Source organism: Solanum verrucosum, unplaced genomic scaffold (assembly GCF_900185275.1).
Source record: "Solanum verrucosum unplaced genomic scaffold, falcon-dt-bn FXZP01000320.1, whole genome shotgun sequence".
NCBI lineage: Eukaryota > Viridiplantae > Streptophyta > Magnoliopsida > Solanales > Solanaceae > Solanum > Solanum verrucosum.
In genome coordinates, this window is record NW_026019989.1 from 439,295 (window position 1) to 511,383 (window position 72,089).

Below are 72,089 nucleotides of genomic sequence, written 5' to 3' on the forward strand. Positions count from 1 at the left end.
ATAGCCCGTACATCCCAAGTTGGGTCCGAGAATTCTACAGTGCTTACAGTATATTGATACAACAAGGGAAGAAGCCTGCAGCTAAATTCAAGCCAGTTGACTACGTGGTTGTCAGGGGTAAGAGGGTCTAGTGTGATTTTTCTACCATCAATGTCGTCTTAGAATGTACTACGAGACTGGAGAATGACTATCAAAACAAGATCAGGACAACGAAGCTGGAGAACATGAAGAAGTTGTTGGCTCCGTTGATATCAGATGACATTCCCAAGTGGCTTGAGGTTGGGGCGGCTATTGAAAAGAAGGACCTCAATGTGGCAGCGAGGTATTGGTTTGGCTTCATCAGCAGCAGGATCATGCCCTCCCAAAATGAGTTTATTCTCTGCCACGCCAAAGCAGCCTGCCTAGGTTGCCTCAATACAGGGACAAGGCTGAAGTTGGGGATGCTCATTGCAAAGGAGATGCTCATGCGGGCCAAGCAGCGCCAGACTTCCCTTCCCTTTCCGGTGTTGATCACTAAGATGTGCAAACGGGCTCGGGTTCCTAGAGATGCAAAGAAGGATGTGGAAGTGATTCCCACATCTTTTACTGATATCTAGAGAATTGAGGCGGAGTATTTAAAAGATAAGGCGGAGAAGAAAAAGAAGGTTGCCCCGATGGACTCTTCCCCGATTGTAGATATAGTCACATTACCTGCAGAGGCACCTTTGCCTACTCCGGCCTCTGGGCCTACAGGTACTTCCAGTGTTGTTCCTTCTAACACCCCTAGTTCCTCTGCTGCTACATTCTCCCAGAGCTAATGTTGTTGCTATTTCCCGACCCCCGCTCACTCAGGCTGCATTACTCCGAATGAGGCAATTTGCACATTCTGTCGATCGTCGTGCCGCCACACTTGAGGCCTCCATTCTGGGCATGATTCAGACAGCCCTTGTTGATGTTGTGACACCATTGAGCGCTACCATAGATGCCCTTGCAGCTAGGATAGCGGTGTGTGAGCGTGGCCAAGGGGCCACCGAGGAAGTGATGGCTCTAAAGGCCGCCATTGTTGCACTGAGGAGAGATGTGGACCAACTGAAGTCCACCGACATGTCTATGATTTTTGAGATGATAGAGATCCCAGATGTGCCAGTCGAGCCAGATATGCATCTAGCTACCACTAGATATAATGTTAGAATTGAGAAGGCAGCTAATCCTGAGTTTGTGGCTGAGACGGATGAGGAGATGCTTGGGGTTGCTGAGGAGGCTTCTTATGAAGGCCTTATGGAGACTGAGGAGGCCATGGTAGATGCAACTGTGCAGGCTTCTTTGGCAGATACACCCTTAGCTGACCCTAATGGACCTATTATTTCTAAGGTGACTTCGTGTACTGATGCCCAGGTTCAGAGCACTACACCGGGCACTGATGCCCAGACAGATGGAGCGACTGTTTAGACAGGATCCCTTTTTACCTCCCTCTTTGTGTTACTTTTATTGACTTTTGGATATTTTATTGTTTGCATTTAAGGACAAATAGCTTTTATTTTGTGGTAGGGTGACACCCACCTTTTGTGATGATTGTTCTGTTTATATATTTGGGTTTTTGAGCTGTAAATTGTGTTTAGCACTATTTTTGTGGATGTTTGAGCTTGTGGCTCCTTGCTTTAATTGCAAATAATTTTTGGACCCTTCCGAAAAATTGTGTCACCTCTTGTTTGTGTTTGAATGTGGTTGTTCTCTTGAAAATTTAAGTATCGGTCTTGATGAATATCGATGACTTGAATAGTGCTCATAATCGAACAAAAATGAATGTGCGGCTACGATGAGGCCAAATTAAGTTGCATAGACATTATGTGAACTTTTTGCATCTCGTTGTGACTAGCCAATTATCAAATTGAGTCTCTTGTAATGAACATTGCACACTAGCAAAAGTGGGGAGTCTTGTTTGACATTGGTGTCAATGCCTTGTATGATGAGCTTACCGTGAACCATGTGTGATGACACCTAGAATTTGCCCCGTTGGTCCGGTTGACTAAGTGATGCAAGTTCTTGAGATGATCTTAGGCAAATTTGAAGAGTGTGAAACAATTTGACATTATACCTCTTTTTGTGGCCTACCTTGTGAGTGTGTGAACTTCGCTTGCACACCTTTTGAGCTTTACTCTTTTTTTGGAAGAAACTTGATGAAATTGTGACCTTTCTTGATCCATTACCCTTAATCCTCATGATTTGTGGTTTGTGTGAATAGCCAACTTAGGCCAAAGCCTAAGTTAGGGGTGTGGTGAAAAGAGAAGGTAAATCAACAAGTGCAAAGAAGTCCCTTTTGACCCATGGTTTTGAGAAAGATGGAACCCCTCCATACAAAAAAAGAGAAAAAAGATGAAAAGAATGAAAAAGAAAAAAAGAATGAAAAAGTTGTGGAATAAAGTTGTGAAAATGCAAAAAAAATTGTGGTGTCCAACCGTCCATGGAAAGTGAATAATGAGGTGACTTTTGAGCATAAATGAGAATGAAGAGGAGATGAAAAGTAAGTGGTATTCATACCACATTTCATGAGGATAGAAGTCACTGAGCCTAAATGAATGTACCTTTACACTCAGCCCCGTTACAAGCCTTGAAAAGACCTTTTTGATCTTGAGTGAGCTGAAACAAGTGTTAATTGGAAAATACGGGCAAACCTATGGGTGAAGTCATGAATTGTGTTTATCTTTTTGAGTGTGAGTGTTGATTGTGATTTCGAAGCTATAAATTGTTGAATTTTTGTGTGTAAATATGGAATCAATCTTTGTGTGAGGGCATTTGAGCACCTTTGTTAAGCTTGAACTTCTATTTGAAGCAAGTATGGTGAACTTGAGAATCTTTGATAATGGTGAGTCACAAGTTGAATCTATAAGTGCACAATTAATCTTTCTATGAGTAAGTTGAATCTTTTTGTGTGCATTCATGATTGAGTCTTGTGTAGCACTATTTGAGACATCCTTTCTGAACTGTTGAACTTGAGTTTTACTTGAGGACAAGCAAAAGTTTAAGTTGGGGGTGTTGATGAGTCCACATTTTGGACTCATTTAGGGATTTATTTAGATAAGTTTAGTATCCTCAAATGCGTATTTTGTGCCAATAACTGATGTAAAATCCTTGTTTTCTAGGTATTTAGATTGAGGAACAAAGCATGGACAGTAATGGGCAAAAAGGAACAAGGCAGCTGAAAGAACGAAGAAAAGAAGGCTTGTTGATTGCCTAATCCATTGGGCGAATCACTGAGTGGCCAATACCTCGCCTAAAGTTACAGTGTACCAAGCCCTGAAGGAGAAAATCAAGTCTGTGAAAGAAAGGAGCAGTCGGCGTGTCGCCGAATGGTTTCGCGATGCAGTGTTGTATCGCCCAAAGTTACAGAACTTGAGGATGCTGAAGACTAAAGCAAAAAGGTGATGGAACTGATCAAAGGGAGGATTTCTATCTTTTTATGATGTCTAGCTAAAACCCCAATTTTTAGGGTGTGACTATGTGATTATGGGTTGATTTAGCTTATGGGTATTGTTAATTGATAGTTTAAATGTTGTTAAAAGGTGATTTCAATCAGTAATTGTGGGTTAATTCAAAGGGTTGTAGTTGCAAATGCAATTCTACCTACGTGTTTTTGGCTTGCTCGAGAGAGAGGTTTTAAAACCAAGATTACTGATTTTATGGTCTGTGGGTATTGGGTTGTCATGGGTTCGGCTCGAGAGAGTGAATCCTAAATCCTTTTCTACACATTCAGCTCGAGAGAGTGAATGGACTAAAGTGTAGATTGTTCTTAATTGTTGCTTGTTGGTGTTCGAGAGAAACCAACTTGATTCAGGGTAAATTTTTCGAGAGAAAGTTTACCCCCACTAAAGTTTAGCTTATTCACTGATGTACAGCTATTTACTATCAGTTGCAATTACCCATTTTTCCACCTTAGCCTATAATCCGATCACATCCCAAGAACCCGTCTCATTACTTGTTAATTAGTGTTATTTGTTGTTGTTGTAGTTGATAATGAAAATTAAAATCCCTCTGTTATTTGACACTTGTGTCACCCTAAATTTGAATTATGTTTTTATTCGTAAATATCTATTCCTATGATTGACTTGAACATATTTAAACTTGGCTCTTGAATATTAAGCACGTACAACTCCTTGTGGGATTCGACCCCAACTCACTTAGTTGGGTTATATTACTGACTAACGATCGTTGGCACTACCAAATTCTCAACTCTTAACTCATAGTTCAAAACAAACTTTTCAAACTCAACCATAGCAAACTCAGAGTCACTACAGAGAGGGCACAATGGTAATTTCCACAGGAAACCAAAAATGATCGACTCGGTCATTATAATAATTGGAATTACAACTCAAGAAAATTAAAAAATAAGTTACAAATGGATAGATAAATCCTAAAAGATATAAAATTAATAGTAACTCGTACCTTCAATATACAGTACATCAATGCAAATAAAGAGTCTTAAAAAGGTTGAAATGGAAGATTAATTTGGGCTCAATTGAGGATTCTCTTAAAATGGCTTAAGGCTTAAATGGATTGAGATTGAACCCAATTCACATTAACTTGAGTCCAACCCTTAAAATTCTGGGCAAGTTAGGTAGGTTACCTATAGTTGGTGTCATTTTTTACACCCCTAGTTGGGAGAATAATTTTTTCTTTGTTTTGCTCTCCTATTAAAACAAATTGTTGCATTAAGGGTATATTTGGTATGAAGGAAAAAAATTTCCAAGGAAAATGTTTTCTTGAAAAACAAGTGGATTTCAAACTTATTTTCTCATATTTGGTTGGTGAGTAGAAAATATTTTCTGGAAAATATTTTTTTGACGTTTGGTTGGTGAATGAAAAATATTTTCTAGAAGATATATTTTACTTTTGACTTTGAGACTAGAAAATACTCTTTAGAAAAATAATTTCTAACTCAAAAATCAACCTCGGCAATTGATCTAGGACCCAACCCTAACATCCGAACTAGGACACGACCCTGACGATCATTCAAAATCCGACCCTGAGATCTGACCCTAAAATATTTATTAATTTAAAAAATGACGAGGTGGGGGGAGGATCGGCTGAAGGGGTGGCTGGGAGGTAGGGGTGGCATAAAAAATGAAATTTTAAAAAATTGAAGTATTTTTCCACAATAATTGTTTTGTGGAGTTGGGGGGTGTAGGGGTGGCAAGGGTTTGATGAGGTTAAAAAATCTTAAATTTGAAATACTTTTCAAAAAAATTATTTTATAGTTTGGGTTAGGGGGGGGGGGGGGGGGGAGGACTGGTTTTGGGTAGGAGATAGGGTCTTCTTCAGGGATAGAGGTACAAAAATATTTGAAATTTATAAAAGTGAAAATGCACAAGTACCCCCTCAACCTATGCCCGAAATCTCAGAGACACACTTATATTATACTAAAGTCTCATTACCACCCCCCCCCCCGGCGAAATTATTTTATAAATAATTTTCTACCCCTTTTCAGCCTACGTGGCACTATCTTCTGGGCCCAGCGCGTGTTGACAATTTTTTCAAGCTATCTGGTTGAGAGCGACACGTATGTCAAAAAGGGGTAGAAAATTATTTATAAAATAAATTTGGGGGTAATAGGACCTTAGTATAGTATAAGTGTGTCTCTGGGATTTCGGGCATAGGTGGGGGTACTTATGCATTTTCCCTTTATAAAATTTAACTTTTTTAGATGGGGAGGGTCGGGTATGGTGTAGAGGTAGGGTAAGAAAAAAAAGTGTAATTGAATGAATAAATAGGGTTTTAGAAGATGTTTTCTTTAATTTTTGAAGGAAAGTCATTATCCTTAAATTTGAGGAAAATAAGTTTATTTGAAAAATATTTTCCAAAAATATGAAGTCAATCAAACATAAGGAAATTCAAAAATCCTTCATACCAACACACACCCAAAGAGGATACATAGAGAAATAAGAAATAATTGTAGTTAAAGAGGATATAGTTAAAAATTTGATTTCTAACTTTAAAAAAAAATTGAAATATTTTTAAAAAATAAATTTTTTGGATGGGGTGGCAGAGGGTAGGGGTAGCGGATGGCGTATAAATGAAAAAATTTATATTTGAAATATTTTTTTATAATAATTTTTTTTCTTAAAAATAATTTTGACATGGGTGGTCTAGGTGGGGTGGCGAGGGGGTAGGGGTGGTGTAAAAATGAATTTTTTTTTATATTTGAATTATATTTTTTAAAAATATTACGGGGGTAACCTGGGTGGGTAGGGGTAGGAGTGGCGTTAAAAATGATTTATTTTAAATTTGAATTTATTTAAAAATAATTTTTTTAAAAATGACGAGGGGTGGGGTCGTGAGGTTAGGATATGAGATGGGTTTAAAAATGAAGTTTTTTTGAAATATTTTTTCGAACCAATTTTTTTTTGGGGAGGGGGGGAAGGTTGTAGGGGTGGTAGGGATTGGATGAGGTAAAAATAATCTTAAAAAAAAATTTAATTAATTTTAAAATTTTTAGCTTTTTTGTTTGGTGGAGGGGGGTGGTTTGGGGGTAGGGGGTGGCTTGGGGTAGGGGTAAGAAAATATGTGAAATTTAAAATATAAGAAAATTTAAAATTTTGAATTTTTTTAATGTGGAGGATTGGGTATGGGGTACAGAGTAGGGTAAGAAAAAATATGTTGTCATTTAAGGATGAAGTAGAATTTTGGAAAATATTTTCCTTAATTTTTTAATGGAAGTTATTTTCCTTAAATGTGAGGAAAATAAGTTGATTTGGAAAATATTTTCCAAAACATTTAAAAGTCAACCAAACATGGAAAATTTGAAAATATTTTCCTTCATACCAACACACACCCAAAGAGGATATATAGAGAAATAAGAAATAATTGTAGAACATGCTCCCTACGTCACACACTAATTGTTCATTTTTTTCCTTTAAATGCAATGGCTTAGCCATGTGAAGGATGGTTAGTTGAACATTATTTGTCAAAAAATTATACTAAGTATACACAAAATTGTATAAAAGATACAACTCAAAATTATTTTTTCATATATATATTAATCAAATCTTGAAGTTCCAACCTTGATTTCCACCTTGTTGTTGATGGCATGCATGGAAACCCTCCCCATATCTTTTGAAGTTCTAACCTTGGTTCTCCCCCGGCCTTGAGTAACCGAAAGAAGAACCCTCCTCAACTCGAAATACTCCACATGTCCCCTTCATATGCTCTTGTAGAACTTCCATTTGAGTTAACATCTTCTTGATGTTCTCATCTCTCTCTCTCTTTATCAAGTTGTTCTTGCGTTAGTCGAAAATGAAATGGAGAGAACTGATCCTCTTGGGTGTACCATGCTTGGTTCATCCTAGTCATTTCATCCAGAAGAAACGAAGCTACCTCAAATGGTTGTAACATTATTCCTCCTCGTACCAATTGATCAGCTACTCTTTTATTAACCGAATCTAGACTCCAGTAGAAATATTGAAGTAACAAATCATTTGGTAGCCCATGAGTTGGGCATTTAAGTAGGAGCTTCTTGAATCTCACCCACGTTTCATGGATGGGTTCTCCCTCCGGTCGCTTGAAACTTTGAATTTCATCTCTAAGTATCATCATCCTTGATGGAGGAAAGAATCTTGTGTGAAAGCCTAAAACTAGCTCTTCCCATGATGTGATGGAATTGTTTGGTAACTAGGCTAACCATTTATTAGCTTCTCCTGTTAAAGATAGTGGGAATAACCATAACCGAATTGACTCTTGATACACATTTTTTAATGAAAAAGGGCTGCAAACCTCAATAAAATTTCTCACATGCTCATATGGGTCTTCGTGATCTATCCCTCCATATATTCCCCTCATTTGGAGAAGATGAAGAATTGTGCTAGTGATTTCAAACATCGCACTCTATTCAGTTTGTGGGATGCAGATTGCACCCATTCCACCCGATTGAGCTGGGTTGTAGACACTATTGATGTCATTTATACCTTCTCGATGACCTGCTCGGCTATCATTCATCTTTTCTTCACTCATGTTCACTTTCACGTATTCCAGCCACTACCTACACAAAATAGCCAAAACTACTTCAACTACAGCCAACGAATTTTTAGAGTGTCAAATCTTCAACCAAAGAATCCTAAGTAATGCTACTCCCCGGCAGCGGCGCCGTTTTGATTAACGTATCAAGTAGCAGTTCATCCAATACTAAATGCCAATGATCATTCTTCAGTATAATAACCCAACTATGTGAGTTGGGGTCGATCCCACAGGGAGTAGTGCTTCCTTCGAATCACTTAAATGGAAGTACAATGACAGTCCCTTCAACCAAACATTTCTTGCACAATTAATATTCAAATCTCAGATTTTGGGTTTTAACTACCAATTCAAACTTATAGCTCAACTCAAGTAATCAAAGATCAAAGTAAAACTCGCGGAATTGATCAGCCAACTATTGAATCTCAACAAAATGGGTAAACATTACTACTCATAATAGACTAATTTGTTGTGGGTAGGTCGAACCATATAGAAAGTAACTTTCTCTCGAACAATTACCTTTTCTATGTTGAATTCTTTCAAACTTCAACACTAATTGAATGAAGCCCATCTCTTTACCCTCATCAAATCCACTCTCTCTAGCTGGATACAAAGGACAAGCTCCTTGTTTCACTCTCTCGAGGTGAAACTAAGAAAACCCACTACTAAGGATGCTAAGATTGCCACCTTGGCCTCACATCTCTCTCTTGAGCAAGTGCACGACACTAAAATTAACACACAACGTAACGCATTTCAATCTCGAAACACAGCAACAACTTAGACCCACTTTAGATTAGCACCATTCTCAACAATTAACAAACACCCATTAAGTATATTCAACAGTTCGCTTCATGATCAAAACCCCAAGTAAAGGGTTTTAGCCACTCATCTCAAAAAATAAAAAGATCAGAATTAATTATCACCCCCATAGTAGGGTACAAGATGAAAATTATAGATGAAATTCAATTGATAATATTCTCTCTTAAAAAATCTCTCTCCAAATCTTTCTAAAATCACTCTCCCAACCCTTTGGTAGTGTTTTCTCTCTCAATAATTCTTTTCTCCCTTTCTGGATGAATTTATCTCTCCAGCCAAGACTAATTTAAACAAGTCTAAAATGTCACTACTCAGAGCTACTCGGCGAAGTAAGTCGGGTATCGCTGACGGATCGGTGATTCGCCGATTGCTCTTCATCTCGCCTTCATTTTTTGCTTTTTCTTGGTCTGGCTACTGTAACTTTAGGCGATCTAGGTCGGTATCGCCGAATGACTCTGTGATTCACCCATTATCCTTCCATATCGCCTATCAGCACTTGCCTATATCTTCTTTCGTACTTTTTGTGACCTAGTTTTCCTTCACCGACTAGATCGGTGATTCATCGAATATGGTTGTTGCTCGCCGAATTCGCCCCCATTTTAGCTCCAGCGTGCTGTAACTTTAAGAGGTATCTTGGTGATTTGGCGTTTGCCTGAATGATATTGGCGATTCGCCGAACGACATCATCAATCATCAGGCCAACTTTTATTCATTCCTAAGCTTTCTTTGTTCCTTTTTTGCCCATTAGTGTCCATGCTTTGTCTCTAACTCCAAATACCTGAAACTCAAGGGTTTACATCGGTTATTAAGACAAAATATGCATTTGAGGACACTAATTCTATTAAAATATAGCCTTAAATGAGTCCAAATTGTGGACTCATCAACACCCCCAACTTACACTTTTGCTTGTCCTCGAGTAAAACTCAAGTTCAGCAATTCAAAAAGGATGTCTCAAACAGTGCTACACAATACTCAATCATGAATGTACATAACAAGGCTCAACTTACTCATGCAAGGATCAATTGTATCCTCAAAGATTCAAGTTGTGACACACCATTGTCAAAAATTCTCAAGCTCACTATACTTGCTTCAAATGCAAGTTTGAGCTCAACAAAGGTATTCAAATTCCCTCACACAAAGAATGATTCTGTATTACACACAATGGTTTAATCATTTAAAATTCTGGAATCAAGTGCAACGCTCACTCTCACAAAGAAGAACACAATGCATGTTTTCACCCATAGGTTTGCCCGTATTTTCCAATCAACAATTGTTTCAGCTCACTCAAGATCAAAAAGGTCTTTTCAAGGCCTGTAATAGGGCTGAGTGCAAAGGTATGGGCATTTAGGCTTAGTGTCTTTCATCCTCATGAAATGTGGTGCTTTCAACACTCTTTTTCCTCTTCTTCCATCATCTTCTTTAATGCTCATAAGTCATCCCATTATTCACTTCCATGGATTGTACGAAACCTCGTTTCTTTTGTACTTTATTTCACAACTTTTTCATTCGTTTTCTTTTTCTTTCTCTTTTTTTTTTGTATGGAGGGGTTCCATTTTTCTCAACACCATGGGTTAAAGGGGACTTTTCTTGCACTTCTTAACTTGCCTTTTCTTTTCACCACACCCCTAACTTAGGTTTTTGGCCTAAGTTGGCTATTTAATCAACCACGAATCACGAGGATTATGGGTAGTGGATTAAGAAATGTCATGTTTTCATCGAGTTTTTTCCAAAGAAAGGTAAGGCTCAAGTGGTGTTCAAAAGAGGTTCACACAATCATAAGGTGGGCCACAAAAGAGGTATATGTCAAATTAGCTCACACTCTTCAAAGTTGCCTAAGATCATATCGAGAGATAGCCTTACTTAGTCGACCGGACCAACAGGGAAATTCTAGGTGTTATCATGCATGGTTCACAGTAAGCTCATCACACAAGGCATTGACACCAAAGTCAAGCAAGACTCCACATTCTTGCTAGTGTGCAACGTTCATCACAAGAGAATCAATTTGATACTTGGCTAGTCACAACGAGATGCAAAGAGTTCACATATTGACTATGTAACTTCACTTGGTCTCATCGTATCTGCAAATTCATGTTCGTTCGATTATGAGCACTATTTAAGTCATCGATATTGATCAAAACTGACACTCAAATTTGCACAAAAATAGTCACATTCCACACAAACAAGGGGTGTTGTCAACGCTGAGGACATTGAGACATGAGCAGTGGAATACCCCTACCAAAAATAGTCAACATTGTCCCCAATGTGGGTAGAGAGTGGGTATTTTTTGCAAGCTAACCAAATATTAACAGTAAATAAAGATTGACAAGAAATGAAAACAATCTGTGTGTAAACAAGTAGAGCTGGGTCACAAGGAATCTTCACTAATTGTCTGGTTGTCCATGGAGTGAACTGATCGCCGAGTGCTCGTACTCGCCAAAATAGTTCGGTGACTCATCAGGAAAACTTTTGTCTCGCTTATGACCCCTACTCCTGCAAAATCAATACACATTATTAAAACACTAACATTTGGGTTGCCTCCCAAGAAGCGCCTTATTTAATGTCGTGGCATGACGTGAAGATGCTCTCAAGCATCTTCCAGATACACCACCTCAATTAAAGAAATCTCATGGCATTCTCCAAAGTATAATTTTAAGCGTTGCCCATTCACCATAAATGCAGGTCCCTTTTACCCCTCAACTTCTATGGTACCATTGGTGAATACTCTTTTCACTCTAAATGGTCCTAACCACTTGGACTTGAGCTTTCTCGGGAAGAGTCGAAGTCATGAATTGTATAGTAACACCAAGTCTCCCACTCTAAAATCCCTCCTAAGGATTTTTGCATCATGCCACTTCTTCATTTTTTCCTTGTAGAGGGCTGAACTTTCATAAGCTCTGAATCGGAATTCATCCAATTTGTTTAATTGTTCCACTCTCCCCCTTTAGGTCTTGGTCCAGTCTAGATTTAAGGCTTCCAATGCCCACAACGCTTTGTGTTCCAACTCAACGGGTAGATGGCAAGATTTACCAAAAACTAGTTGATATGGAGACAACCCAATAGGTGTTTTGTAAGCGGTTTGGTATATCCATAGTCCATCATCGAGCTTTCAAGACCAATCGGTTCTGTTGGCATTCACAATTTTGGCCAAGATGCTTTTGATCTCCCGGTTTGACAGTTCAACCTGGCCACTTGTTTGGGGATGACATGGGGTTACCACTTTCTGTTTCACCCCATACTTACTTAATGCAGCGAAGAACCACTTGTTGCAAAAGTGGGATCCCCATCACTAATAATTGCCCTAGGAATGCCAAATCTCGCAAAGATATAGCATTTCAGAAATTGGACGACGCTTTTTCCTTCGTTGTTTGGAAGTGCAACAGCCTCCACCCATTTGGAAACATAATCTACAGCCACCAAAATATACTTATTTCCAAACGAGCTCACAAAGGGACCCATGAAATCGATTCCCCAAACATCAAATAGCTCCCTTTCTAAAATAGGAGAAAGGGGTAACTCGTGCATTTTAGATACTCCACCTTGCTTCTGACATTGGGCGCATTTCTTTACAAATTCATATGCATCCTTGTAGAGGGATGACCAATAGTATCCACTCTAGAGAACTTTAGCAAATGTACGCACCCCGCTATGGTGGCCTCCCACTAGCGACGCATGACAAGCATGGAAAATTCCTACCGCCTCTTCTTTTGGAACACACCTTCTAATGATATGATCTGCACATTCATGAAACAAGTAAGGTTCATCCCAAAAGTACTTTTTAACGTCAAACATGAACCTCTTTCATTGGTAGAAGTTCAGCTCATCCGGCAATAGTTCGCACATAATGTAATTTGCGAAATCTGCATACCAGGGGGTCTTTTCAAGGGAGATTGCAAACACTTGTTCATCGGGGAAGGAATTGTTTATGTCAGTTTCAGGTTCATCATTCTCCTTGTCCTCCAACCTCGATAAGTGTGTCAGCCACCTGATTTTTGCAACCTCTTCTATCTTTAACCTCAAAGTCAAATTCTTGTAATAGTAGCAACCACCTTATCAACCTTGGTTTTGCATGCTTCTTTGCCATCAAGTAATGGAGTGCAGCATGATCAGTGTGAAAAATTACTCTAGTGCCTAACAAATATGCCCGAAATTTCTCAAATGCATAAACTACCGCAAGCAACTCTTGTTTGGTGAAGGTGTAGTTACATTGAGCACTATTTAGAGTCTTGCTCGCATAATAAATTGGGTGAAAAAGCTTGTTGTGTTTTTGCCCCCAATACCACTCCCAGTGATGTGCCACTAGCATCACACATCACTTCGAAAGATTCGGATCAATCAGGGTTGATAATGACTGGGGTGGATACTAATTTTTCTTTCATGCTTCGAAACGCCATCATCCAAGCATCATTAAAATAAAACTTCACTTCCTCCTCCAAGATTTTGCACAGGGAGTGTGCAATCTTTGAGAAGTCTTTGATGAACCTCCGGTAGAAATCGGCGTGTCCTAAGAAGCTGCGAACACCCTTAACTGAAATCGGCATGGGTAATTTTTCAATCACCTCAATTTTTGCCTTATCGACTTCCAATCCTTTTTGTGACACCTTGTGCCCAAGAACTATGCCCTCCTTCACCATGAAGTGACATTTCTCCCAATTCAGAACCAGGTTTGTTTCCACGCATCTTTGGAGTACTTTCCTCAAGTGTGCCAAACATTCTTCGAATGTATCTCCGACGACTGAAAAGTCATCCATGAATACCTCCATAGAGTCTTCTACCATGTCCGCAAAAATGGATAACATGCAATGCTGAAATTTCGTTGGGGATTACATAGCCCAAATGGCATTTTTTTGAATGTGAACGTTCCATAATAACAGGTGAAGGTGGTTTTCTCTTGGTCTTCCGATGCAATAGAGATTTGGTTGTAACCGGAGTACCCATCTAGAAAGCAGTACCATCCCCTCTCTGATAGTCGGTCAAGCATTTGATCCATAAAGGGCATTGGAAAGTGATCATTTTCAGTCTATGAGTTTAGCTTCCGATAATCTATGCATACTCTCCACCCGGTCACTGGTCTAGTCGGCACAAGCTCCCCATTTTCATTTGGGACTACCGTGATACCTCCTTTTTTCGGTACACACTGCACCGGGCTTACCCATTTGCTATACGCAATAGGTTAGATCACACATGCATCCAACCGCTTGATGATCTCTTTTTTTACCACTTCTTGCATTGGTGGGTTCAATCTCCGCTAATGCTCTACACTAGGCTTACAATATGTATCAAGCTGAATCTTGTGAGTATAGATACCAGGGGAATGCCCACTATATCAGCGATGGTCCATCCTATAGATTTTAATGAGTAAACTCACATGCCATTCAAGAAAATAAGCTACAATGATCACTCGTAAAGTGTTGTTTTCCCCCAAGAAAGCATATTGGAGATGAGCGGGCAGGACTTTCAATTCCAGATTAGGTGGATCCTCAGTTGACAGCTTTGCAGAAGGACTTTCTCTATTTTTTAGGTCAATATCCAGCATGATTGGATTCTTTGAATATGCTCCTAATCCCGTTAAGGTAGCTACTACTTCCTCATAGCCCTGAACTTTGGATTCATCATAATTAGTAAACACAAATTCAAGCGGTTCATTCATGCACATCAAATGGCTCACACTAGCTACCGCAGCATCAATAACATCCTCGGTGGACACCACATGAATATCACTTGGGTGTTTCATGGATTTACAAATATTGAATGTTACCTCATCATCGTTCACCCGAAACTTCAATTTTCCACTTTCAACATCCACCAATGCTCTCCTAGTTGCCAAGAATGGCCTTCCTAAAATAATGGGGATTTCGGCGTCGATCTCACAATTTAAAATCACAAAATCAGCCAGAAAGATGAACCGATCTACCTTTACCAAGATATCGTAAAGGATCCCCACCGTATGTTTGATTGATCGGTCCACCATCAGGAGTCTCATGGTGGTTGCTTTCGGTTCTCCCAAATCGAGTTGCTTGTATATTGCATAGGGCATTAAGTTGATGTTTTCCCCCAAGTCGCACAAAGCTTTCACGAATTAGAGCATGCCAATGGTGCAAGGGATGGTGAATGCCCCGGGGTCTTCTCTCTTTGTAATCAGCTCTTTAGTCATAATTGCGTGCAACTATGGGACACTTCAATTGTTTCACAGTCCAAGTACCTTTTCTTTGTGACTAGCTCTTTCATGAACTTGGCATATCCTGGCATTTCCAATAATGCTTCCACCAGCGGAAGGTTTATTGATAGCTTTTGAAATACCGACAAGAACTTCTTGAACTTCTCATCTTCATTCTTCTTTTTTAAGCGTTGGGGAAATGGTGGAGGTATTTTGGGTAAAGGTTGCATAACTTTTGGAATTTGAACAAGTTGTTCCACTTCTTTTTGCGGTTCTTTAGCAAGGTTTTGTTGAATAAGTGATCTTTTTCCTCCGTGCCTTTACCTTCTTCATGATTTTGAGTATCTTCATTTCCCATCACATTACCTATTGCCACATTTCCACTATGTGTAACTACAGCCAGCCCTCTCTCATATCTTCCGTCAGTGTTTTTGATGTCAACTGATCTGATAATAGAGTCAGTTGTCCTTCAAGTATTTTGATGGTATCGGCATGAGAATTTACTTTACTGTTCAATGATGAAAATTCATCTTTCATTCCTTTCAACAAATCATCCGACCCCTCAACTTTATTAAGTATGCGTGATAATAAATCTATCACCCGAGAGCTGCCTACACTCCCATTTGATTTTGGGCTTTCACTTGAGTAATTTTGGTTCTCCTCGTGATCATATTCCTTTTTCCAGTAATCATCTTGCTCAGCCCAATCATGATGATATCTTCTTTGTTCTTCTCCACTTTTATAGTTCCAACCTTGATTTCAACCTTGTTGTTGATGGCGTGGGTCGAAACCCACCTCATATCTTTTAAAGTTCCAACATTGGTTCTCCCCCCGCCTTAAGTAACCGGAAGAAGAACCCTCTTCAACTCGAAATACTCCACATGTACCCTTCATGTGCTCTTGTAGAACTTCCATTTGAGCTAACATCTTCTTGATGGTCTCATCTCTCTCTCTCTTTCTCAAGTTGTTCTTCCGTTAGTCGAAAATGAAATGGAGAGACCTGATCCTCTTGGGTGTACCATGCTTGGTTCATCCTAGTCATTTCATCCAGAAGAAACGAAGCTACCTCAAATGGTTGTAACATTATTCCTCCTCGTACCAATTGATCAGCTACTCTTTTATTAACCAAATCTAGACTCCGGTAGAAATATTGAAGTAACAAATCATTTGGTAGCCCATGAGTTGGGCATTTAAGTAGGAGCTTCTTGAATCTCACCCACGTTTCATGGATGGGTTCTCCCTCCGGTCGCTTGAAAATTTGAATTTCGTCTCTAAGTCTCATCATCCTTGATGGAGGAAAGAATCTTGTGTTAAAGTCTACAACCAGCTCTTCCCATGATGTGATGGAATTGTTTGGTAACTCGGTTAACCATTTATTAGCTTCTCCTATTAAGGACAGTTGGAATAACTGTAGCCGAATTGACTCTTGAGACACATTTTTGAATGAAAAAGGGTTGCATACCTCAATAAAATTTCTCACATGCTCATACGGGTCTTCGTGATCTATCCCTTCATATATTCCCCTTATTTGGAGAAGATGAAGAATTGTGCTAGTTACTTCAAACATCGCACTTTCTTCAGTTCGTGGGATGCAGATTGCACCCATTCCATCCGATTGAGCTGGGTTGCAGACACTATTGATTTCGTCTATACATTCTCGATGACCTACTCGGCTGTCATTCATCTCTACTTCGCTCATGTTCAGTTTCACGTATTTCAGCCACTACCTACACAAAGTAGCCGAAACTACTTCAACTACAGCCAACGAATTTTTAGAGTGTCAAATCTTCCATCAAAGAATCCTAAGTAATGCTACTCCCCGGCAACGGCTCCATTTTGAATAACATATCAAGTAGCATTTCATCCAATACTAAATGCAAATGATCGTTCTTCAGTATAATAACCCAACTATGTGAGTTCGGGTCGATCCCACAGGGAGTAGTGCTTCCTTCGAATCACTTAAATGGAAGTACAATGACAGTCTATTCAACCAAACATTTCTTGCACAATTAATATTCAAATCTCATATTTCGGGTTTTAACTACCAATTCAAACTTATAACTCAACTCAAGTAATCAAAGATCAAAGTAAGACTCGGGGAATTGATCAGCCAACCATTAAATCTCAACAAAATGGGTAAACATTACTGCTCATAATAGACTAATTTGTTGTGGGTAGGTCGAACCATATAAAAAGTAAATTTCTTTCAAACAATTACATTTTCTATGTTGAATTCTTGTGAACTTCAACACTGATTGAATGAAGCCCAGCTCTTTACCCTCATGAAATCCACTCTCTCGAGTTGGATACAAAGGACAAGCTCTTTGTTTCACTCTCTCGAGCTGAAACTAAGAAAACCCACTACTAAGGACGCTAAGATTTCCACCTTGGCCTCACACCTCTCCCTCGAGCAAGTGCACAACACTGAAATTGACACACAACGTAACGTAATTCAATCTCAAAACACAACAACAACTTAGACCCACTTCAGATTAGCACCATTCTCAGCAATTAACAAACACCCATTAAGTATATTCAACAGTTGGCTTCGTGATCAAAACCCCATGTAAAGGGTTTTAGCCACTCATCTCAAAAAATTAAAAGATCAAAATTAATTATCACCCCCATAGTTGGGTACAAGATGAAAATTATAGATGAAATTCAATTGATAATCTTCTCTCTTACAAAATCTCTCTCAAAATCTTGTTAAAATCACTCTCCCAACCCTTTGATAGTGTTTTCTCTCTCAATAATTATTTTCTCCCTTTCTGAATGAATTTCTCTCTCTAGCCAAAACGAATTTAAGCAAGTTTGAAATGTCACTACTCAGAGCTACTCGGCGAAGTAAGTCGGGTATCGCAAATGGATTGGCGATTCGCCGATTGATCTTCATCTCGCCTTCATTTTTCGCTTTTTCTTAGTCTGGCTACTGTAACTTTAGGCGATCTAGGTCGGTATCATTGAATGACTCCGCGATTCGCCCATTATCCTTCTATCTCTCCTATCAGCACTTGTTTGTATCTTCTTTCGTACTTTTGGCGACCTGTTTGTCCTTCGCCAACTAGATCGGCGATTCACCGAATATTGTTGCTGCTCGCCGAATTCGCCCCCATTTTAGCTCCAGCGTTCTGTAACTTTAGGCGGTATCTTAGAAATTTAGCATTTCGTTGAATGATATTGGCGATTCACCGAACGACATCATCAATCATCAGGCCTTCTTTTATTCATTCCTAAGACTTTCTTTGTTTCTTTTTGCCCAATAGTGTCCATGATTTGTCTCTAACTCCAAATACCTTAAACTCAAGGGTTTACATCAGTTATTAAGACAAAATATGCATTTGAGGACACTAATGCTATTAAAATATAGCCTTAAATGAGTCCAAATTATGGACTAATCAAAACCCAACCTGGGGACTAGAGATACTATAACCAGGTTCAAAGGGAAAAACTAATCATATGATGACTTTTTTGTGAAAAATGCACAATCTTTTTATTCCCTCCCTATGATGTGAGTGCATTGTTTCCTGTAGTGATTTGTGAAGGTCTAGTTGAAAAAACTCTTAATGAATATATGTAGCCCATATGGGTGGAGTGTTAAGCTTACAGGAGCACTCTCTATAGATTTTACCTACATGTATGTGAAAGTAGGTCGCTTCCTATGAGAATTGGGCTTATTCCCTAAGCACTCATGAAATCGGGATACCACAAAGTCGTAACGTGCTGGCTTTTAGAGCTCATTCAGCACCTTGATTATTATGTGTAGGCAGCGATATTTTGTTTCCCTTAAGCAGTCATAGTTCAAGTCTTAGACCACTACGACTTTGGAGTAAAAGTTATTGTTCTACTAAGTGGAGGTTCAATGCACACAGACCTTCAATATACATAGTAATCTTCCTTCAGCTGATATACTCTCTTGTCTAATATTAAAATGAGTGGGGGATTGTTGGTTTTGGATCATTTTAATATTCTTATTAAAATTATATTGAAGTGGTATTTCCAATTCTTTTTCTGCCTAATTACATTATTATGGTGCATTACTACCGTTTGGTAGTTGATGACATTTGATGTCATCTTTATTATCATTAGTCAACATATAGTGAAGTGTAATGTTGTCCGTTGGGTTTCTTGGCAGAATGAATAGTGGTCAACTTTGACCATTACTTCTCCATATTATTTCTCCATTATCTCATTATTTACTCCTCCATTATACCTTGTAACTTATGTAAGTCCTAAGGCGCATTTTTATTGTCACTATTTACTACCCCATTATCTTTCTATTCATTGCTAGGAAGACTTTCTCAACTATAAATAGTGGTGGTCTTCATTTGGTTTAGTACACACAAGAAAAATATAGAGCGCATAAAATTTGTCAAAAAGAGAGTTCTTATTAGTTGAAGGGGGGTATTTTTTTTGTGGAGCTTTGGACTCAACTCTTGTCCAGAGTTGTTGAGTTATATTCTGTGATTAGGTTATTGTATGCTAGAGGGTACAAGTCAAATAGGACTACTGCTGGACCGGTGAAAACATTTGCGGCAGTGGGCTTGAATCTCCTTAAAGAGAGCGAGATATCCGCATCTTAGCCTGAAGAGATTTATTTTCTTCATTTTATTTTCAATTGTAATCTTGTAATTTGGTTATCTTGTAATTTCTTTCACTAACACATAATACGCATTATTACCACAAAAGTTCACCAAACTGTATCAATTGTTCTTCTTTGGATCATGTTCTTCACTACCACCATCAGCTTCTTTGTCTTTTCATTCTTGAACAAATTTGAGTATAGTAACTATGTACAACAACATATGATTCCTACAGAAATCATGTTGTGGAATATTTAAGATCACAAGTTTTATTATCATTTAAATATTATGGTATAACTGTAATAGCTAGTTTCAACAATAAATCGATCTTCATTTATTTTTTAAACTATACGTTTAACATGTCTATTCAAATTTTATTACATAAATTAGAAAAGGGAAGTTACTACTTGATTTTTAAGGCAGATTAAGAATCTTAATTACTTATAAGTTATACTCGCATTGATATACATGTCTCTATCACTACCTTGTACTACCGCATATTAAGATACTAGGTGGGGAGTGCTCGTGCCTTTTGTGTGTAAATTTAACGAAAGAAGGAATCATTAGATTAAATATTTACCGAATATATTATGTGGAAATGTTAGCATAAAGCAAATATTAACAGTGCAGTTGCATAGAAGCTTTCTGAAGCTAGCTTGCTCCTTCATTGTCTGTATCTAAGATAAAGGGATTAAGATATAGAGTGTGTTAGGAAATAGTGTGTTATGCAATTAAGATTTAGAAAGGGAGGTAAGTTAGCTTTATGTACCTCTATAGTATAAGCGAAGATTTTTTGGGAGCATTTTATGTACAAAGCTTTTGAAGCATCTATGTACAAGCCAAAAAGTCAGCAGTTCTTTTCCCTGTTGCGAAAAATGTGAAAGATAGTTATAGAAATAATGGAAGTGTAAAAGAATGTAATGGTGAATGATATAGTGCAGGAAGTTAAAGTACCTATATTACCACCCAAAAGTGCAGAAGTAGCTGCCAAAAACATTGGGTAACCTAGGGAAAATTATATTACTAGGTGACAGGAAAACAGTCTGCGAAAATTGAGGAGCACTCTAGCATTGGGGAAGGGATATAAAATGGAAAGGTGAAAATATGTGAAAGGGAAGAGTTCATTTCAATGTTGAATACCACAAGGAATAAAAAAAAAGGATAGCACAAGTATATACATGTACAAAACATAGAGGAAGCAGTAAAGCTAAAAATTATGCAAACATGTATTATTAACAAAAGAAATCAACCCAACTATATTATCCTCATTGAATAATAATCATAGGTTATTTGACTGTGAAGTAACTTTTATAATAAAATTGTTGTGATATTATTGACAAGCAGTAAGTGAAAACTCGGAATCGAAGTGTTTAATAAAATGGCAGGTATGCATAAACTCTACTATTCTCAAGTCTCTTACACAAATAGAAAGCATTAATGTTGGTGAATTTTGTATAGCTTAGATCCAGATTGTTCTTGAGTTCTTTTTGCCTTTTCCTGACCAGATATTCACTCCATTTTTATGGTGTTATGATTTTAGTCTACGGATTTTTCCTATAAGGAGCCATCAAAGTATGTCACATAACATGTGTCTTTACAATTATTTGACTGAACAACAAAAGAAACACCACAGCTAAATGAGTATATTAAATGATATCGACTAAATGTTTAGTAATTAGAGAGTCATAAATTAAGTCAATGCTACAGTTGTTATGCAGAAGAGTTATGCAAAACATTGACAATGACTAAAAATAATCAATAAGGCCACTGCATGTTAGCCAGAAAGTGGAAACAGAGATTCATAAGAGTCATCATCATACTACTAATTATATCTCGAAGTAGCCATGAAAACAATCTTGTGAGCTGCAGCTTTTGCTAGCCGTACTTCTAAATAGGGAAGTATATACCATCAAATAATATTTGAGGATGTAAATGTGGAGGGCGTAAAATGATAAATGTCGATGTAAATCAAATAAATCACCTTTAATTGTTTTTTTGAGGAGTTGCTGGATCCAGTTTCTGTTTTATTTTGAGTGATCAGTAAATGTATAATTTCACTGATGTTGTGCGTGAAGCACAGGCAAATGCTTTATTTGCTCGAACATGGAAGAGTTTGTTGGCAATGTTAGTTTGAACGTCTTCCATAGATGGATAGTTACCCTAGGATGGACAGCAATTTATATTTATTAAGTGAGAATTATGCATATTATGATTTGATTAGAAGTAGTACTGGATCCAAAGCCCTTTTCTAAATTTCTTCTGCAGTAAAGGACAACAGTTTTTGCTCCTTCTATATCCATAATTATTCCAATTGTTGAGCCCTACACCTGTAGCATTATACATGTAAAACATAATGATTTGATGTTTTGAATAAGAATGATGTGAAACAGTGTATGGCCAGATGCACATTATAAAGTACCTAGGAAATAACAGTTTTTTCTGGTCACAGTTCATACTATCGATTTCTCATATGGTTGGATATCATAAGTCTATCCCACAGTTTGAACAAACCAACACATAGAATTTCTTAAGGTCAGTGGGAAAGGTTATTTTTGCCTCAATTGTAAATGTGTAGCCCTGTGTTAGGAGAAAGATAAGGATGAGAATTATTATAATAGATTTTTGCGTAAACTAAAGGAGAAACGTTGTACTGACATCTTGTTGCGAGTCCATGTTTGCAATAGGTACTATTTCTTCATCCACTGGAACAGAGATGAGAAATCCTGATGTGGATGTACTTGTGAGAGTGAAGGAGGTAAGTATTTGACGGTTCTCAGTGACCATGTATATAATGCAAATGTTAATAGTCCATAATATTTACTGATAGGAAAAGATAGTCAGAATATATATGAAAGCAATATATTACCATGGTTGTAGTTGTCGGCGTTGTGGATAAGGTGGATCAATCTGAATTATTGTGTCGAATTTTGTTGTCACCTATGTCAATTACATTATAGTAACAAGAAAGAGTAAATCTTTTAGTTTAAATGAGTCAAAATTGTAGCTAATGTTACTGGATTATATCAGAGTCAAAATTCATCTAGTTCTGGAGCAGAGCAATCTAGGACATGTGTTCTACCCTTCTCCTTTAATTCCTAAAAATAAATTGATCCACGCTCCTAATTTCAAATGTTTCAGCAAAAGTAAATGTGGTAGTTATCCGTTGACTTTAAGGTTGCACACATCCATTTCACTAAGAAGTAGAGTCAGAAAAGTGTTTCATCAACTATGGTTCAAGTATAATCTCTTGTGATAAATATTTATGCACCCAGATGTTTTGATGATCTGCTCACAAGTGTAGGGACCCGGTCCTTTACAAAGTATGTTCGTCCAGGATTATATGTTGTATAGCTGGCAAGCTGTCACTTCAGCGGTTGGTGAGGCACCAGTGTCCTGAACCAATCAGAACGGATGAGGTTGTTTGTACGTCGGACAATAGCTCTTCATGGTTGATATATTCAACACACAAACAACATTTTACTCATTGTTCAAAGAGAGATATTCAAGCTTCAAAACAGCAAGGGACCTAATAGATTGCACTATTGCTACATGTACAAGCTATTACTTTGATTGCTTGTATTTGTGCGTATATTGTAGGAATCATTTCGCTTGTGATAGAAATGTTTCAATTTTGGGTGAATCATTGTAAGAACTTAGTTGTGAGTAACTTAGTGTCTTACGTCAAAGTCTATATTAATCGATTGGGTTAGTATAGTGGGCAGTGTTGTATCTGCTTAGGCTCATTTAAGTAATAGGTGGTATTACTTAGTGTGGAGATTAGCAGGTTAATCTCATGTTGTAAACTGGGTTTCACTTTTGCTTGTGAAGTTTAGTAAAAGCAGTTTGAAAATTCCTGTGAGACAGGTCATGATTTTACTCCCTTGAGCAATGAGGTTTCCACGTAAAGTTATGTGTACAATCTTTAATTTCAGCATTTATTTACTTTCAGTATTTATTTACCTTCTATCATGGTAAATCGTGCGGAGGACCTGGTCCAATAATAGCTAGTGGACGCATACATTCCAACAAGTAGTATCAGAGCTTGACTTTTCAATTTGGGTAACACAAGAAAAGAAAAGATCCTGAAGGAATGGCTGCCCCACCCAATATGGAGGAAGGTCAATCATCTACCAGACCACCACGCTTCAATGGACAATACTATGGGTGGTGGAAGAATCGCATGCATGATTGTATCAATGCTGAAGACACTGAGTTGTGGGACGTGATTTTTGATGGACCGTACATTACCTCAAAGGAAGTGAAAGATGGAGAGCTCACTACAAGAGTTATCAAAACCAGAAAGGAGTATAATGAAACGGACAGGAAGAAGATAGAGAAAAATTATAAAGCAAAAATGATTCTAGTATGTGGAATCGGGTCAGATGAGTACAATCGAATATATGCCTGTGAGATAGCCAAGGAGATATAGGAATGTCTCCAAACAGCCCATGAATGAACAACACGGGTGAAGGAGTCTAAGGTCGATATGCTTACGACTCAATATGAGAACGTATGTATGAAAGAAGGTGAAACCATCTTCGAGATAAACTCAAGATTCACCTCCATAACCAACGAACTGAGTGCCTTTGTGAGCCTATTCCCTTGAGCAAACAAGTTCGGAAGATTCTCAAAGTGCTTCCCAAGTCATCGGAAAGCAAAGTGAACGCTATAACTGAAGCAAAAGATTTGAAGACTCTTGCCATTGATGAACTGGTCGGAAATCTCCAAACTTATGAACTGAACAAGTAACATGGGACAAACATTAAGGAGGGAAAGAAGGAGAAATCAGTTGCTTTGAAAACATCTCAAAACGATGTGACTGAGGAGGAGGATGAAATGGCATATGTCACTAGAAGGTTTCAGAAGATTATTAAGAAGCATGGAGGCTTTCAAAAGAAAGCTTTGACTAGCAGAGCAGTAAATGCAAATGATCTTTGTCATAAATGTGGCAAACCTGGTCATTTTATGAGGGACTGCCCCAGCCAGAAGTAGGAAACTCAGGACTTCAGACCTCACAGAAGGGACCAGGTCCTAGACCATGCCAAGAGGAAAGCTCTTGCTGATCAACTGGTGAAGAAAGCTTTGGTTGTATGGGGAAATGCATCTAGAGAGTCCGAGGAAGAGATAGATAGTCCAAATGATGTCTCGATGATGGCTGTGGAAGATGATGAAACTGTTTACAATTCAATTTTCTCACTAATGGAAAAATCTGACGATGAAAAGGATCTGAATGAGGTAACCCTTTTCGATCTCAAGGATGATCTAGATACTCTTCCCATTAATAGATTGAGAAAACTTGTTGCTCTATTAATTGACTCAGTTGATGAACTAACTTCTAAAAATTTGACAACTAGTGAAATGTTGAGTTTGTGCAAGGATGAAAACTCAGCTCTCAACTCTCAAATATCTGAAATGAGTGTTAGGATAGGTATCATTGAGACTGGTAGTCTGGAACCCAACGAGGAACCTGGAATATCTAAGGGTGGGAAGCGAAAACTCAGTAACTTTGAGGTTGAACTAGAAGAGAAACTTAATACCTCTAAGTCTAAGTTAGTTGCCTCCCTGGAAAGGAACTCTCAACTAGTGAAGGATTTGTGTAAGATCAAAGAAGAGTTGAACCACTCCCTCAAATGGACTGACTCGTCTAAGATACTCTCTAACTTAGCAAATCAGAAGTTCAACAGCAGAAAGGGATTAGGTTGTAGACAGATAGAGCCTCCCTACAATCCTTATAGTAAGTATGTGTCTATCTCTGACAACCTCTTGTGTACCCGCTGTGGAAAAAATGGTCATATGAAAGAAAAATGTGAGATTTTGAGAGGAGTAAAAGAAAGGCAAGAGAAGTTTATTAAATCAAGAAGGGTTTTTGAGAAAAAGAAAAAGGTACCTGGTCCCGATTACCACTTTAGCAAGAACACTTTACCCCCATGGACAGGAAGGTTTCTCATTAAGCCTTTTGATAGTTTTTGGGAACTCCATTTGAAGTGGGTTCCTAAGTCTAATAAGTGATTCTTGTGTAGAGGAGAGGAAGCAGTAAGTGCTGGTACATGGATAGTGGATGCTCAAGGCACATGACTGGAGACACTCTAAACTTCCTCTCTTTGGAAGCACACCAAGATGGTGGTGTGTCATTTGGTGGTGGAAAGAAGGGTTTTATTCTTGGAATTGGTAAGATAGGAAGAAGAGCTGATCATTCCATAGACAATGTACACTATGTGGATGGTTTGAAATACAATCTCTTGAGTGTATCTCAAATCTGCAACAAGGGAAATGAAGTCAAGTTCATGTCTGATAGGTGTCTGGTTACAAACTGTGCAACAAAAAGGGTTGTTATGTCTGCCAAAAGAGTCAAAAATACGTATGTTGCATATCTTGACTCTATTGAAGGGGACAGTCTTTCATGCCTTAGCGCTCAAACTGATGATGCAAATCTATGGCATCGGCGATTGGGTCATGTAAGTACTTCCTTGTTAAACAAGCTTGTTGCAGGGGACCTGGTCTGTGGATTGCCAAAGATGAAGTTCTCAAATGATAACGTATGTGATGCCTGTACAAGATCATCCTTTAAAGTCAAGAAAGGCACGAGCACAACCAGACCTCTGGAGCTTCTTCACATGGACCTGTGTGGACCAGTCAGAATTCAAAGCAGAGGAGGTAAGAAGTATATTCTTGTAGTTGTTGATGATTTCTCTAGGTTCACCTGGAACATGTTTCTTCGGACTAAGGATGAGACGACCGAACTTCTAATCACATTTGCCAAAGTTATTCAATTGAAGGCCACCTGCAAGATTGCTAGTATCAGATCTGACCATGGCACAAAGTTTTAGAACTCTCAAATTAAAGTTGTGCTGAAAATGGAATCAATCACAATTTCTCTGCACCAAGAACTCCTCAGCAAAACGGAGTCGTTGAAAGGAAGAATAGAACATTGGTGGATATTACATGAACCATGCTGATTGACTCAGGGCTTACAATGATTTTTTGGGCAGAAGCAGTCAACACAGCATGTTATGTTACAAATAGGTGTATTATCAGGTCTATGATCAAGAAAACACCTTACAAATTGATGAATGATAGAAAACCTTCAATTGCTCATCTTAAGCCATTTGGGTGCAAATGCTTTGTACTGAATAATGGAAAGGATGACCTTGGCAAGTTTGACGCCAAGAGTGATGAAGGGGTGTTTGTCGGGTACTCTTCTACCAGCAAGGCCTACAGGGTTTTTAAAAAAAGAACCCTATGTGTTGAAGAGAGCATGCATGTGATATTTGATGAGTCTTAGAAAATGATGTGCACAAAGAAGACCATAAGTTGGAGGAGCTGATCAAGGGAAAACAGGATAAGGCAATCCAAAATCATGGAAACAAACAGGTTGCAAAAGAAAATGGTGCAAAACACACAGGAGAACCCGGTCCCTCTAGTTCAGCCTAGGAGGAATTATCTTAAAATCCAGAAGATAATGAAGGTGAATTTGATGCTGATGTGAAAGAAGAGATTACCAGAAAGTCCAGATGGAAAAAACAATCCTCACATCCACTGGACAATCTCATCTCTCCACTTGACTCCGAAATACAAACTAGATCCAGAACAAGAAATCTAGTTGCATATTCAGCCTTCATATCATCCATTGAGCCTAAGAACATCAAAGAGGCTTTACAGGATGCAGATTGGGTAACATCAATGCGAGAAGAGCTTCATCAGTTTGAGAGGAGCAAAGTTTGGCACCTGGTCCCCAAACTTCAGACCTCTCAACAGAACCATTATTGGGACAAGATGGGTCTTCAGAAACAAACTTGATGAGCATGGGACCATCACCAGAAATAAGTCAAGACTCGTGGTGCAGGGGTATAACCAAGAGGAGGGGATTGACTATGACGACCTTTGCTCTTATAGCCAGAATGGAAGCTATTAGAATCCTGATAGCCTTTGCTGCCCACATGGAATTTGAGCTATTTCAAATGGATGTCAAGAGTTCTTTCTTGAATGGGAATTTGAAATAAGAGGTGTATGTCAAATAGCCTCCAGGTTTTGAAGATGACGAATTGCCAAATCATGTGTTGAAGCTGGATAAAGCTTTGTATGGTTTAAAGCAAGCTCCCAGAGCTTGGTATGAGCGCTTGTCGAAGTTTCTCCTTGCAAATGGTTCAAAAGAGGTAAAATTGATAATACTTTGTTCCTAAAATCCATAGGTAAGGAGTTGTTGATTGTGCAGGTATATGTAGATGACATCATCTTTGGAGCCACTTCAGATTCACTGAGCAAGGAGTTTGTTGATTTGATGAGTAGTGAATTTGAAATGAGCATGATGGCGGATCTTACTTTCTTTCTAGGACTACAGATCAGATAGTCTTCTCAGGGCACATTCATATGTCAGGAGAAGTATATAAAAGAACTGCTGAAAAAGTTCAATCTGCTTGAAGCAAAAGTTCGTGATACTCCTATGAGCACAAGTGTGAAACTTGATCTGGATGGAGATGGAATTGAAGTCAATCAGACCATGTCCAGGGGAATTATTGGGTCACTTCTGTACCTCACTGCTAGTAGAACTGACATAGTCTTCAGTGTAGGGATGTGTGCAAGGTTTCAAGCAGCACCAAAGGAATCACACTTAAAGGCTGCCAAGCGAGTTTTGAGTTACTTGAAGGGCACACAGGACCTGGTCCTCTTCTATCCCACTGGTGACTCCTTTGATCTAATTGGTTATGCTGATGCTAATTATGCAGATTTTTTTGTCGATCGAAAAAGCACATCAGGCATGGCACACTTCCTAGGATCATCACTGATTTCATGGGGGACAAAGAAGCAAAATTCAGTGGCACTGTCTACAGCAGAAGCAAAATATGTGATTGATGCATCTTGCTGTGCACAGCTACTATGGATCAAGCAGCAGTTGGAAGACTTTGGTGTTCTCATAGACATTATTCCTCTAATTTATGATAACACCAGTGCAATGAACATGGCCAAGAATCATGTTCAACATAAGAGGACAAAACACATAGATGTGAGGCATCACTTTCTAAGGGACAATGTTGAAAACCAAAATGTGGTGATGAAGTTCTGTAAGACAGAAGACCAATTGGTTGATATCTTTACAAGCCCTTGAGCAAAGAATGTTTCATCAAAAACAGGTTAAGGCTGAGATGCACAAGATCACTTGATTCCATGACAAATTTGCACAAAATCCTCTATTTGATTATGTAAAGGAGGGTCGGTATCTATACTTGTTGCAATGCTTATCGGTTGATAATTCACTTTTGGTACCTTAATGCATGTATACACTCATGGCATGGTGGCTGAAGGGAAGATCTAATCATATAGGCAGGACAACATATTGAGTGGGACCTGGTCCTCACAAGGTTAGTATCACTTATGCTACATTGTATGTCTGTCAACGGTCACTGCCACGTGTCTCTCGCCCATTCATCGCGTCAGTTTCAGACGTCTTTTCACTTTAAATCCAAGAGTCACTACCTTTCAGGTACCCGATACCTCTTGTACTTAAATATAAACCTATCCTTTGTGAATCCAAATCCTAAATTCTTCCTAATCCCTTTGTGATTCACTACTTTGCTCCTAAATCATTTTTCTTTCTCCTCATCAAAATGACCAATTCCTCTACATCTTCAAAGACTCCTATTCCCCAAGAAGTTAAAAACCCTAGCTCTTTCAACTTCTCCATTCCTCTCCCAGAAGAGTCTCCTTCGACACCAGTCTGTGGAGTTGGTGAAACAGGTGAATCCACCACTCTTCTGACTGAAGTAGTGGTTTCTCCTGCACTTCCATCTGGGGAGATTCTGCCCTGTTCTCCCACTTTAGTGTTGTCCTGTGATAAATCCCAAAACTCGGTGGCACAATCTGTTGTGAAGCCTAGTGTTGAACCTACCACTGAAGAAGTAGAAGTGGTTTCTAGGGTTGTGTCTTCTACAATGTCTGAGAGACTTTTGGAAGGGGATCTGCCTAAGGGAAGGGGTCCCGAGTCAAGCATTTTAGCTACAGGGGCAGAACTGGTGGTTGTACAAAGTCTGGCTTCGCTTAGAGGAGATGTTCAACCAACTCTGTTGGAACCAGAGTTGAGATCACCGAAACAGGTCCCTCACAGTGTCCAACCTATGTTTGACCATACTCCCAGGTCTTTTGATGTTGAAACTGAAGAGGAGGAGCAAGAACCTCCTTTGAGATGGAGCACACGGGGATTCGAGGAGCCAACACCTTAACAGTTAGTGTCCCAGATCGAGAGATAATTAAGAATGCTCCTGAGGCTGACCACATTATTGAGTCTACTGAGTTTGCGAAGGAGATACAAACAAAAGGAAAGGGAAAGATGGTTGAGTCCCGCTCTAAAAGGGACAAGAAGAGGTATGGGACAAGAAGTGAAACACAGAAAGTTATGGGGAGCGCCATAGCAGCAAGCATAATTCAAACGGAAAGGGCCAGGAAAAGGAGGAGGGAAGGTCATGAGCTTGAAAAACCTACTTCTACCCCTTTGCATGTTGGGTCCAGTGAAACTGAGTCTGATGATGTTGTTGCATATGTAGCGAAAAGAAAGATTGAAGGAGAGGACAAGAGGGTAAAATCAAAGGGAATTCAGAAGGCTGCAAAGTAATCGCCTGTGAAGAAGGAGAGAGTGAGAAAAAGGGTCACTGTTAAATCAAGTTCAGTCAAGGTACCAGGTCCTTCTGTTCAAAATCCAGTTGCAGACAAGGAGATGACAAGGGAAGAGCGCATAGTTGAAATGGAGAACCAGAAAGTGCTGAACTGTAGAGTATTCGACCCTGACATCCTTACTACATTTGGTATGTCGAATCTCTTTGATGTTGTCTCTTACAAGGTTGGGGCCATCTGTTCAAACCCCCAGCACCATATCTTCATAAACCTGAGGTGCGTGAATTTTACTACAAAATTGAGCTTCTAGAGAATAGAGGAAGCAGGACTACTGTCAACAATATTAAAATCTTTCAAGATGAGGAATCCTTGGGGATCATTTTGGGTGTTCCTGTGAAAGGAATACGATCAATTGAGGACTGCAAACCATCCAGCGAGTTCCCAAAACAGGCCACAAAGCATGGGGACATCAAGCGAGCAGGATTGCCAAAGAAGTTTCTCAAAGGGGAATATCAGTTACTCTTTGAGTTCATCAACAATATATTGGTACCACGGACAGAGAAAAGAACTGTAACATCTGTTGTTGATCTGTTTCTCATGGAGAAGTTGGACGAACATGAGGAAATTAATATCCCTGCTATAATGATTGAACATATGCACAAGGTTATGACTTGGAAATGGGATAAACATGGCATCCCTTATGGCTACCTGCTGAATTATGTGTTCAAACATTTTGAAGTGCCCTTGGAACGATGGGTACCTGGTACCACAAAGCAAATGTTTATTGCTGCCACCTTGCTGGAATGTGAGTGTGTTGAAGGGAAGGCCAAGGGCAGGTCTCAGGTGGTGGATCTTCTAGAACATCAAGCCTCTCTTAAACGTGAGTTGACTGATCTTACTACAATCTTAAATGATAAGGAGGTCAAAATTGCGCAACTAAAGTCCAAGTTGCAGAAGGTTGTCTCAAGGGGATATGGTACCAGTGATGTGGATGAGCAAGTGGTGTAGAAGTTGAGAGATGAGAATGAACTACTGCTGAAGACAAATGCCTCACTCAGTGAGGAAGTCAAGGCTCTCAACAAGAAAATTATCCAGGCTCATGAGGCTGCAAATGAGAGGATGTCTTTGCTAATGCGCACCCTTAATCCTCTTCCCCCTCCGTCCTAAACGAGTCATGTTTCCCTAGCTTCTTTTTCATTCCTGGTTTAAAAATCTAGTGGCTATGTGTACTGTTTTGACTGACTACGGTGGTCAGTTTTTGTGATCTAATGCTAATTGCTATTGTGCCCTCTTCAGTATGGTTTAATATTCTCTTTATGCTTATAGGTACATGCTCTGTGTGGCCTGTGGCCCGTGGCCCTGAATTCTTAAATACTTTGCATATAACTCGCATATGTTTACTGCTACTCCTTTTCAATGATGTCAAAAGGGGGAATTTTTGGATAAGCTGTTGTGAAATTAGTAGGGAAGTGGAGAACTGAACTAAGGGGGAAGATCAGTGATAGGGGGAACACAATGATAGGGGGAATACAGTGAGGGGGAACTAATGTACTTTTGAATGAACGCTTAACACTCATGTGAGGCTGTTTGTAGGTTGTTTGTCATCATCAAAAAGGGGGAAATGATAAGTATTTATGCACCCAGATGTTTTGATGATCTGCTCACAAGTGTAGGGACCCGGTCCTCTACAGAGTATGTTCGTCCAGGATTATATGTTGTACAGTTGGCAAGCTGTCACTTCAGCGGTTGGTGAGGCGCCAGTGTCCTGAACCAATCAGAACGGATGAGGTTGTTTGTACGTCGGACAATAGCTCTTCATGGTTGATATATTCAACACACAAACAACATTTTACTCATTCATTTAAAGAGGGATATTCAATCTTCAAAACAGCAAGGGACATAATAGATTGCATTATTGCTTCATGTACTGACTGTTACTTTGATTGCTTGTATTTGTGTGTATATTGTAGGAATCGTTTCACTTGTGATAGAAACGTTTCAATCTTGGGTGAATCATTGTAAGAACTTAGTTGTGAGTAACTTAGTGTCTTACGTCAAAGTCTATATTAATCAGTTAGGTTAGTATAGTGGGCAGTGTTGTATTTGCTTAAGCTCGTTTAAGTAATAGGTGGTATTACTTAGTGTGGAGATTTGCAGGTTAATCTCATATTGTAAACTGGGTTTTACTTTTGCTTGTGAAGTTTAGTAAAAGCAGTTTGAAAATCCATATGAGACAGGTCGTGGTTTTACTCCCTTGAGCAAGGAGGTTTCCACGTAAAGTTGTGTGTACAATCTTTACTTTCAGCATTTATTTACTTTCAGTATTTATTTACCTTCTGTCATTGTAAATCGTGTTGAGGACCTGGTCCTATCGTAGCTAGTGGACGCATACATTCCAACATGTTGTTTGTGTCAAAGGCTATGAAAGAGTTCCAATGTGGTGTATTTTTCTATCTTAATTTTTGTAATTTGCAGGATCTTTCAGAGAAGAAGGAGAGGGAGAAATCGTAGCAACTAAAATGATGAATCTTGGTGATTAATTAATGACATGAAAAGAAAAATGGAAATAGAGCATTCAAATGAAACTTTAAAAAGAACAAAACTTTACAGTAAATGGATGTTCACACTTAAATATGAGTAGTTTATATATTTATTGTTTAAATTAAATAAAGAAGTGTTTCTAACAAAGCTTTAAGTGTCATAATCAGCATCAAAAAGTTTAACCTTTTCGATCCCATTTATCTTTTGGCATTAGCACCTATGCCACTCATTGTAGGAAAAAACAATCACAAAGCTATTTCCAACCTCTAGTATGATCCAACAACCCATTCGTAGACTACATTAAAGACAAGTTAGTTTTTCAGCAAAATGTTTTTATGACAAAGCAGAACAAACAAACTACAGCTACTACTCATTACTTTGCAAAGAAACAAACAGAATTCAAGCTGACAAGCTAAAAAAAACCAGCAAAATTCAAAGTATACATAAAATTTTAAAGTAGCCAAAATCCAGCTTTTCTTGAAGATTCATTTTTTAACACAGAATTTCACAAAATGATGGACAATCAAAGAGAGATCTCAACATTTAACATGAAAATTCAAAAATTCCAAACACATGAACATGAACCAAATAAGTAAATTGTCAATGCGAACCAAAAAGAGGATACAAGAATTGACACAAGGACAAAACAATCTCTTCCATTACCTATGCAAACCAACAAAGTATCCAACAAAAAGTAAGCTCAAAGGTCATTTTCCATCTACAAAAATTATGCTTTTTGACTTTGAAACATTGAATTCAAAGTTCACAAGAAGAAACAAAGTTCCAAAATCTAAATTTTCTTAAAAACTTAATCTTTTAACCCAGAATTTCACCAAATAAGAGATCTCAACAACCAATAGCAAAAACCCAATTCATAAGACATAAAAAACAACATGTACATGAACCAAACAAGTAGAATCTCATAACCAAACCCAAAAATCTCTTAAAAGGGTAACAGAAAAATGATAAATTACTTCACCAATATAAGAATCACGGTGCATAATTTATTTAGGGGTGAAACTAAAATGAGTTGCAAGCTACTAACAGTTGATTCTTGTTTGAAATGAAAAGAGATTCTTGTCTACAGCTCAAAAGTTCAAGAACTATATAGGGTAACCTGAAATTTCAATTCCAAGAACAGAATGACAAAGAGGAAGGTTGATCAAAATGCTATCTACTAAAATTCATAGCATAACTGAAGTAGTAAGCAGATGGTTTGTGTGTTCTACTGCTAAGCAAGCAAGATTTTCCTTTCCAGCTAGTAGAATAAAGAGTGTTTATTGTTTTGATATTGCTCAGTCCTTTTTTCTATTTAAAAGCAGCACAAGCATTTATGTTAAACCTGGACAGCATTTTATGACTGTCCACTATTATTAGAAACACAAATAATGATCCAAAGTAAAAGTAGGTAAATTCTGCTCATTTAAGAGGTTTCAAAGTTGACCAACGCAGTTTTGGATTAGCTGTAAAAGGGAAAATGCCAAAAAAATTATAGGTAACATTATTTATTGCAGTTTACCGTTATATTTTGACGCTCCAATACATATCGTCGGAATTGGTGCAGCAGTTTCCTACCTTCGTCTTCTATAATTCCCTCTTCCCATATACTGAAGGTAAGATTTTGTTACATTTATTTATATATATTACTGTTCAAAGTTGTAAAGTAAGCAAAAGGCGTCAGAAGATTAAAGTTGAATGAATACGTTTACAACATATAGCCAACAATGAGTTCCTATAATCTTTTTTCCACACTCGCAACATATCTTGGGAGAGAACAGTTGCGAGTATGTCTGTTGACAATAGTATATGTACATTTAAAGTGTTAAATTGCATGTCTATATTACATCTCAATTTAATGACCAAAGAAAATAATAGCCATACCAAATTCTTTTTTACTGAAGTCAGTTGCCATTGTCTGGGCAACGTCGTGTTTAATATCCGCAAAGGATGTCACGTTAAGCTTGGTAGGCGGCGGTAGCCCATTGACAACATCTTTTTTAATTGGATCAATGATGCTCTTTTTATCAAGAACCCAGTTAAATGCAGACAGTGGTTTTTCATATCTCAAATATGGTGGTTGCTCGCATCCCCCTGTTATGCGGAAAGTGTGGTAAAGGTTAATCCGTTTTTTATAACTGGGAATGTCATCGGCATAAACAGTGACCTTTGTTTGATATTCCTGTCAGTAAAAATAGAAAAGGAATACTGCGAGTTAAATTATATGTACTATTTACTGGGGATTTGGGACACGGAAGAATTCAATCTGATAGATGTACATGTTCATCCTGCACGATCATGTTTAGATATTTCACCTTTCTTTCTTTGCTCTCTGCTGGTCCATATATATCCACAATCTGTACCTTACAGGTCCAAAGTGGAGTTTCCGGAGTTATTTCATGTATCTGAAGATTTTCTGAAAATCAAGAGAAGAACAAAGGTTAATATATAGTTAATTAGCAACAGACGGAGAATGATTAATTTATATAAATAGAAGAACCGAGGATATTATTATATCTAGTATATAATCGGACAAGTTAAGAGAATGCCTTTTCTATAATTTCGTTATACACTATATTATAAGTAGAGTGATCATCATGATTGTCTTCAGTTGGTGGCCGAATTAGTATTCTAACGTTGTCTGAATTTTTGGCTCGCGATAAAGTGACATAAAGTTTACCATGGGAAAAGACAGATTTGCGCAAATAAATTCCAACAAAATCAAGTGTTTGACCTTGAGATTTGTTTATGGTCATAGTAAAAGCTAATCGGATTGGAAATTATGTTCTTTTAAAAGGGATGGGTAACTTTGCATCTTGTGAAGATAAGAGTGGTCTTCGAGGAGTAAAAACATGTACATGCTTTCCTTTAAAGTCACCACTGGCAATTTTGGAACTAATAACTTGAGTTTTGAAATCAAGACAAATGAGTCGTGTACCATTGCATAAACCTTCGGAAGGATTTAAATCGCGTAGCAAAATAACGGGGCAATTTTGTTTTAGAATCAACCTATAAGGAGGCAAACCAGAGGGATTTAGAGTATGCAAAAAATCTTCATATTCCGTTTGATCTTTTGGTTCGATAGATTCGTCAATTCCAACAAATGTTATGGCGTTACTTGGAAATTTATCAATAAGCATTTGATTAATTTCAGCAACAAAATTATTTTTTGTTGTTAGGATAACACGGAATGTTATGGAAGACATATCTCGGTTGAACATGTTTAAATTTGGATGAATAGTTTTGAACAGAATATTTAATGAATCTTTCTCATTCGTAAATGGAATAAGAAAAGATTTTGGAATTTCAATTTTGCCATGTTCATTCATGGTTTCTTTGCCATCTCCAATTTTCAATAAGTATTTATAGAAAGTAGGATCTGTTCTTGGGCGCATATTTTGTAGCAGTTGATATTTTTCAAGTTGACTCCAAATGAGTGAATTTAACAAACTTTCATTAATAGAGTCTTCTTTTCTGCCATTTTGTACAATAGGTAAAGTTTGTCTAAAGTCACCTCCAAAAACGACGACCTTTCCACCAAAGAGTGTATTTATGTTCATAATGTCTCTTAAAAGTAAGTCAAAAGTTTCGATAAGTATTTTCCTGTCCATTGAAACTTTGTCCCATACTATTAGTTTTGCATCTCGAATTAAAGAAGAAAGTGAACTTTGTTTGCTAATGTTACAGCCATGATTATCACGTATGTCAATAGGAAGTTTGAAACGTGAATGAGCAGTTCGTCCTCCAGGAAGAACGGAAGCTGCAACACCAGAAGTTGCAGTCGCTAAAGCTATAAATCCTTTAGATCGTACAGTAGCTCCTGGTATAGGTAGGTTTTCCCAGTTCCTCCAAGTCCATCAACAAAGAAAGCTCTTGTCTTATTCAAAAAGATTCGACTGAGGATAACATCATAAGCATTTTGTTGTTCTTTATTTAATTTTGTATGAAGCAACAAATCTGCAGTAGTTACTATTATATTTCATTCCAAATGGATGTCTTTAGGTTGTTGCATTATGGTAGAAGATGTGGAGGAGGAGAAATTATTTGATATGAGTGTAAATTCATTTATATTATGACCCAGGGAATGTATAATATTATTGATGTCATGTAAAACCAAAAAACGAATGTTGTCTGTTTGTATATTTGGTATAAGTAGAAAATCTTCAGACATAGGATATTCAAATGTTTGCCATAATTCTTTTGGATTAGCAGGATTACAATATACTAATAGTGTTGCAAATAAACGTCTAAGGCTCTGTGGCATTTGATAATTAGCTGCTTCAGACATACAATCAACTAAGTTGTTGTCACAAACCAGTAGTCCGATTTTTTCTGCAGTTGCTCTAAATGTGTTATAACATGGTTTGTTAACAATTCGTAGGTATTTGAATGATTTTGGGCCTTTTATGTTCATTTTCCACAGTAACTTTCTCCTTCGGTTGGTTGACAGGTAACAATACAGCTAATGATGTTGCCTTGTTTTCTTAATTGGGTCCACATTTTATCCCTTGTAGACCAAACGAAGTATTGGGGAAAGTCTTTGTATAATAACTGGAGTTCAATTGCTTTTCTGTTTGTCCTATTCATTGAGAAGAATTTTGTTAACATTGTTCTTCTAATTGTAGGATTATTCAAGATTGTGTTTAGATCTGCAGTTGTTTTAAAAGAGACAAATTGTTCTTCTTTCAGATGAAGTTGGAGATGGTAAACTGATGGATTCATTTCATTAATAGGAAAGCCAAACAAACGCCACATAGCTTCGGGTGGTGAAACTCATCTAGCTAATCGATAGTCTTTTATTTCGTCAATTACTGTATCATAATCATTATCATGTATGTAAAGCAATTTTGTCATGTCCTTTACAAATATATTTGTAAATATACTTGACAACTTTAATATCCGAGCAAATTTCATCATTTATGTGGCAGTTAAATTTAGCTAAGAGATATGGATTATAAGGAACAACCCATGAGTTATCAAGATATTGAGTTCTAACTTTGAAATATTTTCCTTGTGTCTCATCTTTTGTATATTGGATATGAATTTTTACCTTTGGATGTTGCACAGGTGTAATTTTTAGGATACCTAAATTTACATTGTCCCATCTTTTTCATGCATGGACTTTTAGAATCATATGTTTAATAACTAAAGAATGTAAATGATGATTTGTTGCGGGATCAGGTATCTCAGCACAGACAACTTTATCATAAGCCTCAGGTGTTAATAATTTGTAGTCATCCGCAAGTATGATAAGAAAATGCACATGGGGAAGACCACGCTTTTGAAATTGTATAGTGTACATATAAGCGGCGACTTTTCCAAAGATATTTTTTTTAGCATAACTGTCTTTAATTCTTCAACCTTTGCTCTAAATATTCAGCTTATTAAATCTGGTCTGTTTTGAACTTCATCAATTGGTAATAAGAAATCTTGGATTTCTGACCATGAAGGATTACATGTAATTGTCAGAAAGATATTGGGTTTTCCAAATTGTTGTACTAAGGCGATGGCGTCCATATATCGACAACGCATATCTCGTGGACCTCCAGTAAAGCTAGTAGGAAGAATTGTTTTTATGCCTATATTTGAAGCATCTCTTTCTCCTTGTCTTTGAAGATCCATGAGTCCTCCTAATACATCATATCTAAATAGATCCTGATTGAACTACACAAATCAAGTCGTCGTTTTATAACTTTTATAAATTTGTCCACAGAATATTGTTGGAACAGTCTTCCAGAATGTAACGTTCCATTTTCTTCGTCATCTCTAATTTGAAGTTTATAACAGTAACACTCGCGGCATGAGACAGTATTTTATTTTTTATTTTTGCCTTTGATTTTGTAAGAATTGTTGTTCAACATTAAGAAGTCCATCAATTGAGGACCAATTAGATAGTTGGGGAAGTTGTTCATTATTAGAAGTAGAACGATTGCTTGAAGAAATGGGTTGTCGAAGTAATTTTTGAATGCCACACATTTTCTCCATGGGGAAACAACAGAGGATATTGTAATGAATAGTAACAACCGTAGTAATAATGCACTAATTGGCTACTATCACAGTGAGTGTAAATGTGAATATGAGGTGTAGAAATAACATTATTTGAGTCGTCATTAACTAATATAGACACTGGGTGAATTATGTGTTCGTTGGTCCAATGTAGAATCACATTTAAGTGCAATGTAGAAGTTAGATAAGTTTGGAATGGATGTTAAGGATTTCAGAAACATGGAATATGGGTTAGTCTTTAGTAACTTGGCAGCAACTGTTCGTTCAAGATTTTCGGGGAACACCATTTTGTTAATTATATCATCCTCATTATCATACAAGTAAACCTGCAAGTTTTTCACCTGATTATTATTGGAGAAGAGATTATTTATGAAATGATACATTTGTCCTTGAACTTTAAAGGTATATATACCTTGATTCCTTATCATATTTTACTCCAAGTGAAGTAAAGGCAAACATATTATTGTATGTAAGTTCGGAAATGATTGGATTCATTAGTGACACCGAAATACATGCTCTCTAGTGCAGGAGATAATTGGTGCGAAATTAATTTTACAGTGCCACTGCTACAGCAAAAATATTGAAATCTTCTGAATTTGCAGTTTGGAACTTCCTTTAAAAGAGCAGGGCTACAAGGTAATGGGTTGATATTCCAACAACCCATTTGTCTCGGTCTGCGTTCTGCAGAATGAGAATACAGAGCACTTAGTAAAAGTTAAAAAGGATGGTAGTAGCAATATATAAAAGAAGGTAATATGAATAGACCTTTCACAGTTGGTTGTGGCTTGTGGGGGAAGTAAGCTGGAACGGTCATCACATGTTGTGGATGTTGATCCTGTAGGATTAACCTATAGTATAGAAAATAACTATCTAATTGTAGTTTATAAGTAACGGGAAAACCTAAAATACAGTTGCATGTGGCTAACCTATTTCGTAGACACTCAATCAGTTGTTCTTCCGCGGAAGTAGTTAATGAGGAATGAGGAAGAGGAAGAAGTTTTTGAGAAAGAGCATGTCTAGTACTCTGCCCAACGGCACTCTAGAAGAACAGGGTACATGTTTTTTAGAGTAACTTCAAAATCGAAACACAATGTTAAGATGGTATACAAACACACAGAAGAAGGAAACAGAACGGCATACGTCAGTTGGTAAAAGTTGTACCTCTTGGTATCTGAGATGAGATAGACAAACCTGACTGTGGAAAGCCTGGAAAAAGTAAAGTAAGTTCATATTCTATTCCAACGATGTGAAAGCACATAATCATTCTATATAATTTGTATCTGAACATATATGACCACTGTGGTAAGTGGATGAACATTCCCTGAGCAAAATTCACAAAGAATGCAATCCAAAGCAGTTCTAAATTCGGAAGTCGGAAGCTCTAGGCGGTTGCATTTTGACAACAATCAGCTTCCACAGTGAACGTACATGTAAACGTAGGTTGACTTAAACTATAAACTGTTTATTAATTATTTTTTCACTCCTTGCAGGAGACGATCTCAATGATCCCGTTGTTAATTATATTATACTATTCGTCTTGCTTGCTGTTTACCTCATGATATGTGAGGAATGTTTTACTTTTCTGTAGTATTTGCCCCCTACCTCCAATATTTATTTAACATATCTTTTAGCATGCCCACTTTTAGAATAATTGCAGTAGCAAATTTTGGTCATTATATATCATTCATATAGTTGACACCTTTTAGCAAGTTGGCATTTTTAGTTGACACTAATAATTTGCATTAGTCGCACTCTGTGCAGTGGGCTTATTGGTTATCTTTGACCATTGCCAATAGCCCTCTGTTTGGATTTTGCTTACTCCACTTTAGTACACAAGATACTGCTACATAACTAACGTAATGATGATATAACGCAAGTTGTGTTAATTTTAAGGCCTTTTAAATCTACGGTTTGTGTTCCCGCTAGAGATTGAAATTGTGGATTCTATAAGATACTATTTTTGTCATTTTGTCGGCCAAAATACACTTGCCATTTTCCTCCAATTTCAGTTCAGATGAGAGAGCAAAAATAATATTTCCTTCCTATTTTGACCATCTCAATGTTTTTTGTTGATTCTCAGATTATGATCGACCAAGAAGAGTTCAAAGTTAGCAGCGGTCAACAAGTTGGCAAGAACAAAAGCAAGACAAACACCGGCTCATCCTTGTTGTCCAAAGCGGAGAAATAATCTGCAGATGTAAGAAATAAAGCGTACCTTTGTGTTCCTAGTTCCTAGAAGCAGCAAAACTGTACAGAGAGGAACTCTTCGTCTTCCAACAACAAACCATGGAGGAAGTAAATTTCTTGCTAAAGAACATATAGCAATGGAAAGCAGGAGAAGCTGCATTGTGAAACGCATGGATCGATTCACGTGGCCGCTGAGACACGCAGCAAACAATCCCGGGGATATAAAAGGCTCAGCAGAAAAGGATCTTTTAAGGAGGGAAATGACTGGATACCCTTGGTCGTCCAAGGGCACCACCACTTATATAGAACTAGATTGGATATGGTCCGTCCCCAACATTTTATATTTTCAAGTAGGTTAGCTGAAATCTTTCTATAATAAAGGGCGTGAAGAGGCTCCAGGCAGAAGTATAGTAATATGAACTATCTTCTGCTTGAAATGTCAAAATACTTTATGGAAACTCTGAAGATGAGTTCTTTTTCTCCTGCAACAACTAACATGCAATGATAAATTACAAAGTTTCAGAGTGGATAATTAGAAACAATATCATGACAAAGTAAAAGATGTCAATTTGTAACATAACTTGTACTGAAAAATTATTGACACATGAAAACTTTAAAAATATTTTTTCTTCAAAACAATACCTAGTCCTCGTCCTCAAATATCTTTTAATGACCTAAAATCAAAAGCCAGATCTGTTGAGAAAAAACGAAAGAGCATTTTCTTAAATGCCCGAGTTGTATTCATTATAAAAAAGTTCTAAGCATCCAAGCAGATATATCCTATGACTAATTTCTAAGTCTCTAATAAGTTAAAAGTTTAGGCATCAGTTTCTTTGGAATGAAGCATCTACTTACTCCCATTTTTGAAAGCTTCATTAAGGAAATGCCTAATCATAAAATAATTTATATACCCTACACCTTTTTCTTTTGAGAAGTTATATGTTAATTAAACTTATTGACAATCAAAGTAGCATCCAAATTAAAGTAATCATAAAAAACTACTTTTTGATGAAGAAATTAAAAAGTTTCGTATAATTCACCAAGGAATTGAATAATTCATTCTTACCTTGGTTAATATGAGCGTACCACATATATGATTATAAAGTTCATTTTTATCTCACTTTCAAGCAGGTCATACATTCAAACTCAATTGGCAACATAGTGGTATTGTCTCCCCCATAGGGTCAAGGGGAGGAGGACAGTGCAAAAAATCGAATTTAGTATTATTTATCATGTCTAAACGCTAATACAAATATCAAAAAATGTAAATACAGAGCATAAAACACTATATATAAAAAGGTGATTTTCTTGACCTTTTCTTTTTACTTCTTTTTCAATCTCATCTCATCCTTGTAATTGATGAAGGCAGGACGGTCAGCTTGCGTAGTCTGCATACATGATCCTTGCACAATGTTTCACTGAAAAATTATAAAGAAAATAAAACATATGGCATGACGAATAATATGACTCCTCCATTATCAACAACTCTTAATTGAGGAAGAGATCAGTGAGATCGGGGAAATGATAGGTATGGTGTTGATGGGTAGGCAGCTATGGTGAGTTCCAGATTTTTTAAATTTTTTTTTACACTTAAAAATACCTTTTCTTTTATTATATAGTACGTTTTTTAATACTTTTTTTTTTAAAAAAAATCACTATTATGTTTTAGTTTCTTTCAAAAAGAATCTCTTTCCTTGTTTAGCAATATTTTTAATTTTAGCTTTCCACTTCTGTTGAAAGAGTAGTTTTAAGAAGAGCAGGGGAAAGACAACTTTGTATTATCCCTTTCCTCTTTACATATAAATACAATCAATACCTCCAAATGCAGTCACAACTTTGGAATCTATCAACTTCAAACTTTCACAAAGCAAACTAAAGGCATAAAAACAAACTTGAACCGATATAAATAAAAACGAAATGAGAGACATCTGATGGTAGAAAAATAAATGTTTCTTGGACAAATCCTAACAACCTTAGTATATTAAGGATAAAGTATTGAAAGCTCTAATAAAGAGGTAATTTTATATCATGTTTAAACTCTTTTGCATATGTATACATAGTTTGAACAGGAAGTGAAGAGGTGGCAACAATGAGAAAGCACATTGACAGACAAGATCGAATGTCAAAAACAGATGTATAACTAAGTAAGACGGCGTACCTCTGGGACTTCATCATGGGAGCAGTGAGCAGCTGGACTAATCTGGACTAATCTGATAATATGGAGCTTCAGGGAACTGACTCACTTGTAAACCCCAAATAGGCGTCACCCAGAGATCTTTTTTCCCGTAAATGAGACAGACCGTACATTCTTCATTTGACACCTAAATATAGAAAGGTGAAAGATTTCAGCTTTGCTACAATGTAAGAAAACATATGCAAGCGAAATGATATGGCTATGTATTACTCTACTTGCTTTACCTACCCAGTCAGTGCCTCTGATCTTTGAAATTTAGATGTCCCCGAGGAGCGAACATTATTGAGGCAAGGGACAATTGCACGCCCTGCAGAAGCGATAACAACATGAGAGGTAAGTGCATAACTTGATAAACTTTCTTTATCACCAAAAAACATAACAGAAGAACTTGATCAATTCGTGTAAAATACAATAGTAGTTTCAAAATCATATTTTATGTTACTATAAAGAATATAGCAACTCTATCTTGAGTAGTTCCCTATAATGATTAGCCGAGACACAATTAATTAAATTACTCTTAGTAGTAATACTTCATACTTCACTGCTATATATATTATACACCACACAGTAAAACATTTCTTCAACTAAATAAGTTTGATTTATATTAGTGTTTCCTTTCCTTCAAGGTCACAGTTCACCAGATGTAAAGATACACAATCACACTTAAAAATGCCACACAATTATCAAGAACATATAAAGACGTCAAAATATACATTACTCTCTTTTAGAAATAGGACTTGAGGGGTGCGAACACCACTATATTCATTGTACAAAAAGCAGTAAAAATTGTACTAAAGAGGGTATGAACACTGCTCTATTAGTTGTACAAAAAGGAATGAAGATTGTACTCTCAAAATTATCCCCAACATACTCAGAAGGAAGCATGAAGTTATTCCATCTATTCAACTCTTGGTTATCAACAAATAATAGTTCTGCTTCTATGAATACTTTTTTTTTCACTTTACAAATTATTATAAACAAAGATACACATTTACACCAAAAAGTCGAGATCGTAGAAACAAAGGTAAACATTGAGCACACTATAAATAAACATTAAAATTGATCCAAATTAAATGTAGTATATTGGATAATACTTACCATGAAAGTATGGTCTCTTAACTCCAAAAAGCATCTATGGATCAAAAGTTCATGATTTCTTTAAAGCTTCTCTTGCAATATGAACTGTACAATAAATTACTGATCATTTAACAATAGCATTAGGACTACACTTAGCAATTCTTTAGTTCACAGAGGATCACAACATATATGTATAAGTTCCAGTGCACAGTATTTACTTTATCAAGGTTATTCAGTAGAAAAACAGAAAGTAACTTTTTGAATTTTCTTTTAATCATGATGATGTACCTATCAAATGGTTGCACGATATATCAAAATGTTATGGAAATTTCTAAAGAAAAAAAAAACATTGTTAGTAGTATGAGACTAAGTTGCTCGAACATTCAAAAAGTGTTGCCGCATTGGTGTGGGATCCTTCAAAAATATACTATTTTTGGAGGATCCAACATACACCTGTCAGCGAGCCCGAACAACATAGGTATGAGGGATATCATCAAACACCTTGCATTTTCTGTCTATGGTAATGTTGTCCGGTCTTAATATGCTTTCCTTTCTATCTATTATCAAGAGGAAAGTCTTATAGTTAACTTTACTCTCATACAATGAAATGGACAATTTCTCACAAAAAAGATGAGTAAGAATGGAGAAGTGAGAAAAACACATGAAATTATAAACAATTAAGAAATGAAATCTTATTAAAATCATCTATCTAATTACAACATAAGCTTTTGCTCCCATTTGCAAAAGAAACCATCAAAAGTTACATTCAACAATCGTAGAAGCTACACTCAACAAGTCTCCTAAAATTAGCTTTCTTGCTCGAAAGAAATACAGGATAAAGGTATAAAACTATAAATAGTGAAATTAAAAGATTTTTCATTATGTTAGATCACAATGTTGAGGCATTATTATTAAATTTAGCTATGCTTAAAAATGACATTCTATCTTAAACGGAGACGTAACTAAGCTCTAATATACACGACTAAAATTTAGAGTATGTCATGTCGTAGGAAAGACTGACAGTTGGTAAGTTTATGAAACTAAACGACCAAACTAAGCCTCTTTTGCGCCTGTGTTGACCAGAGTCAGTGGTAGATATTGTTGTTGAATAGATAAGAGATGCAGTGGCACCCAATGAACAGATTATGACAAGGAAGAGCTCATATTATGTTTATATTTGGACGGTAGTTTTAACATGATATATAAATCCTTGAGTCGATTTCTTTTGGTTATACTCCGTAGTCTGCCCAGCATAATATTTGTATTAGCTAGTACTCTACTCTTTGGTTGTTTGCTTGGAATATAACAGGCTCCGTCTTGAAATTTAGAATCACGATCAAACTAAACTAATGGAGTTCCCTATTAAATTTTAATCAGTCCTCTCAATTTGAGGCATCTTAAAGTAGAACATGCAAGTAAAAAAAATTCACAATAAATCAATTAGAAAATCGCCAAAGATTTGAATCCAAAATTTCTAACAGAAAGTACATCAGGTGAGAAAGAATAAGACAACCAAAATCTTTGAAAGAAAAAATCACAAAGTTTACCATTACCACAAACATTAATCATAAATCAATCTTACCTTAGCTTTAGATGTAGAAAGAGAGTGAGTTGGAAGAGGCAAACATATATTTGAGAGCTGTAATTGTAAAGCAATTGATGTAAGTGAAAACGCAAAGGGGGAAATGACAGAAAGCTGGAGAGAGAAAAAGTGGTCATCTGGGTATTAGAAAAAGTGGCAAGTGCTTTGGTATACACATAGTTTGCAGGGAAAAAAGAACACGTGTTAAGCAAAAAGGCATCTGAAAAGTAAAAGTTGATCCATAACCAATAAATAAGTACACACTAAGAAAATCTTGGGTACAATATCTAATTGCAGTGTTCGTCCCAACACAACTCCCACTTCTAAATAAGCTAGATGGTAATGGCTCATGCTGAGCACGAATCCGACATATTATGTTTTGATGTAATTTCTATCATAGTGTTTATATATATTGATAATGAAGCTAAAACAACAATCCGACTTGATCAGTTATGTATTGACATGGTAGAATATGACATTTTCATGTCTATGGACAGAATAGACAAACTACTGAAGAAAGACCACTAGATACATTTAGTAATAGTTGATGTGTTATAAAAATATATACATCATAGACACAACACTCATATCATTGATAATATTTGCATATTTTCTAACTCATCACAAGCACATGAGAAATCATCATTTCCTCTGAGCAGGAGTTATAATCATCAGCTTGGTTGGTAATCATACTTTTTGCCACTTCAAAAATTACAAAAAGTTTTGGAGTATCTACAAAAAACAAGAAAACACCTATCAACTAAAATAATCTGTGAGAAGCTAAAAGTAAATATCTAGACTGAAATAACAGAATGCAAGAAATCAAATGAGAGAAGCATTGAAGATAGGGAACCAAGAATCTACAACTCATGAAGAAATATAGTCACCTCCATCTCTTTGTTGTCATTATTTCAAGAGCTTAGCATGTCCTTTATTCTAATTGATAGACCATAGCTCTTGCCATAAATTTTACAAATTAAGCAAATCTTAGTCATAGAAAATACCAAATCAAACTTAATTTTCATACTTATAAAAAAAAAAAGATTGAAAATGAATGTGATAAGTATAAAAAAAGACTATATGTAGTTGGGTGACAGAATACTAACATGAATATATAGTTTCGTTGTTCTACACCAAAATACTTTTGGATCATTTCCTTTATTCAAGTTCTGCTAATGTGCCGTTAAATGATTAGGTCTTCATGGCTGGTAATGTTCTCTCTTTCTTTTATAATATAGATTCCAACCATGCATCTTCTTCATGATTTTAAAAGTTCCCAATGGTACTATAATTCTACACCTAATTTTTTTTTAATCCTCTTGTTTTGATTTGTTGATTTGGTTCAACTATTCTGCTATTAAAAGCTTACAACGCTATGTACTTAGTTCTCCTATTAGCTTTCATCTGACTATTTATTATTCAGTACAATAAGCAATTATGAATCAGTTCTCCAATACAAAGCAATTCTTTCAGACTAACTAACAATTAAAGTCCAAACCTTGCAACAATTTACATCATGCCAACAAAGTAAGCTAAACAAATTGAAATAGAAGGAGTTATAAGAATTTCTCCTCAATGGTACAAGCTTCAGCATGTCAAATGAACAAATTCCTTTACTAATGTGTATTTGAGCTATAAAGCCTGTTATCAGTGATGTCAAAGACCCAAGACCTCTCTTAGGAATTAAGTCATATATATTGTACGCCAAAGAAAATCTTCACATTCAAATAGAAATTAAGTGAAGAAACACATAAATGCAAATCCAGTTATATTAACAATACAACCAAGTCTTGAAATGATTGTTTTTTTAAAAAAAAATCAAAGATCAACAAGGTATCTAGAGTGTCTGAAACCTTTGAGATTAAAGAAATTTTTGTATTTACCTTTAAGTTAAAGGATAAATCAATTACTTTGTAAAATTACTCTTACCACTGAACAACTATAAAACAACTCTTCTCAACATAAACTTATTTTACTTTCCTCTCTCAGCTAAGAAAGAACTTGGTTTACCAATGACAGAGTCAACTATTAGCTCTTAAAAAGATCATGTAGAAGGGACATACATGTCAAGTTATTTACTGTTTAATTAATTGAAATTCATACCAACGTGCACGAAAAACAGAAGCGCATAAAAGAACCATAGCCATAGAGAAAGGGAAACAAAAAAGGAATCTTAAGCTCACAACTACTCATCCAGACAATTCCACAATGAACCAATTGAATGGAATTGGGAGAATACCTTAAAAGGAAGAGCAAATGGTACTAACAACGCAACAATACTTGTTGCTCGTCAAAAGTCATTAAACCTGTAGAAATCGAAGAAAACCATTGAAATTTAGTAAATAGGACTAAAATTTTCAATAGTGAAGAGAATGGAGCTCGGTGTCGCAATTATTTAAAAGATTGTACAAATGAAGAAGTAAAGATTTGGTCACCACTTATTGTTGACACAAACTGTAATCTTACAGTAGTTAACAAAGACAAAAGGAGGAGCTTTAGAAAGCAAAAATTGATATACTAATAATGAAATATCATGTTTTCGATTCTAAAAATTGAAGCTGCCATAAAATTCTTCTAGCTGTTTGAAGATGTGACGATTCAAATCCTTACCTCTATATGAACCACCTATTGCTCTATCAAGCAACTTTGTTGTAGTGTTCACCCATTATTCCCCTTGAACTCCAAATAACACTATCTGCATTTCGAGATTAATTGAATTCTTAACATCTAATGTCAAAATATCCTTTAAAATTCTACAAGTTTCGATTTCAAAATTTATACAAATGCAAAATTTACCTGCATGCAACAATTGAGGAATGTAAATTAACATTATCTTCTAAATACTAATTTAGCAGGCAAATGTGTATAAAACTACACAATCAAGAAGCGGAGGAAGATAGAGTGAAGAATAAAGCACTCAGCAACACATGGATTCAACAGTAAAGCAGCGAAAAACAAATTGACAAACTCACAGAAAATAAATGAAACATAATAAGAGTGACTGATGCAACAGAGGTCAACTGAATATTTTTTTAATAACTTTCATTTACATCCACATAAGCTTCATATATCTTATACAGTACGTCTGATCCCTTAAGCAATTTCTCCAACAAACTAATATAACATAATTCATTGATCAAAATGTCAAGAACTTGGTGCGAGTAACAAGTTTAAGGAGAACACAAACATTAAAAATTCAATTCACAAAATTGTCAAAATAAACGACAATCAAACATGAATGATGTATTAATGTCTAAAGGATATAAATCCCAAATCAAGGCAGATTTGGTACAAAAGCCAAGCATATCATACTAACACACTTTATATAATGCATCACTAAAAATTATCCTTCACTTCAAGCAGACATGCAATAGCATATGTTATCATCTTGCATTTTTTTTTATAAGGTGAAGAACATATGGTATGGCCTACAGATGAAGACATAATCAACTAATACCAATTCTATCTAGGGAAACAAAAGTCCAGATTAAAAAAAATGTTTTCTGAGGTGCAAAGTGAAGTAGAATTCATGAAAATAATGCTCTTTATCGTGTAAGAACAATGGACTATGCATATCGAGAAGTTTGTCATAATCATATATTATCCATATCTTCCAAACCCATATGCCCACAAATGTAAATTCAGAACCTTTTTACATTTTCTCATAAGATGTAGTTGCTTTATTTTGATAGCTAATGTCACACATCTCTCTATTTCTTCACTGTTTCTTTAACCTCTTTAAATGGTAATTTGGGGCATTTAAAAGACAGTATGGTCTACGAACACCCCGCGTTCACACATGAGTCGATGCGATGTAGGCAGTCTAACTTAACAAAAGCATATATAGTTGATTCCATGATTTGGGACATCCTACTTGTAACATGTCATTGTACAGTCATGCCAATTTTTTTTTTAAAAGAATATATGTTTGTCAGAACTAATAGCTCTAGAGCTAATCTTTGTAAATGTTTCGCCCTGATTTAGAGATACAAAAGCTTTGTAATGACTCGAAGCACCGAAAAGGCACACAAAAATGAAAGCAAGACAACAAATTAGTCTAACCAATTTATCATGGCACAAAACAGAATGAGTGTAAATTTACTTTTGCACGACAATTTCTTTTTTCAAAAAAGGAATAGAACACCATACCTATGAGCATCTTCTTGCATCCAATTGAGGATCATTGAAAACCCTAGCTTCCTGAAGAACAACACCCTTTTCAATCCCCATAAACAGGAAATTAAATAGTCCGCTGTATTGTCATAGATTTCCAATATGAAAATGACATTTCACCACTAAAACGCATGTTGAACAAAAAATTGTTGCCTCCTAGACTTCTAAATGAAACAAAAAGACCTATATATAACATGCAATGAGATGAGCTACCATAAAATACATAAGCTCGACAAAGTAAAATAATAAAAGTTGATGTTTATCAACAATTTAAATCATAAACTTAAAAACTATGAACTTACCGTAGGAGGAATATCAATCTTTGTTAGAACTTATGATCGGCCACTTTATTTTGCTAAAGAATATGACAATTTTATCTATTAATTAACATCAATTTGACATGAGAAAATTCAGAGACCTTAGAAGCTGTGAGATCCAATTTTTCTCTTTTAGAGTTACTAGTACATACCCCGCGCACGCGTCGATATTTTAAATTTTACAATATACTAATTTTTTAAATTTATGAATAATTAAATACGAATTACTATTGAGTAACAAAAGTACATGTATAATCATATATAATGTGTTAATTTTACATATACAAATAATGCTAATAAAATTTTACCCTAATTTTTGTGTAATAAGGATATGTTCATCAAAGACTCTAAACATTATTCTAACAACTTCTCCTTCTTCTAGTATGATGAAGATTAATAGCATATGTGGCGTGTGTTGAATTGATATTTGTGTTAATTAATTAAATTTTAAGTTCATAGATCAATCTAAAACCTAGTATAAAAATTATTAACTCTACTTTTAGCTAAAATCTAAATATAATTTACAAAGCATGTTGCAACCTCTTTAGCACACCTTCTCTCGTTTTATCCTACAAATTAGGATGTACAAAATAATGAATTTAATTGATCAATAAAAAAAAGGATACTATAATCAAATTAACCACATAAAAATAAATTATTTGCAGAGCAAAACAAAAAATCATACCAGCGCATAGAGCGAATATTTTTAAATGTTATTATTATTATTATTATTATTATTATTATTATTATTATTATTATTATTATTATTATTATTATTATATATATATATATATATATATATATATATATGTCTTTATTGTATGTTGACATTTGTCATTAGTTAACTTAGTTGATTACATGTGTCTCAATGTAATAAACTAATTGAATGAACACTATTATTATTTTATTCAAAATAGGCATTTAAAATTTAAAATAAAATTAAAAAATTATTACTAACTTGAAAAACCCATTATTAAGCCTAAAATAATTTTAAAAATTGTATATAAACAAAAAAATGTGACATTTAAAAATAATAAAAGATACTCATCTTTTTGGCTTTATTTAATCCAGTTGAATTTAAAAATATTATGCTTTTAAAATAAAAAAAAATGACGGTCATAAATAAATATATATATATATATATATATATATATATATATATATAACAAAAAAAACTACTATTTAGCCTTAATTATCTCAACAAAACAGTTATAAAAACGTTTTTCTTGAAATTTAGTTTAAAACAAACTATAGTTTTTTTAAAAATTAAAATAGAAAAAAAAAACTAAAAAACTGCTCTTTAAAAAAAACAGTCACTGTAACTGTTTTGTCTATCATCTCCTTATCCCTAATTATAAGTACACACATTTTCTCAAACACATTAGAGAATACCCCGCAAAATATGGCAATCTATATAAACATGACAATTTTTTCTAGTACTTTATTATAATAAAAATTGATAAGGTAATTTTATTAATTTTATTTTAAAATAATATTTTTTCATAATGATATTATATCAACACAATTTATTTGCTAAATCATACCATGAATATAATATAATTATCAAACAAGTTACATAAATACAAATACAAATGAAGAAAAGGCTACTAATTACTAATTATTATAATTATTATTATTATTATTATTATTATTATTATTAAAAGGAAGTTCTATTTTTTTAGGAATAAGTATGGATTATTTTCAAAAAGTAAAAAGGTGTATGACTGCCATTATATTTTTTTTTAAAATGTCAGTGTGAGTTAAATAGAGAATCACGTGTGAATAGCATTGTTTTATCACACAAATAAAAGAAATACTCTAATTAACGATCTTAATGATATATGCAATAGAGAGTCACTTGTGAATATTTAAATTTAAATTATTTTTAAAAAATTATTTCATTTTTTAAAATTTAAATTTATGCAAATTATTTGGGTTTTTTATTTAAATTTATTTTTTTTAAAATTATTTAATTACTTCATATTTTAATCGAATTAATACTTATAAAGTACTCATGTATTTGCAATATGTACTTTAAATTACAACTCGAATAACTTTCTGCATTGATTCTTTAAATTATTTGTCATATTTTTTGTGCGCAAAAAGGATATGTAAAAACAGAGGAGAAAATAATATTTTTTAACAATACAAAATCTATATTAAGAATAACAGAAGAGACACAAAAAAAAATAATCCAAAAAGGGGATAAAAGTTTTAATTTTTTTTGTTTAGAAAAACAGATTCCAACAACTTGATTGCAAACGTAGTAGGCTTTCAATCGATAAAATAGTTGTTTGAAAAAGCACTAATTATGACTCTCTATATTTAATTTTTTGTTCAACGGAGTGTTGGGTGACAAAATAGTTATTTGAAAAAGCATCATATTAATTCATGTACATGTCTATTATTAATACAATATTTATAATATTATATTGTACATTTTCAGTTTCTTTTTCTTTTGTTTTAGATACCTTTAGATAGAATTATTATTTACTAAGTATATACATTTCTATTTTTAGGAACTCTTTTAACTTTAAAATTCTCATTTTCACAAAATAACATACTTTTATGGTATAGACAGGACATTAACTTAAAAAATCTGCTAAGCAAATTATTTATTAATTATAAACAAAGTAATTAAGTAAAGCATATCACCCATTATGCAATCACAAAATAGAAAGAGAAAGAGTTACACAATGATTATAAGGTAAAATACTTTTATATATGTTGACATAATTATGAAAGAGTATAATTGCACAGTACCTTCGAGTTTCATTGCATTTTGAAAGGCACTGCATTTATAGCCCTTTCTTATGTGTAATGTAGGCAAACAACCTTTCTGCGGACTCTTCTATGCCTTTGGTGTCATTGGAATTGAATGAGAAAACATGGAAGGAAATTGAAAACGGATATTCAATGAATGATTGGTTTGAAGATGGTTAAGATAATTAAAGTACATTTAAATATGGCAATAGTTATATACGATTTAGATTTTCAAACTTAAAGTAATATTAACTGTGAAAAATTATTTTACTGACAATCAGGATAGAGTTTAATAAATTAAAAAAAAAACTACCCCAATTCCCTTAAGAAAATCCACATTTTTTTTCTGTTTTAGTTACTTATCTTTTTACAATCAGTTTTTACTTTATTTATTTATTATTAATTTATTTATTTTTAAAATTTAATTCTTTAAAAATTTCAAATGGTAAAAGTTGGATTTCTTCCATAAACGTGGGTAGTTATAAATTTTTTTAAAATAAAAGTTTGAACTCAACCGTGTTTTTCATTTTTTCTCCTTTTATGTTTGTAATTTTTATTTTTATTTCTAGATTTTAAATTAATTTAGTTAATTTGATAATAAATAATATTATTATTGTTGTTGTTGTTATTATTATTAATATTATTAATATAATATTATATATTTATATATTATTACTATTATTATTAATATTTTATATATATATATATATATATATATATATATATATATATATATATATATATATTATTATTATATTCTCTTTATAAATAATCCTATAATTATTATATATTAAATGTTCATTTAAAAATATATTTTTAAAAATCAAGTGGTAAAAGTTGGATTTTGTCCGTAATACATACTTTTATCTTTTTAGAAAATGTGGGAAGTTATACATTTTTTAAAATAAAAATTTGAACTCAACCGTGTTTTCAATTTTTTTTCCTTTTATGTTTGTAATTATTTTATTATTATTTAAATTATTATTTTTTGTGTTAACACATAAGCGCTATCACCTCTCCTATTATATATATAATAATATAAAAAATAGATGTAAATTTATTTTAGAAATTAATTATGATACAAGAAATAAAAAACCAACTATATAAATAAGAAAATGATAAAATCACAATACAAATTTTTTTTAGAATTAGAGCTTAAGTGAATTACATTCTATTATCAAATATTTTTCAAAATTAAAAGGCGAACTTATTAAGAAAAAAAATCATATATTATGATGTTAATAAATATAATTCGAATAAACATATTTAAGGACTTGATTTTTTTTTTGTTTTTATTAAATGTTAAATTTACTATCTGATGAATCTTCTTTTTATTTGAAGAAAAAATGATGAAACTAAAAATAGGAGGAAAAAGAGATAAGTATTTCAATTGAATTTCTTCTTTGATACTTAATCCTTTCATTTTCCTTGATTTTTCTCTTATTTTTCATCATCGTCTAAATAAATATTTTTCTCTTATTTTTCATCATCATCATCCAAATAAACCTCTATTGCTAATTTTCGTGTATATCTTATATTATTTTTTGGTAATTCTTTTAAAGTAGAAGAAATGAACAAATTTAAAGAAAATGTAAATGGTTCTTCACCATAAGAAACACCTAAGAATGGTGTATTTCAATATTTTATATACATTTCTTTTGAGCCATTTGTAGTAAAATTTGAATGTCTCTTGGCAAAGTTACAAATAACTAATTTGAGCCTAAGTGAAAATGTAATTTACTACGATTAAAAAATTTATAAGAACCTAAATTTAATTTTTTTATAGAGATAACGTATTTTTGTTAAGTTCGTAATCACAAAAACAAAGATGAAAAAAAGTTATATAATCAATGCACATATTTTTGAGTTTTTATCTGGCTCCCCTTCTATCCACATCCAAGAGACATTTTATGGAGTCAAACTAAAGTATATGTCTGATATTACAATAATAATATAAAATATCACTATTTCAAATATGAAATAAAAATAATAATCTTGAGTAGGAATCTTATAAAACCAAATATATGAATTTATATTGACAAAATTAAAGTAACATCATAAGGTATCTTAAATTTTGAAATTAAATAATTGGGGGTTATGAATATGAAAATTTAAAGAAAATAAGTTAATATTATTAATTAAAGTAAAAGTTCAATGGGTATAAGTTATGGAGATAAAAAAATTAATATAAATAAAAGAAGGAAAAATAAAATAATGAAGACCAAAAAAAAACTCATGAACTATCTAACATCTGTTGGGTGTCTAAGTTTTATTAGGAAAGAAAGCAAATCAACTTCTTCTTTTGTGTATTACTCTATTGTGTTTAACAAAATTGGAAGAGGAAAAAAATACAATAAAAAAAGAGACAAATATCTTGATAGATTGAAAAAGTAAATATTGAGACTTTTAACTATTTGTAATAAAGAATAATAATGAGTGTAAATAATTTTTGAGACTTTTAAGTATAACAATAAATAGATGAGTAGTATTTGATATATTTATTTTTTGTACAATAATAAGTAAGTAGAAAAATATGAAAAATTGTCAAAAAAATTTGAGGAAAAAGATAAATAGAATCCTTGGGCCGTGGCCAAAGAGAGGTGCAACTTCATTTTTCTAACATCTAGCTTATATTATATATAGATTTTTAAGCACAACAATATCTAATAACAATGAGAAATGTACTATAGATAATATTTTTTTTTACTATAGATAATATACCTTTCAATCATGGCAAAATTTTAGAATATTAAAATAAAAATAATACATTAATTGAAAAAATTGTCAAAACATTGAGGAACGGAATAAATAGAATTATTGGCCAAAGAGAGGTGCAACTTGAATTTTCTAACATTTAGCTTATATTATATATAGATTTTTAAGCACAACAATATCCAATAGCTATGAGAAATGTACCATAATTAATATACCTTTCAACCATGCCAAAAATTTAAAATATTGAAATCAAAATAATACATTAATGAATCTTTAAAATATTGAAAATATTCAAACTTTATACTTCTATGATTATCGATGAATCTTTCAACATAATGAAGCTTCCTTCTTCATTTCGATGAACTTGTACTAAACTAATGTGAACATCTCTTTGTAATGAATCTTTGAAGAATATATCATTGATCTTCATCAAAGTGAAGCACATATCATGTCACTATTGTTTCTATAATTTCTTATGAAAAAGATGAAGAATAAAAAAAATTAAAAAAAAGAAAAAAAACTATACTAATAATGAGAAAATGCAAAAATGAATATTCAACATTCCCATGGATGATTGTTATTTATAGATTTGATAATCCATAAGAATAGTTAGAAATGAGTTGAACAGTCATGCTATTTAAGTAGAGAATATGAATAGATGGTGGTTTTTTTGTAACTCATTAGGTATAATTAGAATAGTAAATATGATTGAATTTTTTATTTAATAAAAAAAATATTTAATGAAAAGAATTAAGAAAAAAATCTCAAAAAAAGAGAAAAAATATAAATATAAATGGAGGCCATAGAGAGGTGTCACATCATCTTGTCTATGTTTCTCCTTTATATTATATATAGATATAGAGAATATAGATTATTAATATATATATATATATATATATATATATTATTACTATTATTATTATTATTATTATTATTATTATTATTATTATTATTATGTTCTCTTTAGAAATAATCCTATAATTATTATATATTAAATGTTCATTTAAAAATATTTTAAAAAAAATTCAAGTGGTAAAAGTTGGATTTTGTCCGTAATACATACTTTTATCTTTTTAGAAAATGTGGGAAGTTATACATTTTTTTAAAATAAAAATTTGAACTCAACCGTGTTTTCAATTTTTTTTTCCTTTTATGTTTGTAATTAAATTTTTATTTTTTATTATTTAAAAAATATGTTTTTTTGTGATGTTGGCACGTATGCGCTATCACCTCTCCTATTATATAGATATATAGAAGATTATATATATATATATATATATATATATATATATTATATATATATATATATATATATATATATATATTCTTCCTACTGAAATATTAGTGATTTTAATATATTTTATTATATTTAATTATGCAAATATAATTTTAATATTATTATTGACTACTTTTTTTCCGCTTGAATTCAAAGTAATAAAATCTTCATATTATCTTTACCTCTTTGTATCCTTTTTTTGATAAAATATTTTATAAAATAAATTATTGTTTTATTTTACATATTTGTCATATTTATTTCAATTTCACTCACACTATAATTAACATAACTTTGTTCACTTCTTAGAGGACTTCCTTATTATATTTTTAAGAAAAATAATTGTCACAATATTCAAATGTGGTTAAAATATTTGTTAATATAATTTATTTTCTAGTTTTGATATCTTATGTGTTTGAAATATGTTATTTTTACTTTATTTTATTAACACAAATGGGGTTAAAGATTATCAAAATTTTGATAATTAAAAGCATAATATTTCAAACATTTCACGGCATATCTTGACGCTTCATTATTTTCTCTTCAAAATGTTAATTTTGTTCAAATACATCATACGATTCAGTTCATTATTTTTAATTAACTAAATTTTTTTTTTTGAGTTTTTATTGATAAATTACAAACATTATATATGTTTCAACTACATAAAATAAAACTTACTGATTTCAAAATATATTCATAGATTTTGTCTTTCATATCCTATGAAATTTAAATAAACAAAATCACATATTAAAATTGAAACATGTAATTAAAGGCAAATACTAATGTTAACATCTCATGACTAACGTATCAATATTATTTTTTTTTGAATTTAAAAATTTGTAATTACTTTAACTACACAATTTAAAATTCGAAATTATAAGGGAAGTTGTGTTTGATTTATTTTTTTTGTGAGTTGTTTTGTTTCCTTCAGATTTTCTTTAAAATTCTTTTTTCAGATTTTATATTAATTTTTGCAATTCATTTCTAAATAATTCAAAATATTTATTATTATTAAAAAGATAATAATTTCCCACAAAAAAAGAGTGAAGGAAACACACATGTAACTAATTACTATTAAAATTTGAATTTTAAAAAACTTTAAAAAGTTAAAATATGATAGTTAAACATTTTTTTTATTTTCAAAATTATTTTAAATTATAAAATCTTCTAAAATTTCAATTTTAAGATAGAACAAAAGTAGAATTTACTATAAATGTAACTTGTTCGCTTTCCTTTAATGGTTTTTGAGTTCATGCAATCAAATATATAAAAATAAATTATAAAAGGGAGCATTTTTTGTTAATAGAAACTCCATTGGTCATATTACTCATATAATTAGTGATAAAAACATGTAAAAACTATAAAATTTAATTACGGATCACTATCATAAATTTATAAAATATTAATTTATTTTGATGGTCCATTAGTTCTCCAATAACACAATATAGATTTTATTTCTTATTATAATTGACATCAAATTATACACATATACATGTGAAATAAACGCGTTAAAAAATCTAGACTAATAAATAAAATTCATAAAAAGACATAAACCCTATTTATCATCAATTATAACTAAGAATAAATAAATTTTCAAAAAGCAATTAAGAATTAAGAAAATTTGATCATAGAATTTTATACGTAAATTCATATATACAGACACATAAAGGGAGAAATCTTACTAATTAAATTTGCCAGGAGATGACATTGCTGGGAAAAACACATGGGTATAGTTATATTAGAATGAGAAATTGTAAAAATTAAAATTTATTTCCGTAAAGGAAACAAATTTTAATCGTTTGATTGCTAATGATTGATTATTGCAAGAGAGTTTTTGAATGAAAAAAAAATTATTTGGTATGAACTGATATACTACCATTAATTAAGTTAAGGATAATGCTAAACGGTTTATATTCGGTTGTTGCTAATTTGTAGGATGTGGATAATGACTAAGAAAATATTTCTTATTTATTATTATAATTTTATTGATTCTGTTTTTTTTTTTGGTTATAATTTCAGTGCTTTTTCTTTGTCATGCTGACAATTTTATCTACTCTATTTTTTTAAAAATAAAGTAAATTGTAAAGAAGAATTGACACAGACGTACAGTTATTATATATAATTGGCAATATATAGCCTAAATTAATTAGTAATTAATAGCCTAAAATAAAATTAGCACGTATTAGCCTAAAAGAAATAAAACCAACTTTTTATAGTTTTTTTCTTTTAATCATGTGCAACCAACCCGCATTAATTAAGGAGATGTGAGATTGTTTTTTCTTCCTTGTTTTTAACTCCTATAATTAAGGAAGTTAGCTTTTTAATTTCTTTAAATTCTCAAACTCAACTTTATTTAACTGTCTATTTTAAAAAATATATTAACGCAATTTACAGAAACATAAAGATATATTTGATTGTAATTTTATGAATTTTTTTTTTACCAATCAACAATACTTAGTTTATTAGAAAACTGATTGCCTACTTTTAAGAAGTGAAATATATATATATTTATTAATTAACCCATTAAAAAAAGGTTACACCAACTTTTAAGGAATTCTTTAAATAACTTATTAAAAGATTGTGACTACTTTTAAGGTAAGAAAATGTATTATTAAAACTCTAACATGTATTAATTATCACATAATCGACAATAATTAATCATATAATATTAAATGACATTTTATTAGAAACTGTAACAATACATATGCATAAATTATACAATAATTAAAGTTGCGATTACATAATGTATACATAAAAAAAATACGTATTCATAAAAATAGACGTGTAAATTTTAATGATGTATACAATAATTGTAGCATGTATACATAAACTTTATATTGTATACATAAGAATATTACCATCAACTATACGTATTACTATAATTTGCATACAGGTGTCATCAGGCGGTGACGGTGATAGACATCGCGAGCATCTCGAAGTTAGCTAGACTAAATAGGATAAAAAGAAAAAGTCAACTAGGAGACCCTTAGATCCTGAGGATATTCTAGGATCTATTTCCTTTGCGCCAGAGTGCATCAGTCATGATACTCATTTATTTGTTGTTTCGTTTGGTACGGCGGATCCTCGGAAATATTATCCTATTTACCGTCGACCAGTCGGTGCTTCCTCTACTTCACAGGCATTGCCTCCACGGCACTAGGAGGACCTACCTTTACAGGCTATTCGTCGACCATGACTGTTATCGACAAGTAGGATATTGGATGGTACTCCGTCTCCCACAGGTACATCTCCTCAGTTATTTACCATGAAGATTGGAGATTCTAGTAGCGAGCAGTCAAATGCCATGGCCGGTACGCCTCCATTGACTCAGCGTTTTGTGTATCACCTTCATCTACAACTGCACCCAGTGCTACACCAGATGCTGAAATGCATGCTCTAGCTCATGGCCAGAAGGACAGACTTGGTAGAGTCATGAATGAGCCGAATGGATCATCGTAAGTTTTTGGTTATCTATTTGTTAGTTTATTTTATTTATTTCTTATACTTTAATATATTATTCATGAACTAAGATATTTATTATGTGTTTTGCAGGTGGCATCCGGCAAAGGATGATGCTCGAGCTTTAAAAGACTGTGTCAGAACACTTTATACACAGGCTTATCACTCTTGGAGCGAGACTCCAAACAATATACGCTAGGCGATGTTTAATGAATTTAAGGTATATATTTTTTAGTTAAGTTTAGTTTAGTTTACTTTTTTTACTATCGATCCAAATAATGCTATTTTTTTTCATACTATGTGTACTTGGGAGTCGAGGTACAATTTTGTCATTACGACCACATTTGAGAGGAGTGCATCCGCCAGACTGTTTCGCTGGCTAAAGAAAGTTTGGGATATTGATCAACGTCCGGATTGGATGTTGCCTCATACTTTTGATGAATTGCGTCTGTATTGGAACACAGATAAGTTTAAGGCAATGTCAGTACAATCCAAAAAGGCTAGAGGCAATCATAAGGGTGGCTCGTTGCACACCGGAGGTGGAAAGACCGTAGGAACAATTGCAAGATAGATGGTAAGTTCTAATTCAAACTTTAAAATAAATAATTAGTTGATTCATATATATCGTTATAAATTTCAGTTTTTATTTATAGGAAAAAGAATTGAGGCGCACTCTTAATGTTTGCGTAATCAAGACACAACTTCAAATGCAAGTGTCTACAATCATACAATAGTACCAAGGGTTAGGGTCTAGTCCCAAGAGAGCAGTTTCTGAAAATTAGTGATTAAGCGCGAAAGTGCTAAAGCTAACCATAGCTAAATACTTTATCGAATGAAGACATGACAAATTAAAGGGTTTGACACGAGTGTCAGTTATCAATGGGAGGTTTGTAAACAAGTAAAGAGAAAAATCAACAAAAATGAAAAGAGTACTAATCAAGGAGACGGGATTCTTGGGATGTGATAGGAATTTGGGTTAGACTAGACTATTGGATACATGCTTTTGATAGTAAATCGGTTGAATATTTGAGGCTAGGCTAGACTATAGTGGGGGTAAATTCACTCTCGAGCAAATTACACCGAATTCGGGTTAGACTAGACTATTGGATACATGCTTTTGATAGTAAATCGGCTGAGTATTTGAGGCTAGGCTAGACTATAGTAGAGGTAAATTCTCTCACGAGCAACTTACACCAAATCAAATGGGTTCCTCTCGGACACCCACTTACTGCATGAAGAACAGCATCTGCCTTACCCCACTCACTTTCTCGAGCTGAGTGTGTAGGAGAAGGACTAGGGTTCACTCTCTCGAGCTGAACCTCATGTCGACCCACTCCCACCGGCCATCAATTTAGTATTCTTACTTTTACGACCTCTCTCTCGAGCAAGCCAAAAACACAAAGGTGAAATCGTATTTGCAACTAAAATTTCATTAAGTTCCACCACAACTACTAAACGAAATCACATTTACACAATAAATAAACCAGCAACAAGCAAGACCCAACAGATAATCTAACCTATATTCACAAAATCACACCCAAGAATTGGGGTTTTAGCGACACAAGAAAAAGAGGTAAAACTGTATACCAATCTCAGTTTCCATCAATGGGTATGCAAGATTAAGTCTTAAAACAAGTCAAAAGTGAAGAATTCACAAGACCCAAGTCCAAATTCTTGGAGTTGAAACCTTCTTAACCTAAAAGTTCTTCAAAACCCTCTCCAAGCTTAGAGAGAATATTCTCAGTTTGATATTAAAACTTAATAATAAAACTTGATAATAATAATTTCTACTCTGATACTAAGCCACAAAACTTCAACTAGTATTTATAGTTTTCAGAAAATGTGTTGCGAAGGATCACTCGACGAAGTTAGTCGGGATCGCCGATCAACTCGGCGATCCACCCTTTGGTCTAGTTCATCACCGTCTTGCATTAGCCTTCAGCATCATCGTGTTTTGGATCATTGGGTGACATAGCACAGCTTCGCAAAACTGCTCGGCGATACACCGATTGCTCCTTTTCACTATCGATTTGATCCTTTCCTTCAAGGCTCAGCACATTGGAACAAAAGGCGAGGAAAAGACCTTTTGGCGACTCACCGAATGGGTTCGGCGATTCTCAAATCTTCATTTCTTCGTTCTTTCTGCTGCCTTTGTTCCTTTTTACTAAGTAGTGTCCATGCTTTTCACTCAAACTCCAAATACTTGAAACCTAAGGGTTTTCATCAGATATTGAGACAAAATATGCATTTGAGGACACTAACTCTATCAAATTATAGCCCTAATTGAGTTCAATTTGAGGGTTCATCAACTCTATTGGACCGGAGGTTTTCAAGAAGACTCATGTCAGGAAGAAAGAAAATGAGTCGGATCCGGATGTGTGGGTGGAGGAAAGGGCCGAACGAACTTTGTCAGTTATTTATCATGAATAATATATATTAGTAGTAAATATATTTATGATATGTATATATATTTATGATAGCACAACTTAAATAGGCACTGGCAGAGTCGGAGCAGAGAAGAGTAGCTGAAAACAAAGTATGAGTGAGATCGTTCAAAAATCAAAGAATAAGTGTTGAACCTCGCTCGTCGACCTACTACTTCAGTTCCCGAGGACACCGACGACGACAATAAGGAGGATGAGGAAGATTTTGTAGATGTCACTCCCTAGTTTAGGTCTCTTTTAATTTATGAACTTTTTTACATTTTGAAACGAATTTTGAAAGACTTTATAAGTCTTTGAATTGTAATATAGATACTTTTGAATGTTAATTTAAGTTTGTTGTTTTATTTTTGTGTAGCTTGTTTATAATGTTGTGTGTTTGATTGGGCTGAATTAAATTGCATTTGCAAGTGGGCAGCAGAAAAACCGACTGACAATGTGGTTTTGTCCATTGCTCTTCTGGGTTTTTTTTTTCTTAAACCCAGAAAAGCAATGGACAGTGTCTTTTAGTCCGTCGTTTTTCTAGTTTTTTCAAAAAGATAATTTCCAGAAAAGCAACGGATAGGGTCCTTTAGTCCGTCGATTTTCTAGGATTTTCAAAATAAAATTTCCAGAAAAGCGACGGACTGCGTCACCTTTTTGAAATTAAAAAAAAAGCGATGGACTCCGTCGCTTATGTTAAAAAAAATTCCTGAAAAAATATAACAAAAAGCGACGGAGTCCGTCGCTTTTTGAATAACGTCGACCCAAATAGTGACGAACATGACTATGTCACTTTCCCGTTAATTTTGACCAAAAGAGCGATGCAATCAGTCGTTTTTTGCCGTCGCTTTTCGATAGTTTTTAAGTAGTATCAGGGACGCAGTCCCTAACAAAGAGCTCTCATCCACGTTCGAAGTGTTGTACAGTTGTAAAGTCCTCTTCGCCATCATGTAGGGATGGCGGCTCCACCAAGTCTAGAAGAAGGTCAATATACTACACGTTCTCCTCGCTTTAATGGTCAGTATTACGGGTGCTGGAAGACCAGAACGTATGACTACATTATGGCAGAAGACAATGAGCTGTGGGATGTGGTGCTTAATGGTCCTTACGTTCCTACCAAGGTAGTGAAGGAAAGAGATCTTACTAGGGTGGTTCCCAAGTGTAGTAAAGAGTACGATGAAGCGGACTAGAAGAAAATGAGAAGAATTACAAAGCATGGACACTATTGGTCTGTGGAATCCGAGCAGATGAATACAATAGGATTTATGCATGCGAGACAACCAAAGAAATCTTGGACTGCCTGAAGATAGTCCATGAAGGAACAACTTAAGTCAAGAGTCCAACGTGGACATGCTAACAACTCAATACGATAACTTTAGTATGAAGGAAGGTGAAACTATCTATGAGATGCATTCCAGATTCACCTCCATTACTAATGAACTTTTGTGTCTTGGTGAGCCTATTCATCCAAGCAAGTGTCACGACCCAAGGCACCCCCTAGGCGTAACATGACGTATAGAACCCTGAGAGGCCCCATACAAGCCACTTAGCATTCATAACATAGGAAATAGAACAAAAGAGATAAAGAACAACATTTCAAGTCCAAATAATATTCATAAAAGTTAAGCAGCCAGCCTAAACACTTGTCTCATTAGCCATCTAGTACATAGAAATGAAAATGGTCCTAAACCATTCATCATGTCCAAAACTGAAGGTAAGAAAGAAAACTGAAAACAATGAAAATCCGTACTCGAAGCATGATGACTCACCAAAGCTCGAAATCTCTCAAATGAATCTCTAGGCACGAAACAGAGATTGTGACTGTCGGACCCTACATTTCGAGAAATGTTGGCAAGAGTATGTGTTAGTACAAAGTATATACCAAGTATGATAGCCATGCATGAAAACATTTAAAACATGATTAAAGAGGACATTCATAACATGCAATGACCAATCTAAAACATGATATAAAAATGTTCAAAAGACGCAAGTCATAAAACAAAGTCAATGCAAGCTAACATCTTTAAAATTTTCGAACTCGTGTGATATACTTCTTTAAGTAACCTTAGTTCATTATTATTGTGGGAAGTAGACTTAACCGACATAGAGACCATGTGAGCTATAACATGATCCCTGGTGTCTCCCACACCCAAAAGGGTTGTCCTACTTGCCAAGGTAAGGACAATGAACTTCTAGCTTAGGTGGATCCACTAGCTAATGTCTATCTAGACAAACATCCTATTGGGGCACATAGGTAAGGGATAATGAAATTTCTTCTAGAAACCCGGGCTCTACTCAAGGGAGATCTTCAATCTCAATATCCTCTTGGAGCTAAGCATAAAACCCACAGAATAGTCATTTTCTTACTTGTTCTTATTATCCATGGAAGGGCATGTCATCTTGCCAATCAAATCTAGGTTTCATTAGGATAACTCCTTATATTTGAGTCATTTAGTTGAGAAGACCTTTCAACCTTAGAATCCTTACTAAGTGAGAAAACCTTTCACAATCATGCTTTCATGTGTATATGAGAAATCCTTTCAACAACACAACTACAACATCATCATTGATACTTCACTCTCAAAGAATCCTTAAAACATATACATAAATTTTATAGGAACATACTTGATTTCATAAACTTCTCTTTCATAATCCAAAACCCACATCATATGATCATAACTTGGAAAACATGGAGATTACATGAGTTCATGGGAAATCGTCATAAAATCATAGAATTATATCAATTAATGCTTGAAAGATCATAAAACAATCAATTAAATCAATAATTTTGAGAACCCATAACATGGAATAAAACCCTAACTCAATTGGAGAATTCTAACTTTGAAAATAGGAGAATTTGGGAACTTCACGAATGGAAGGAATCCATGGATGAAAACTATCATACCTAAATGCCAAAATCTTACCTTCAATGGAGGAATTGGAGAATTGACTTGAAAACCTTAGTTTGGACCCTTCTTCTTCTTCAAGTTTTCTAGAGAGAGAATTATTTTGCTAGGAAGACTTTTTCTTCTTTTGTAAATTTGAGAGTGATTTTCAATTGGGAAATTTTAGAGTAAAAAACTTATATAGGGGTTTTGGTGAAGCGTAAAATGACATAGTATTGGCTAGATTAATTAGGAAAATACCCAACTGCCCCTAGGGAAATAATTGTCGACCCCAAACGACATCCTGACCAACGGACTATGGTTTGACCAACGGACCGTGGTTTGACTGACGGTTCATTCTGCAAGTTCGTCGTCTGGCATCAAAGGTAAAATTTGAGGCCATGACCAACGGACCTCATCCACATACCGTGGACCCAACAACGCTTTGTTGGTCTACTCCGTGGTTCTTGAATTTATGAGACTCATTGGTCAGCCAATCCATGAACCAAACTTACGGTCCGTGGCTGAGTTCACGGGCCATGGTTGGCCACCGTCGGAAGGCACCAAATATTTCAAAAAACTGAAAATTTACCCGTTCTTGAATCTGAGGTGTTACATTATCTCCCCCTTGGGATCATTCATCCTCGAATAAGGTTTAAGACATCATAAGAGGAGTGGAAACTAAATCTAAGAGCCTATCATGCATGCAATGCACATATCCGAGGAGGAAACATCAACTCCAAGCTAAAACATGTTCAAAACATCACATCATGAAGTCTATATGCAACTCATACTCAAATGTATGTAAACATGTAGAAATCAATCAAACAAACTCATTTTCTCAAAACTTAATTTTTTTCATGAATATGCATAAATGAGGAAATCGTGGGAATACCTAAGACACATAACCCCAAAACAAAGAGTAAACCATGAGGAACTCATTACCTTAAGCTAGAGTAGGGGTAGAAGGAAATACATGACGATATCGCGACATCATATCGGCCTCGGCCTCCCATGTAGCACCCTGAACTAACTGATTCCTCCACAACACTTTCACAGAAGCAACTTCGTTATTTCTCAACTGCTTGTCTTGCCGTTCTAAAATCTAACCGGAACTTCCTCAGAGGAAAGATTCTCCTTAACTCCCAAACCTTCTAAGGGAACAATGGATGTCGGATCAACAACGCATTTCTTCAACATAGAGACATGAAAATCAAATGCACCGATGCCAATTCATTAGGTAATTCAAGTTCATAAACAACCTTACCAACACGCCTCAAAATCTGATATGGGCCTACATATCGAGGACTAAGATTCCCTTTCTTACCAAACCTCATTATACCCTTCATGGGTGATATTTTAAATTAAACCCAATCATGAACATCAAACTCAAGATCTCTTCTTCTTACATCGGCATATGACTTTTGCCGACTTTGGGTCATTTTCAACCTTTCTCTAATAAGTCGAACTTTTTCCATGGCCTCTTATACAGACTCGGGTCCTATTAGGGAAACTTAACCCACCTCTATAGTATATCTACACCTTCTACCATATAGGGCCTCAAATTGAGCCAAACCAATACTCGAGTGATAATTATTGTTATAAGAAAACTTAATCAATGGCAAATGGTCATCCCAATTACCCTTGAAATCAATCACACAAGCTCACAACATATTTTCCAAAATTTGGATAGTACGCTCTACTTTCCCATCGGTTTGTGGGTGAAAGGTCATGCTAAGCTTAACACGAGTGCCAAGACCCTTTTGAAAAGATCTCCAAAACTGAGAGGTAAATTGGGTACCACAATCAGAAATAATGGACAAAGTCACTTCATGTAATTTTACCATATCTCTCTAGTACAACTTAGCATAATCCTCCGCTGAATAGGAAACCTTGAAGGGAATAAAATGATCCAATTTCATAATTCAATCTACTATGACCCAAATCGAGTCAAGTTGTCACCGGGTGCGAGGCAAACCATCAATAAAGTCCATATTTGAATCTTTTCACTTCTAAGTAGGAATGCTAATGTCTTGGGATAAACCTCCCTATTTGTGATGCTCAACTTTAACTTGTTGACAATTAAGACATTTAGCCACAAATCCCGCAATATCCTTCTTCATTCCATTCCACCAATATATCTCCCGCAAATTACGGTATGCCATGGTGGCTCCCAGGTGAATGGAATACCGAGAACTATAGGCGTCTGAAAAGATTTGTTCCCTCACATCATCAACATTAGGAACACACAAACGACTTTGGTATCTATGTACACCATCTCCCCCTTGGGGGAAAGCCTCAACAGACTTCTTAAGCACCGCTCCTTTAATCCAACCTAATTTGGATCAAGACCTTACTTGAATTCACATCTGTCACAAAGGACGGTTCTGAACCATTGTGGATCATAACACCACCCTTGGTAGAGTCCACTAACTGAACACCCAACCAGGCCAATCTATAAAAATCCCAAACCAATTTCTTCTTATCTTCTTAAATGTGAGCAACACTTCCCATAGATAACTGACTAAGAGAATCCATCACCATATTAGCTTTACCGGGGTGACAGAGAACACTCTTATCATAAATTTTCAATAAATCTAGCCACCTTCTTTGGTGAAAATTTAGATCCTTCTGATTAAACACATATTGCAAACTCCTGTGGTCGGTGAAAACATCGACATGAACACCATACAAATAGTGCCTCCAAATCTTTAAGGCAAAAACAACCGCCGCTAGTTCAAGGTAATGAGTAGGATAATTCTTCTCATGAATCTTAAGTTACCTTGAGGCATTTATAGGCAATGACTTTCCTATTTCAGATAATCACCGATCCTATCCCAATTCTTCTGGAGTCATAATAAACGACAAAACGGCCAATCCCTTATGGTAAAGTCAACACTGGAGCGGAAGTATGTCTATCCTTCAATTCCTGAAAGCTCTACTCAAAAGCTTCGGACCATATGAACTTAGCCTTCTTTTGAGTCAAAGCTGTCAAAGGAGAGGCAATCGAAGAGAACCCTTCAACAAACCTCCTATAATAACTGGATAAATCCAAGAAACTTCTAATATCCAAATGGGATAGAGGTCTAGGACAACTCTTAACTGCATTCGTCCTCTTACGATCTACCTCAATACCCTTACTTGAAACGATGTGACCAAGAAAAACGACAGACCTCAACTAAAATTCACATTTGCTAAACTTTGCAAAAAGTTGCTGGTCCTTGAGAATTTGTAACAAAACCCTCAAATGATTAATGTGCTCATCCTCACTACTTGAATAGATCAATATATCGTCAATGAACACTATCACAAACATGTCAAGGTATTTTCTAAACACTCTATTCATCAAATCCTAAATGACACCGGAGCATTAGCCAACCCAAACGACATTACCAAAAACCCATAATGACCATACCGAGTTCAAAAAGTCGTCTTCGTAATATCATCTACCTTCATCTTCAATTAGTGATAACCTGACCGAAGGTCAATCTTCGAGTAGTAACTCGCTCCTTGATGTTGGTCAAACAAATCATGTATCCTTAAAAGAGGATACTTATTCTTAATGGTCACCTTATTCAACTGACTATAGTCCATACACATACAAAGAGAACCATCTTTCTTTCTAACAAAACAAATTGGAGCACCCCACAGAGAGATACTGGTCGGATAAAACCCTTATCCAACAGGTCTTTCAATTGTTCTTTCAACTCCTTTAGTTTCGTCGGAGCCATTAGGTAAGGAGGAATAAAAATAGGTTGGGTATCTAGGAGGAGGTCAATACCAAAACTTACAACATATCATCTTTGTCATGGTACTAGAGGTACAAGTAGCCAAATCAATGGAGGAAAGGGCGTCAACATGCAAACTTGTCAAGTAAAAACTAAGCACATCCTAGATTCCCCTAATGTTTCAACTAGAAAATGAGTGCTTCCTCGATGTCTCATTAATCTCAAAAACCAGTTTATCAAAGTGATTCGTGTTGTATGAATCTCGTTAAAATAAATTTAGAATAATAACCAAGTGTAAAACACTATTTCTCAAAATAGTTGTGATTATCAATGCATGAACAAAGATCATACCACAAAACATGTGCAAATGAGTAGGTAATGCAATACATTTCACCACAAACATCTAAAAAAGTTACATGCAATCAAAACTATAATACCAACCCAACCATGCTACCAAGATGGAGAGAACTAACTTGAATCCAACTGGTCCTCGCCACATCCTCAGACCCAACAGTATCACAACAAATTAATAAAGCATAACCAGTCTACTGCTAATCATTAAGTAAAGGGATCAAAAAGAGTTTCAGAAGGAAATAAAGGGAGAGATACCTTAAGGATCGACGTGTTACCTCCAAACACATTGTTGTTGCTCATAACCTAGCACAACTAATGAAAACCAATGGCCAGAACGAGCCTCTAAAGTCTCAAAGACTACCAGAAATAATCAACCTAAAGAAAGCCCTACAAGATAGATATAACACATTGAAAGACATCTAAAGCTCAATTAAATCCTAAGGTCTTAACTATCAATCATAATAAGGATAATCACGCTGAGAAAAGCAAGGCTACTATCCTAAACTAAGGATCTCGTTAGCCAGAATAAGTAGAACACTACTACGGGAACTAAGAAAAGATAGAATAAATGAAAGGAATTCTAATAGTTTACAAATACCAACCTTAATCACATGGAATTCATACCAAACATCATCTAATAAAGCCCAATCAAGAAAGTAGATTGTAGCGTGCCTCGAAGAGGATAAGGCATGCTCCAAATCCACCACGCAAGAGTTATCAATTTCTGAAACACTTCTGAAAAATGCCACGGTAAGAAATTATTGATTACATCATCAAAACATATGTTAACATACCAAAATTACAAAACCTAGATAAGGAAAATAATTGAGTCAAACGAGAATATGGGATCCACATCAGAAATCGTAAATTAGTAAAAAGGTCCTAAATAGCATAAGGAACTTGTGCCCTTAAAAGATGCATAATTCAAGCTCAAAATGGGCTAAAATTGCCCATGCAATAAAACCACCACTAAAGCTCTAAAATCAATCTTAGATAGTGCATTTAGGGTAGAAATTACCTCAAAATTATGACTTACATTCTTCCACGATCACTCAAACATGTAGCAAAGCCAATTATGGATAATATGCAACTCGAATTTCCAAAAACATAGGCCTAGAGCTCTCACAATTGCGTTTTAAAATGGGGAAAAGGCTAAAGATTAGGATTTTATAACTCAACAATCTCGTCCCTAAAAAACATTTCCTTGTCACTAGAAGCCTATTGTTCCATTGCTAAACATCGGCGCCAGAAAAACAAGATTTTGCTATTTTTCAAAGTCTCTCAATCGAGCCTCAAGCTCAAGAGTCGTTTGCCACCCGATAAAAATAAACTAGATATGCTACCCCACTAAATTCAACGTTCTGGACAATACATAACAATAAAAACTTATAAATGAGGTTGTCTAAATGAAAAGTGGGTCCCACATCCAAGCTCTATTTTAAACATAATTCTACAAGATGGCTAAGAACAAAACCAGAACCTTGGGATCCACACGATAGATCATTCTACACAAAACTCGACATACTAAAAATAACAAAACTATCATAAATGTTTTCTTCCTAGAGTTATAATAGAAATTTAGAGTAAAAACTCTAGAACCTCCGAAACACAGAAACTTACACCTAACTCAATTAAACAACCTGGTGATCAAGCTGTCAATCCCAGCAAGTCATTAATGACTTGCAGTTGCTACAAAAGAGCTCAGAAACCAAAAAAGACTGGAAAACAAAGGAAATTATCTAGAGTATCATTACAGATATGTAATGAAAGTTTTCTTTATCAATGAGGATGAAATAATAGTTGTTCAAGTGGAAGGCTAGAGAACATACAATGTATATTCCCTTTTATGCTCTTATTAGTTATTATGCCTGCGAGTTGATTGTCATGTCTTCAAGGAGTTGATGTAGCTCTTTGAGATAAGCAAATGATTAATTTATCAAACAAAAAGATTTAAGATGGGCTAGTTATCAAAATAAAGAAAGTAACTTCCCCTATCTATTTCCTTCACAAGCTATACAACATGTTTCACAATTTCTCCAACAACATAACGTATCATCCACATGCTAAATTCAGTAGGAATATAGAAAGAGAATACTATCTTTAGAGAATGCTCAAGTTTTATATAGGCTACTTAAGGCCACTTAAGATGATTACAATCATCAACTACATCACTATTTCTACTACTCAAAATAGAAAACAAAAAGTCTTGCACAATTAACTAGATACATTTATTACAAAATCCTAAAAGACTTCTTTAGAAACTAAGAGACAATATTGAAAGAC

The 72,089-nt window shown here is 34.8% G+C and overlaps 1 protein-coding gene and 1 non-coding gene across 2 annotated transcripts; both read left to right on the top strand.

Moving 5' to 3' along the window:
* The first annotated feature begins 7,453 nt into the window (after positions 1 to 7,453).
* LOC125819217 (small nucleolar RNA R71) lies at positions 7,454 to 7,560 on the top strand. The gene has a single exon (XR_007442446.1). It is a non-coding gene; the product is annotated as a small nucleolar RNA R71 (small nucleolar RNA).
* A 16,060-nt stretch (positions 7,561 to 23,620) lies between these two features.
* Positions 23,621 to 26,357, top strand: LOC125819213 (uncharacterized). The gene is made up of 5 exons (XM_049498686.1): positions 23,621 to 23,936; positions 24,146 to 24,243; positions 24,298 to 24,447; positions 24,532 to 25,413; positions 25,551 to 26,357. The coding sequence occupies exons 1-5, from the start codon at positions 23,621 to 23,623 to the stop codon at positions 26,355 to 26,357; spliced, it is 2,253 nt and encodes a 750-aa protein (XP_049354643.1).
* The last annotated feature ends 45,732 nt before the right edge of the window (positions 26,358 to 72,089 follow it).

What these genes read in the sequence shown, in the direction of transcription:
- LOC125819213 (XM_049498686.1), top strand. Translation starts at nt 23,621, where the DNA reads ATGGCTGCCCCACCCAATATGGAGGAAGGTCAATCATCTACCAGACCA. An exon ending in CTCTTGCCATTGATGAACTG is followed by an intron (nt 24,244 to 24,297) that starts GTCGGAAATCTC and finishes ACAAACATTAAG; the next exon opens with GAGGGAAAGAAGGAGAAATC. An exon ending in AAGCTTTGACTAGCAGAGCA is followed by an intron (nt 24,448 to 24,531) that starts GTAAATGCAAAT and finishes TAGGAAACTCAG; the next exon opens with GACTTCAGACCTCACAGAAG.